The sequence below is a fragment of the Lactuca sativa genome, chromosome 7, assembly GCF_002870075.4.
Source record: "Lactuca sativa cultivar Salinas chromosome 7, Lsat_Salinas_v11, whole genome shotgun sequence".
Taxonomy (NCBI): domain Eukaryota; kingdom Viridiplantae; phylum Streptophyta; class Magnoliopsida; order Asterales; family Asteraceae; genus Lactuca; species Lactuca sativa.
The window spans coordinates 126,828,424-126,900,512 of record NC_056629.2 but is presented as its reverse complement, the minus strand read 5'-3'; the positions used below and the strand labels follow the sequence as shown (position 1 = coordinate 126,900,512).

Sequence of the window (72,089 nt, the reverse complement as noted above, 5' to 3'; positions counted from 1 at the left end):
GAAGTTGAATTTGACTGGACTTGGACTAACCCTGTTTAGGGTTGCACGTGCTGTGTGTTGACTTCAAGGTTGTCGTGTAGGGATCGAGGAGTCGAAGGGAGTCGACTTGTGCGCCGAGGAAAATTCAAACACTGCACGACATTGAGGTAAGTTACCTTCCAGTAGGGGTGGGTCTACGGCCACAATGTCGGCCAACCAAAAAGGGTTATTTAGAAGATGATTGTCTTCCTGATAATTATCTTGGCCTAGTTATGTGCTTTGGTCATGAGATTTATCTATATGATATGTTATGTGTATAGTAGGGATTAGTTCCCCTGACAGTGCTCCTTAGGACCAAAGGGTAAGTCAGTACCCGGATATGTCTGACTGTATGCTTATATCTATTGTTGTATGCTAGTAGTAGGGGTGAAATAGTCCCCAGTTACCGGTTGAAAGATACCGATGACGGTTACCGGTTGAAAGATACCGATGATGATTATCGGTTGAAAGATACCAGTGATGGTTACCGGTTTAAAAATACCAATGAAGGTTACCGATTGAAAGATACCGATGATGGCTACCGGTTGAAAGATACCGATGATATTGTATGGTATGTGGTATGATGAGGGAACTCACTAAGTGTTGTGCTTATAGTTTTGGTTTTGGTTTCAGGTACCTCTTCGTCGAAAAGGAAGGAGCCGGCAGTGTAGCAGCGCATCACACACACAAACATGGTTTTCGCATTAAGTTTCTGGGATTGTACTATGATTTTCATTACTTTTGATGTCATAGTTTGGGACACAACATTATGATTTTGAAACGTGTTGTTTATTTGACCATATTTTGGTACAATGTTTATTAACTTATTAATTCAAAATGAAATTTTTGGGCTAGAATTTTGGGATGTTACAATTGGTGCCTTCGACCCACTTCTTCTGGAAGGTAACTCAACTCGATAACTAGAAAATAGTTGCAAAGGCTCCTACTCTGAAATCAATCCCTCTCAGACTCAAACACATAAGCATTTCCTTTAATTACCCTTTTCGTATTCATAACCCTTCTAAGGGTCAACTTTGGTCAATAGTCAAATTCAAGGTCAACATCCTGGTAAAAGTCAACATCCTAGTCAAAGTCAACATCCTTGTCAAATTCAGCATCCTGGTTGACTCAACTCGTTGAGTTCCATGATCCATAAAACCTTGGAAATCTCGATCCAACTCGTCGAGTTCTTTCATGAACTCATCAAGTTCCTCCTCATAACAGAGTTAGGACATTTCACTCACAACTAGCTGAGTTCCTCCTTGAACTCGTCAAGTTCTTCAATCTTCAAAACCCAAAAACCATGGGCAACTCACTAAGTCATCTCCTAGACTCAATGAGTCTGCTTAGTAACAGAAAAGGTTGGGGGACCACAACCCAACTCGCCGAGTTGGATGAACAACTTGTCAAGACCCCCATACTCTAAATCCATTTAGTCACTTTCAATAGATCTCAATGCTTCCAATCCATAGATCTGGTCCCCTAGGACTAAGTTACCATGTAAAGTTGCTAACTTTACGTTCATGCATGGTGTCATGAAGCTAGAAACACCGAAACTAAGCTATATAAGAGATCTAAGGCATGGGGAAGGGCCAAGTCATGATAAAGCTGACAACTTTAAGCCTCATAATCTCATGAGTGCCTAGATCTGAAGTCACAACTTCATGATACACTGAAATCCCGAAAATGACTTTAATATTGCAAAAAAGTGACAACATACAACCCTAAATGAAGATCTAAGTAATAGAAAGCCAAGGTATCAACTTTATACCACAAATGAGTCTAAAATGCAGCTTAAGCTCCGGATCTACTAGCTTCCTCTTGAATCCCCAAGCTTCTCATTCCTTCTCAAGCTTAAAAATCACAAAGAATGCACAAAAATGGCTCAAAACTCTCCAAAAGTGGATTAGGGTTTCTTTGCTAGGGTTTGGGACTATGGAGGCTACAAATGAGGCCAGCCTTTGGTGGTTAAGGTGTAAAACCTTAAAAATAGGATTTCATTCTGGCAGCCCTACTCGTCGAGTTGAGGCTCTCAACTCGTCGAGTAGGCTTCAAGTCCCGCGTCCAAATTCCATTCCTACTCGACAAGTTTGGGGCCTCCAACTCGTCAAGTCCCTTTGCAAAAATGAAAAATTCTTATTTGAAATACATACCAGGGATCGAGCATTACAACCCGCCTTGGTGCCTTCTACACGTGGATATGTTGACAAGACTCACCTCGCATTGCCGAATCTCACAGAAAGAATCGCTGGTTGCTGGCCTGCAAGAATCCCTACGCTATCAATCCCAAGTTAATTATCCGTCAATAATTGGATCTAACACACACTAAGTGTCCAAACTAAGGTAAAAGACCTTTTTACCCCTCTTAATAACTTGGCCCAAAGCCAAGTCCCAATTCAATAATCCAAAGCCCAAATTCTAATTAAACACCCAACGCTCAAATATGGCCTAATTTTCCAAATTGGGACTAAATCCCATAGTGGGCCTTTCAAAATAAATATCAGACCAAAACCTGATGGCCCAGCAGGGCCCAAAATAACTAAGCCCAAAAGAAGACCCAAACCGAAGCCCAAACACCCAAATCCCATGTTGCTAATTACGTGGGGCGTACTCACCTTGTACGCTAGGCATATTGGCTTAAGGGCTTGTACAGCCAGCATACTCCTCCATTCAATCCAAACTCAATTTGCTTCTTAATCCTCTAAGACATTCATCCCGTAACGTAGATCTTACTTCTTTAAGTTGTGTAATCACGTGAAGTTGCTAACTTTATGCTCATACATGGCTTAATGAATCTCTTAAAGCACAAAAGGACTTAAAAAGTGACTTAATGCATGTGTGTGACCAAAAATCCCATAAATCTTGCATCTTTATGCCATAGGAGTCCATAACAAGCTCATGTCCAAAATAATAGGTCCTTAAAACGATCCAATTCCTCAAACCAACCCAAAGAGGGACCAAAAGCATAAAACAAAGAAATGAAGATATCTAATCATGGAGAAGACCAGGCTTAAATTTGATACCTCAATAAGCTTGCAACAAGGGTGATGATTCTGGATCTATAACCTTCTCAGTAAGCAAAGCACCTTCAGACTTCTATACTTCCTTCACAAGGAACAAAACAACCACTAAAATCTTCTTAAGAACTCAAATGCACAACCATGGAGGCTAAGAAATCATTTGGAATAGGACGTTACAACTCTCCCCAACTTAAATTAGATTTTGTTCTCGAAATCATCCTTTAGCATCCTCGGCACGCCAGATAACCCGAGTGTAGCACCTGGTTCCTGGTACGTAAAATTTATCTTAGTGTTTTTCATTTTTAGCCTTGGACTCGGCGAGTTGTAGATCCGACTCGTCGAGTAGAGACGGGATCCGGAACACGTTTAAGTTGGCAACTCGGCGAGTCCATATTCTGGACTCGGCGAGTCCCCGCTGTCTGATGAAACCCTAAATTTCAAGGGTTTTCACCCTATTTAAACCCTCTTATCCACCCCCAAGCTCGCCCCCTTCACCCTCAGAGCTCTATACTTCGTTCAAGCCTTGTTCCTTGTGAGTTTGAAGCATTTTGGTGTGTTTTCTTGAAGATTTGGAGAGGGAAGGAGAGTAGATCAAGAAGAGAAGAAGGAGGCTTCTTCTGTTATCTCAGTGATTTCCTTGAGGTATAACTCAGTTTCCCTCTGTTTTCATGCTTATTGTCCCTTGTAGCTCCATGAAAGTGCTTCTTGAGCCTTTCCCAAGCTTTTTTGTGTATTAGGGTTGGTAATAAGTTGTTTAGCCTCTAGATCTAGGCATGATTGAGCTCCAGGAGCTTGGATCTACTGCCTTTATGGAGCCATACTGCATGAAAGCCCTAGATTTACTCTTTTGGTGCATTTTGAGCCCTAAAACCCTCATGGGTGTTTATTTACACGTAAAGTTGGAAACTTTACATGTTAATCAGGACCTAGAAACCTAGATCTATGAATGACATGAGCTGGATTCAAGCAGAATTGCGTGTATAGTTTTTGCATGTGGCCGACTCGTTGAGTCGTTCATCTGACTCAACGAGTCGAGTCGTGAGTCCCCCGAGTTTTCCCCCTTTTCGCATTTGCGGGTTGGAGTAGTGAGTCATTAGGTGTGACTCAGTGGGTCGGAAGCCAGACTCACTCATGAAGTAACTCGGTGAGTCAATGCCATGACTCGGCGAGTTCAAGGCAATCTTCTTGCCTCAAGAACAGACTCGGCGAGTTGTTCATACAGCTTGGTGAGTCTCGACATAGAGTGTTCTTCGGATGAAGATGAACTCGGCGAGTTGTTCATACAACTCGGCGAGTAGGATGAAGGACTATTGGCCTTTGGTTTAGAAGGAAAACTCGTTGAGTCAATGCCTAACTCGACGAGTAGAGACGGGTTTATGGTCAGACAAAGGGATAGGGACTCAGCGAGTTGGCAAGCCAACTCGGTGAGTCGGGTCAACTGGCATTGACTTTGACTTTAACTCTTGGTTTGGTTGGGGGTAAATGGTCATTTTACCCCGAGGTCGGTTAGCAGTATTTGACTAAGGGTTTTGAGGGAATTATAGCCGGAGGATTTACGGAGCAGCAGCAGCAGAAGACAGTCAGTTCCACGCAGATTAGCAGCTACTTTGAGGGGAGTTACCTTCCAGTAGTGGTGGGTCTACGGCCACAATGCTGGCCCACCAGTAGGAGTTGTATGATAGATGATTGTCTCTGTGATATTCATCTAAGGTTGCTACTACCTGTGATATGTTTATGTGATAGTATGATATGTTGCTATGTGTTAGTGACAGTAGGGGGAGATAGTCCCCAGATTACCGGTCGATAGGGCCGAAGGGGCGGTCGTGCCCAACCATGCTAGATAGATTATGCGATATGTGTTATGTGGTAGTAGTAGGGGTGAAGTAGTCCCCAGATTCCGGTCGAGAGGACCGAAAGGGAGACCAGCACTTAGATATGCTAGTCTGTATCCGGTCAAGAGGACCGAAAGGGAGGCAAGCTCCCAGATATACTGGTCAGTATCCGGTCAAGAGGACCGAAGGGGAGGACAGCTCCCAGAGGTACTAGACAGTATCCGGTCGAGAGGACCGAATGGGTAGGTCGGGCACCCAAATATGCCTGACAATACATGTACGTATGTGATTGTATGGTATGTGGTATGTTGGGGGAACTCACTAAGCTTCGTGCTTACAGTTTTCAGTTTTGGTTTCAGGTACCTCTTCTTCAAAGGGGAAGGAGTTGGCGCGGTAGCGGTACATCACACACATGCTTGTATTCCGCATCATGAGATCTTCCTGGGGATTTGTACTCTAAAACTTTTATGTTTTATAAAAATGTTTTCCAGACATGCACTATCTTTTGTGAAATGATATGATCGTTGAACGTTTTATTCCTAATGTTTTGCTAAGTACATGTTTTAAAAATGAAATTTTTGGCTCGTATTTTTGGGATGTTACACCAAGCAACACGACGACATCCCTGAGCATACCACAACCTTCCCAAGGAAACTGAAATCATGTAGCAGGGGTCTCCAACTCGAAGATAAACGAACCCTTAATCCCATTCAGAAAACCACCTCTACTTTCCCGAAACCTAAAATCTCGAATTGGTTTGACTCCTCGACAGATCCCTCATACTGAACCACTACCAGGTCAAATCCTTATTGAAGTCCAAACTTAAACAAAACACTTCCAACTCTAGATCGACGTGATGCTTCTATTAAGAAGAAAATCACTGACCATTCATTGTCACAAAACACTTCTACTTGACAGAAGGCTCAGATAATCCTTCAAGTAGAAGACTCATCCCTGCAACGGTTAGACTCAGACGAGAGCTGCACGACAGGGTCAAATCATTTACTTCGAGATTATTTAATCCAAACTGAAAATATCTTAGCATATTTTCCAAATAACAAGCGACTCCACACACGAGTCTCAAATGACTAATACTGCCTTGACATATCTTGATGCCCTTAACAGATAGAACCAATCCAAAACACAATCACAAGGCCTGATGAACCATCAAAACTGAATCCATTCTTTAGCCCTGAACCCTTCAACTGATACCCTTGACATATGAATTCCATAATTCAATTCTTACTAAAAAAGAAATCCTAGAAATAAACACTCAACGATTCCTAATGCGAGTTCTCACGCGAAAACCAACCCGGTACTTAACTCATCATTCGATATCAAAAGATAAATACTTCGTTTCACCCGAAACCTTCTGATTCACAATAATCCCTCGCTAAACATGGATACATAAAGGTTCCTAACCCATCGCAAAGACTACCAATCTCGCATGTAGTCCTGCCACCAGGTTCCCAAGTGTCCAAATAACAAGGCTACCCAGCCTATATACCCCTCTACGTCACACACTGACCTTCACACTTAATCTTGTAACTCAAGATCCAACACCTTGACTCAACAGTCTCTACGTGGACCCACCTGCGTTGCCATACATACACGGGCCTCGCCAACGGGTTCCACCCCCAAATTATACCATGGAACGGGCCTCGCCCACGGGTCCCACCCCTCTAGAGTTACACAGGCTCAATTCTGCCTCAGACCCCAATGGTCCTCAACCTAGACTTAACCACAATCCTGCTATGCATAACAAAGAAAATGCCGACTAGCAGTTGGAAGTTTCCTGAACTCCCACTTACACAACTTCAATCTAGATGGTCACTTGGGTCGTCTCTCATCCTGTCCAGGATATGAAACTTGCCCTAGTTCCACATCTAATCCACCTCCCAAAAATTTCTGATCAATAATCCTCCACTTGGACTTGTCCAAGCTCTCCTATCCCATGAAACTTGATGGATTCCTAACCCATCTTATCTTCGTACCACATAAACCGACTATGATCTAAGCCTACCAATACTAGCGTTCCATTACTTGCCAAACCCAATGATCACCCAACTCCTGAAATTCAAATAGATACTCACAAAGATCCCAACATACCGATTACCCCAAATGATTACCATGATACCACACCAAATCCTTAAGTTCGTATACTGGGGACTCAAACCATAACCCTTGCTCTGAACTGGTGAATCTTCACCCCAACTTCCATCCTCAAAGAATTACTGAATTCTAACTATTTACCATGCCTTCAAAAATCAAAATTCCCTTGGCACTTCCAATGACCAAATAACTCCTACAACTGTCACCACTATCTCCTTACTACCGCTCCTCCCCTAATAACGGTACTGTTTGAACCCAAAAGTTCTTCCATAGACGATTGCCGATCCCGCTAGATAAAAAGATAAAAACAACTAAACCCTGACTTCACTGGAGAACTAAACTGCTAACCTTTACCATAGATCCTCCAAACAATACCCTTGAATTGATCCCATCAAGAACCGGAATAGCAACTGAACACGATGAAACCCTCTCAGCATGATACGGCCCACTACTGATTCATGGCATGCAGAATGGCATATAACAATCCTTGATAATATAATGCAGACAATAGCTGAGAACCAAACCATATATAATGCTTAGCCAAAATGAAAAAAAAATATAAAACAATATAAATTCTGACAATTAACGAGAAGAAATCAAAAGATAACACACCCACAAAAACATCTGTTGGAATCCCGACCTCCTCCTCCTAGGATATCCTGACCATCCTATTAACTGTCTGAACAATCAACGTCCGACCCTCGAACCTGGTTACAAATATATCAATGACGCGCCCAATGATGTCGGGTAACTCCTCGTGTAAGGCTCGCGAAACCTCTGCGGAAATCCAATCATGGAGTCGACCCTCCTGAGGACATGGTGCATAACCCACCTCCGATCCCAAAGGATAAGAGCTAACAATATGATCCTCCTTCCTGAAGGATCCTGGGGATCCATAAGATTTGGGCTCCAGATGAGCCCCTAACTGCCCCGCTACAATCTCAGCTCGAAAGGCCCCAAGACGACCACCCAAGAGCTCCAAAATCCCTTCTTTAACTGAACCAAAGATTATCAGGGTCCATTCCAAAATGCCACGGGTAATCTCCGATGAGATGAAATCCTCCATGTATTGATCGGCTCGGTACCTTCACCTGAGCCGGAACCATAACCTGGACCCCTTTCCTGAGTGCTCATCACCATACCGAAAACAACATGCCAAATATCAAAACATAACCAAGAATCCTCATCTCACAGGCTTCCTAGATTCTCCAAGACTCTCCCCGATTCGAGTATGAATCATGTGCTTTTAGTAGCACTGGCCCAATACTACCTTCCACACCTATCCATACATTCCTCAAGAATCCACCTGAATCCTCTAAGTCACCTTCTCAAATCCATACACCAAACACTCGCTAACCGGCGCAACAAAACCCACTGAAGTAATCCTTAGGCTTTCCTAGGTTCCCGACCTCACCCTATCGTCAGCTACTGAAGAACTCCTCATGATGTCAGTTAGCTACCTCATTAACACAATCACATGATATAAAGCTTAGATAATTCTTTGAGTTATCGAGTCATGCCTACAACAGTTAGACTCAAACGAGAGCTGCGCAATAGGGTCAAATCTGTCACTTTGAGATTATCCAACCTCTGCCACATGTGACTTGACATATTCACTTAATAGCTCACTCACATCACTTATGAGTTCCACAAAGCATAAAGAAAGCATCATTCATGCAGTAACATTCTAATCCATAAACTAATCACGAGCTTCCAAGCCCACCTACTACAACTCATACTAGGAGCTCCCACTTGTCACAACTAGGAATTTTGATGCTTTGTAACAACGATAATGATAACAAATGTGAACCAAAATGTGAAAGCATGTATGATGCTTATTCAATAACAACAAAACTTCCATCAAACACTTTATACAATCACATCAAATAGTCAACAAAAAATTGGAAACCCTAGAAATCCCGGTTTAAGTCCATTTTGGACTAGGACTTCCTTATTGGGTCTAATGGGCCAATAAGCTTCCAATTTGACTATTTTGGGCTTAGAACTCTTAAATGGGCTCTAAATGGACCCACTTCCATTTATTTTAATAATTTGGGCTATATTGGGCCTAGAATGAAATAAAATACCCTAATAGACCTTATTGGGCCACAACTAACCTAATTAGCCCTAATGGGCCATAAAAATCATTCCTTGATTTATTTTGGGCCGTGAACCCTTTCCTAAGACCAATTGGGCAAAAAAATCACCTAATTGGGCCATAAAATGGACTTAAGCACAAAAAGGCCCAATTTATTTTCTTTTCTCCTCTTCTCGGCCCAACTACACAAATGAGGGGCGGGGGGGGGAGTTGACTTTCCACTTGCCACCTCCTTATTATATTTTGGTCTTCCATGCACCATCACATACTTCCATGCACACCATCACTTCACTTATCTCTCTCTTCTTCTCTCTCTTTTTCTTCTTCGGCCGAGAACCACAAGGGGAAAGACACATACACATTTCACTCAAACACTCTCAAAGAAACACTCCTTATTCTTCATCAAATTTTTCGACAATTAGAAGCATTCCGAGGAGGTTATTCCACAAAAATCATCATCTTAGGTAAGTTCATGCTTGGATCCATGGTCTAGATTCTTTGTTTTATCAAAAATCTCTTCTTAACTCATTTAAACTCATGATCACCATCTTAGAAACCTCTAAGTTCGAGATCTTCCAAGAAGGCTTGCTAGGACCAAATTTTCTTCATTTCTTCCTTCTAAATCAAAAACAACAAGCAAAGGTGAGTTCATACCCCTCTTTTTTCGGTTTTTACAAGTTTTAGGGGGGATAATACAAGTAAAATGTGTAGATCTATGTGTATGTGTGTGTTATGCATTATGCATGTATGTGTGATTGTAAGTGTTTATGTGGTAAATATGCAACAAAAAGAGAAGAAATCTCGAGATCAATGACATAAGAAGGAAAAAAAAACATGATCTAAAGTATACCACACTAAATAAGTCAAGAAAAATACCCTCTAAGATTTAAAATAGACATATTGTAACAAAAAACAAATTTTGGGGCTTAAATTGTCAAATAAACAAATGTTGGGTGAAAAGTTGCCATTCACGGCTTTCTTGAGGGTCAAAAGAGTCAAAACAGTTAAAATGAATGTGTTGTGATAATTATGCTATTCAAAGGACTTGAAATGTAAATAATAGCTCAATAGGCCAATTTTTGGGCTTTTCTGCCCATTAAGCCCAAAGTTGCGAAAAATCTGATTTTCAAATGGCTAAAATGAAAAATTTCTCAAAACAGGGGATAAAAAGGTAAACAAAAATTATTTCAATGGTTAAAATGCGTTTCTTTACTAAAAAGGATCAAAAATGTAAAGTTTTTGGATTTTGGGGCAAAATTGTAAAAGTTGCAAAAGTTTGGGCTTTGACCAAAAAATACTTTTCTGGAAGGGCTGAAACTGTCAAAGAATAAATTTTGGACTAAAAATATCAATTGAGTAAGTCTATAGGTCAAATGTGTCAAGAAAATGATTTAAGGACCTAAATGTCTTTTTTTTTATAAAAGGGACTAAAATTGTCATCTTTAATAAAGAAGGGGTGAAATGTGTCAAACCAACATTTTGAATCAATCCTTTTACTATCAAGATGTTTGAGTAAAATAAAATACAAACTACGACTCTTGAAGATGAATATATGTATAATTCCAAGAATCGTTAACAACAACCGAGCGACCTCGTGCCAATCCAAAATAACAATTGTTCAATCAAACCTTCCAACAATTATACAATTCCTAAAAACAAGTAAACAATCCAAACTTTGGGCTTGAAAGTGCAATCATGCTTGTTGGGTTGGGCCTTCGTGACCCATTAACATGATTTTGGGCCCAAGGATTAGTAATAAATGTTATTGGGCCTCCTACGACCGAATTTCATATTTAAGGGACCCTCAACGGGTTTTAAGTGCTATTGGGCCTTAGTGGCCCATTAGTACCGCTAGTAAGGTCCAAGTAAACAAATACCTATCGATAATCAATAGTAATCAAGTCAATTGGGATTTAGTGAGTAATAACGGGTGACAACAACGTGTGTCGGTCGTAGTCTGTAGTTATAATCAAAGTCTCCTGGAGGGAGAGCGAGAGTTTGTGTATAGATCTATACGGGGGTGACTCCCCCACACCTCAGCTGTTCGCTACAGTTAGACTCGGCCAGTCTAGGGTGACAAAATCTTAAGATCAATTCCGACATTCACCAGAGTGCCAAGACAGACGAACTAGTCATTATCATGCATGGTTATAACGACTCACATAAATAAATCCAATATAAATCAAGTAATCAAGTTAATTCAAAATTATTCACGTGATGGATAACCATTCAAACCGTTATATGATATTTTTATTTTGGAAAACATCGGGTTTTCCGGGGAAGTTCAACATTTTCACTTGTACATTTAACACAAAGTTTTTCAATTATACATGTTTTGAAATCATCATGCATATATTTACGGATCTTCACACCTTTTTATAAACAATGGTCTTTTCAGAAAATATCGGATTTTTTGGGTTGTTTTCGTTCAAACTACACAAAACATTTACATATCAAACCCGCTTATGAATTCACCCACATTCCATATGTTGACCATTTTCAAAATAACTTGTATTCTGAGGTAACATGTAAGCTGAGGAATAAGTACCAAGTATGTTAGTGTGTATGTTTTTGAAAACTATCAAACAATTTATATGGATTTGTAATGTTAAAACAATGTACTCGATGTGAACAATGTCATTTGTATTATATTGATGCATGGTGATGTTTATGTTATGATTCATGTATATTCATTGTGATGATATTCAATTTAAGTCACACGAGCGCTCGAACGTTTTCGCCGTCTGCTTCGGGGGTGTGACAGGTTGGTATCAGAGCTCTGTTTATAGTTAACTAGCATATCTAACCACACAGTGATATGCAACTATAAACCAAAGAGGGACAAAACAACTCTGAACAAAACAAAACAAATAAACACAACGATAAAACACCCTTACTCGTAAGACATAGGAAAAATAACATAATACCAAATCAAACCAGATAATGCTAGCATCTCGGTTAAGCCGGTACTATTCATAGTCGTATTAAGGAGTGAATGTAGCCTGATCAACTACATTTCCTCTGAGGTACAACTATCACATACCTGGAGGAAATCGCGATTGTAGGTAAACCTAAAAACATACCCCTTTATCACCAAGAAGAGAACATCAACTCAATTTATACAATAATTAAAACATCTTAGGAATAACATTAGCATATTTATACACTCTCGCAGACAGTATGATTGGTTTTCATCACCCCAGGGATCCTTATTTCCATAATCAGGGGAATAACGGATGGTTGGAAGAATCCGAAGAGGAACCTGAAGAGGACCCCGAGGAGGAGTCTGAAGAGGAACCCGAGGAAGACCCCGAGGGGGAATACGAAGGGGAACCTGAGGCAGAAGTCGAGGGTGAACCTGTTGAGCCAGCTGTGGACCAGGAAGAAGAGGAAGTCGAAGGAGGTCTCAAGGAGGAACCTAGTGATGACGAAGATGGTGATTCGGACGCGGAGTCCGAAGTCATTCACCCCCTTTATCCGATTAGGGTGCCCGCTTATCGGATGGGACCCACTGGTCCTACACCCCCTTGGGGTATTGACCTTTGGAGGTGGAGCAGACAGCAGGGACAGCGACCCCCGTTTGGCATGTCATGCGAGTTCTATGACTTGAGGGAAGGAGGACCGGCCGATCGCGCACTCCCGGTCATGGTGAGACGATTACGGAACACTGGCGACCTAGCTCAGGGCACCGCCGATTAGATGCACCAGATGCGGACTAGGGTCGAGCGTGCAGAGCAGGATACGCGAGAAGTTATCCGAGAGTTCCACATGAGGCAAGCGAGGTGGGAGGCTCGACTCCGAGATGCGGAACAGCAGGTAGCTCGCCTTCAAGGAGCGTCCACTTCATCGGCACCACCCCCTGGCACATCCCACCATGACTAGGACTAGTTGTATCCGTCTTTAGTATTATGTTACTATGATCTATGCTATGTACCATCGACTTTATTTTTAACTGATTACACTACTCATAGAGTCGTTAGGCTGCCGAACTTGCACCACTTATGTATGCTCTTTCGAGCAAATTTTCATGTATCAAAGTGCGGATAATATTAATGGAAAATTTTATGTGTTCTATTGTGATGTTGTAATCTGCTATGTGTTGTATATCCATGATTGTATGTGTAGGGTTTCAAAGCACTCCATGGATGATGGCAATGGGCCCCTTTGATGAATTCTAGGTTAAAAGCCCAAGACTTTTCTTTTCCCTATAAATAGTTATGTATTATTCACAAGTTATTGAAGATTATTGGTGTTTTGGCGTTTTGGAATCAAAAGTTTGTTCAAGTTACTATTCATGGAGATCTATGGTGTTCTTCTACTATTCAACTGGTATTTTTTTTAATCTGATTCATTGTTTGTTCATATTAGATCTGTTCTTTTGCCTAAATCCAAAAATCCCTTTGTTTTGACCCAATTGGATCTATTCAAATATGATTTTGATCTGGCCCCATCTCTTGGTCGTTCACTGTTCATGGTCCATATGTTAATATCGATCCATTTTTCTTTTCTTTGGCCCTAATATTACATTTGAGTCTCCGATTGCGTCTTGTTCTGTGCTCAATTCGATAATTCTTGGTTGTCAATTTCAACATCCGTGGCTATCGACTAAGGATATTGGGTTTTAATCCCAACAAAAAGTTTGGGCGATCATTTCTGTTTCCTGTTCACACCTGTTGCACAATTTTTTTTATAATCGATATCTTGTCTTGTTGGATTCTAATAATCGAAATCCAAGTTGTATGATTTATTTGACATCGATTATGGTCGATAGTTTGTTATGGTTATGATAAATCTTCTTGATCTAGAAATCAATTTTGAAAGTGAGATTTGATGGGTGTTTTACTGATATTTCGAGCACCAGTGCTGAACAGACAAAGATTGGATGAACAAATCTGAGTTTTGATTTTGATGGTCAAAGAAATAAAAATCAAAATTGGAATGAATTATTTCACCTGTGAATTTAATTGATATGAATGACATCTGAATCGTAATCGGCATTCCAATTGGTACCGTTCAGAACTAGAACATGATTGGGTCTTCATAAACGGATTTGTTGTGTAATGGGTCTTGGAATCGGGGCTTAAATCAAAATCGGAAGTGTGGTTCATACTGAATTGGTTTCGCAGTCGATAGAGTGTTGATTGGAATTAATGAAATTGTGACAGGGACTCAATTGGGATGAACGATGGTCAAAACGAAAAGTTAAAATTGTGACTGATTTGGAACGAATTTCCATACCTGCGAACATTATCAGATTCGTTGCTCCCTCAAACATCAGAAAAAGCGAACATCTGCTTGGAATCGCAGTTGACATACATTCGTTTTGGGGTGTGATCGTTCGATTCGGAAGCGAACCTGTGATTGGGTTCGTTTGTCAGCCCTTGGAACGAAAGTATTTGAAACGAAAGAGGGGAGGACCGAAAGCGAACCTGTGCTCGGACCGAACATGGTTTCGGTTCAATGAACCTGGAGCGAACCTAAGTTCGGTTGGTTGTGCTTGAAACGATAGTGACTCAGATTCGCGTCTTCATGATAGGAAGCGATGGAATTAATTGGAATCGGTACTTTGGTTTTCGTCTACAATTTGATTCGTTCCAATTGTTCTTTTAATCACAGATAAATTGGGGAAGAAGATAAGCATATTACACTTATGGTCCCTGAAACTTCAGTGATTTGACTCCTTTGGTCCCTATGCGTTTCATGCCTTGGCAGTTTTGGACCAATTCCAGATTTTGTTACAAATAAAGGGGTTTATTGGTGCATGATTACAATTTCATCCCCTGTGTTTCTGGAAAGTGACAGTTTCGGCCCAATATTCAGAAAAGTTTACTACTTTGAGGGCTGGTGAACAGTTTTGGATTTTTTAATGCACATATTTTTTTCGTGAACCGAAAATAATGATTCCATCAAGTCTTGGCGGTTCGGAAAGTCATTTTTTCGTGATAACGTCAAATTTTTCACGACTTTTTCGGATTTTATACGTCATTGTGTATATCATTTTGTCGCGGGGGAGCTTAGTAAATTTTTATCTATTCAAGATCATTCTCATGACCATTTGAAGGCTTTATAATCATGTTTTTGATTATAAATCGAGGGAGAATTTGGTATGACCATTCGAAATTGGATTTGTGACTTTTTAAAGTTGAAGATTTTTGATAAAGCTTGTAGTAGAATAATGAAGGTAGCTTTTACAGCGGAAGTTCTTCATTGAGCTCTACTAAAGCTTTTACAGAGAAGTATCCTTTACAGCGGAAGTTCTTTATCGAGCTCTGCTAAGGACTTGTTATATCTCCGACTTCTACTATTTTCTCGATCAAGCGGCATTACGAATATTAAAGTTTGGGTTGTTACATGATATTTTTTGACGGCTTATATCATTAGCTTATTTGAAGATCATTGTGACTTGGAGGGGGAGCTCTTCAAAGACAAGAAGTGATTCGGTTTCTTTGTTCTGAAGTGGGTTTTTCTGGTAGGTTTGGTTTTCATGAAGATTTTTTTTGGGATTACATTTGAAAATGAAGTTTAAAGACATTACTTTAGTGCTAGATTTATATATCATAGAGCCCGTGTTTGAAGACTATAGAAGAATCAAGATTCGTGTATTGCTTCATATATTCCTCGTTGCAGATCTTTTTATTTGCTAGATGCTTGTTTTGGAAGATAAAACATTGCCATCCATTCCATACTTTGAGGGGGAGATTGTAGGGTTTCAAAGCACTCCATGGATGATGGCAATGGGCCCCTTTGATGAATTCTAGGTTAAAATCCCAAGACTTGTCTTTTCCTTATAAATAGTTATGTATTATTCACAATTAGGGTTAAGAGTGAGGCAAAATGTAGCTGCCACGTGAGGTTTCTTATGTAGTGTTAGATTCTTTAGTCTATGCTGAAAGTGTAATTTATTCCTCTTGTTATGAATAAATCGAGTGATCATTCGACATAATCCTCATATTTGTGTTTGTTCTTATTTTCCGCATCTTGTTCATCAAATATCAATTAGGGTTTTAATCCCAACAGTATGCTAATTTGTGAAATTACTTACGTTCATGCCACACACCTAGTTTATAGGACCACAATCTCACAAAAACCATAGGCACTCAACATCTTTCCGTTCCATGATAGAAAGATGCCTCAACGACCAACCCGCGGAAACCCTAGGCCAACCCCACCCGAAGTCAACTCAGCTGCACTCCAAGCAGCTGTATATGCTGTGGTCACTGCAACCATGGCGCAAATCCACCAAGGGAACAATGGTGGAGTCAATGGAAAAGGGGATGGAAGTTCAAACAACGGGATGAATCAAGGACCTACCAAGACATGCTCCTACAAAGATTTCACCGATGCCAAGCCACGAACCTTTAATGGCACTGGGGTAATGTTAACTCTGAAAAGATGGATCGAGAAGACGGAATCGGTGTTTGAGATATGTTAATGCCCTGAGGAAATGAAGGTGAAGTTTGTCGCATGCACTTTCGTTGATCAAGCTCTCACTTGGTGGAACGGAAACGTAGAAGCCATGACTCTTCCCGTAGCCAACTTTATGTCGTTGGCGGAGATGAAAGAAATGCTGATGGCCGAGTACTACCCGCGAGGCGAAATTTAGAAGATGGAACAAGAGTTCTAGAATCTCATCGTCCGAAATTCCAACATTGACACGTACATATCAAGGTTTAGTGAGCAGTCTCTATTGTGCCCTGGCATAATTACTTCGGAGGGAAAGAAAATCGAACAATTCATCTGGGGACTAACCTCCCCAATCCAAGGAAATGTTATAGCAGCAAATCCCGAAACTTTCGACAGTTCCAAGAGATTGGCCAAGAAGCTGTACGACCACAACAACAAGAAGGGTGAGAAGCCAGTGGAGGCTGAAGGCAAGAAGGAGAGTGACAACAAGAAAGGAAAGAACAACAAGAGGAAGGGATGTCAAGGCTCGGAATCATCCAAGAAGCAACAAAAAGTGACATTCAACGCTGCAACCACCCAAGTTCCCTCCGCACCACATGCTCCAGTCTCAGCTGCTCCAAGTGCTCCTAGGCAGTATTTTGGAACTCTTCCAAAGTGCAACAAGTGTAGTCTCCATCATAATGGAGAATGTAGAGAGATGCATTGCACCAGCTGCAACCGAAAGGGTCACACGGCAAAATATTGCAGGACCTATCCTCCCCAGAATCAGCAGCAAGGAAACAACAACAGAAACAACTGCAACAACAACAACACCAACAACAGTGGCAACAATGCAGGACCGAGCCACACCTGCTATGGATGTGAAAAAACTGGGCATTTTCGTCGAAACTTCCCCAACAACAACAACCCTGGGAATGGAGGGACATGAAGAGTGCTGACCATGGGTCAGTGAGAAGCGGTTTAGGATCCCGCTGTTGTCACCGGTATGTTCCTCCTAAACCACACTCTACCCTTATGCATGCATCCTATTTGATATCAGAGCAGAACGAAGCTTTGTGAACAATACATTTAAACACTTGTTAAAACAACAACCCCAGAAGCTTAATGAAACCTTTACGGTGGAAATGGCCAACGGGAAAACAGAATCCACTGGGGAAATCTATATCTTATGTACCTTAGCCTTAAATCAACACGTCTTTCGAATAAACTTAATGCCTGTTTCCAATAGGAGTTTTGATGTGATTATTGGCATGGATTGGTTCAGTTCCCACCATGCCGATATTATGTGTCACGAGAAGGCCGTTCGCCTTCACCTTCCGAATCGCGAAACCCTAATTATATACGGAGACAAACCCAGCACAAACCTTCGTCTTATCTCGTGCATTAAGGAACAAAAGTATCTGCAAAAGAACGACTTGACATTTCTGGCTCATATAGTAGGTAAATCCAAGGAAGAGATCAACATTCAATACATTCATGTAGCTTGTGAGTTCCCAGATGTCTTTCCTGAAGATCTTCCGGGGATACCCCCAGAAAGACAAGTCGAGTTTCGAATTGATCTTGTGCCAGGAGCTACTCCCATTGCCAAATCTCCTTATAGATTGGCTCCTGCGGAGATGTAAGAATTGTCCAGCCAACTCAGTGAACTTTTGGACAAGGGATTCATCCGACCCAGTTTCTTACCATGGGGAGCTCCAGTTCTCTTTGTTAAGAATAAATACGGATCTTTTAGGATGTGCATTGACTACAGGGAACTAAATAAGCTCACTGTCAAAAATCGCTATCCACTCCCGCGAATCGACGATCTATTTGACCAACTTCAAGGCACAAGCTATTTCTCTAAGATAGATCTGCGATCTGGGTACCATCAACTCAAACTCCGAGAAGAGGACATCCCCAAAACCGCTTTCCGAACTCGTTATGGACATTATGAATTTGTTGTAATGCCCTTCGGTCTAACGAATTCCCCTGCCGCATTCATGGACCTAATGAATCGAATCTACCGACCATTCCTCGACAACTTTGTCATTGTTTTCATTGACGATATTTTAGTCTATTCTCGAAACGAAGAGGAGCATGGCTAACACCTCCGGCAAATCCTAGAAACTCTGCGAACCAAAAGGTTATACGCAAAACTCTTTAAGTGTGAGTTCTAGCTTCGTAGTGTGAACTTTTTGGGTCATGTTGTTAGTCAAGAAGGGATACACGTGGATCCTTCTAAGGTCAAAGCCATTGAAGGATGGGTAATCCCAACGACACCCACAGAGATTCGCCAATTTTTAGGCCTCGCAGGCTATTACATAAGATTCATCCAGAACTTCTCTAAGACAACCAAGCCACTTACCATGCTTACACAAAAGGGTGTTCCCTTCGAATGGATAGATAAGAAAGAGGTTGCATTTCGAACTCTGAAACAAGCACTTTGCAGTGCACCAATACTATCACTACCAGAAGGAATAGAGGACTTTGTAGTTTACTACGATGCGTCGAATCAGGGTCTAGGTTGCGTACTTATGCAGCGTGGGAAGGTGATAGCTTATGCATCCCGACAACTAAAGACACATGAGGTGAATTATACAACCCACGATCTGGAATTGGGAGCTACGGTCTTCGCTTTGAAAATCTAGAGGCACTACCTTTATGGCACAAAGTGCACCATTTTTACGGACCACAAGAGCCTCCAACACATCTTAAATCAAAAAGAGTTGAACATGAGGCTACGAAGATGGGTTGAGCTACTAAACGATTATGAGTTTGAAATCAAGTACCACTCAGGCAAGGCTAACGTGGTAGCTGATGCCTTGATTAGGAAAGAATACTCAAATCATCATGTGAAAACTCTCTCGATAACCAGTCAATCCCACCTGACCTTGCAAATCAGAAAAGCCCAGTCAGATGCCATGAAGGTAGAAAACAGAACAAGCGAAGCGTTACGTGGAATGGAAAAGAATCTCGAAGTGAAAGAGGACGGAGCATAGTCATGAATGAAGCCCACAAGACACGATACTCCATCCATCCGGGATCAAACCAAATGTACTTGGATATTAAGCAACACTATTGGTGGCCCAACATGAAGGTAGAGATTGCCACCTATGTTAGCAAATGCCTTACTTACGCTAAAGTGAATGTGGAATATCAGAAGCCCTCGGGATTATTACAGCAACTAGTAATTCCCGAGTGGAAATGGGAAAGGATTACTATGGACTTTGTGACCAAATTACCCAAGTCAACAGATGGATTGGACACCCTATGGGTAATAGTCGACAGATTGACGAAATCCGCTCATTTCCTGCCAATAAAAGAATCCTACAAGATGGAGAGGTTGACAAGGATATACATCAATGAAATTATGAGAATTCACGGAGTGCCAGTATCTATCATCTCGGATAGAGATAGTAGATTCACTTCACGCTTTTGGCAATCACTTCAAAAAGCACTGGGAACACATCTCGACATGAGCATTGCTTATCATCTGCAAACGGATGGTCAAAGCGAGCGAACCATTCAAATGCTAGAAGATATGCTTCGTGCATGTGTGATAGACTTTGGAAAGTCGTGGGATACCCACTTACCCTTAATCGAATTCTCGTACAACAACAATTATCACACGAGCATCAAAGTTGCTCTTTTCGAGGCGTTGTATGGACGTAAATGTAGATCACCATTGTGTTGGGCTGAGGTAGGTGACACCCATCTAGTGAGAGGACTGACATCAGACAATGTGTTAAAGGTACCGGAGATCATACGTGAAACAACGGAGAAGATAGTTCAAATCAGAGCTCGACTACAAGCATCACGCGACCAACAGAAGAGCTACGCTGATAAACGGCGAAAGCCCTTGGAGTTTCAAGTCGGGGATCGAGTGTTGTTAAAGGTATCTCCCTGGAAAGGGGTTATTCATTTTGGAAAACGGGGAAAGCTGAATCCATAATACATTGGACCCTTCGAGATTCTTGCCCGAAACGGTCCAGTGGCGTATAGACTGCAGCTGCCCGTTGAGCTAAGCAGTGTACACCCTGTGTTCCATGTTTCCAATTTAAAAAGTGTTTATTCGAAGAAACCCTCATCATTCCCCTTGAAGAAATATAAGTCAACGAGAATCTCCTGTTCATCGAAGAACCAGTCGAAATCATGGACATGGAGGTGAAGCATACTAAGCAAAGTCGCATTTCGATTGTGAAGGTAAGGTGGAACGCGAAGCATGGGCCATAATTCACATGGGAACGCGAAGACCAGATGACGCAGAAGTACCCTCACCTATTCTCGCATTCTCAAATCTAGCTTTCAAAAGAATTTCGGGACGAAATTCCCTCTAACGAGGGGATAATGTCACAACTAGGAATTTTGATGCTTTGTAACAACGACAATGATTACAAATGTGAACCAAAATGTGAAAGCATGTATGATGCTTATTCAATAACAACAAAACTTCCATCAAACACTTTATACAAGCACATCAAATAGCCAACAAAGAATTAGAAACCCTAGAAATCCCGGGTTAAGTCCATTTTGGACTAGGACTTCCTTATTTGGCCTAATGGGCCAATAAGCTTCCAATTTGACTATTTTGGGCTTAGAACTCTTAAATGGGCTCTAATTGGACCCACTTCCATTTATTTTAATAATTTGGGCTATATTAGGCCAAGAATGAAATAAAATACCCTAATGGACCTTATTGGGCCATAACTAACCTAATTAGCCCTAATTAGGCCATAAAATGGACTTAAGCACAAAAGGCCCAATTTCTTTTCTTCTTCTCCTCTTCTCGGCCCAACTACACAAATGAGGGGGGGGGGGGGGAGTTGACTTTCCACTTGCAACCTCCTTATTATATTTTGGTCTTCCATGTACCATCACATACTTCCATGCACACCATCACTTCACTTATCTCTCTCTTCTTCTCTCTCTTTTCCTTCTTCGGCCGAGAACCACAAAGGGAAAGACACACACACACACACATTTCACTCAAACACTCTCAAAGAAACACTCCTTATTCTTCATCAAAATTTTCAAAAATTATAAGCATTCCAAGGAGGTTATTCCACAAAAATCATCATCTTAGGTAATTTCATGCTTGGATCCATGGTCTAGATTCTTTTTTTTTTATCAAAAATCTCTTCTTAACTCATTTAAACTCACGATCACTCATTTAAACTCATGATCACCATGTTCGCTGTGGTAAATATGCAACAAAAAGAGAAGAAATCTCGAGATCTATGACATAAGAAGGAAAACAAACATGATCTAAAGTATACCACACTAAACAAGTCAAGAAAAATACCATCTAAGATTTAAAATAGACATATTGTAACATAAAACAAATTTTAAGGCTTAAATTGTCAAATAAACAAAAGTTGGGTGAAAAGTGACCATTCATGGTTTTCTTGAGGGTCAAAAGAGTCAAAACAGTTAAAATAAATGTTTTGTGAAAATTATGCTCTTCAAAGGACTTGAAATGTAAATAATAGCTCAATGTGCCAATTTTTGGGCTTTTCGGCCCATTAAGCCCAAAGTTGTGAAAAATCTGATTTTCAAAGGGCTAAAATGCAAATTTTCTCAAAACATGGGATAAAAAGGTAAACAAAATTATTTCAAGGGTTAAAATGTGTTTCTTTACTAAAAAGGACCAAAAATGTAAAGTTTTTGGATTTTGGGCCAAAATTGTAAATGTTGCAAAAGTTTGGGCTTTGACCAAACAATACTTTTGTGGAAGGGCTGAAACTGTCAAAGAATAAATTTTGAGCTAAAAATATCAGTTGCGTAAGTCTATAGGTCAAATGTGTCAAGAAAATGATTTAAGGACTTAAAATGTCTTTTTTTTTTATAAAAGGGACTAAAATTGTCATCTTTATTAAAAAAGGGCTGAAATGAGTCAAACCAACATTTTGAATCAATCCTTTTACTATCAAGATGTTTGAGTAAAAAAAAATACAAACTACGACTCTTGAAGATGAATATATATATAATTCCAAGAATCATTAACAACAACTGAGCGGCCTCGTGCCAATCCAAAATAATAATCGTCCAATCAAATCTGCCAACAATTATACAATTCCTAAAAACAGGTAAACAATCCAAACTTTGGGCTTGAAAGTCCAATCATGCTTTTTGGGCCTTTGTGACCCATTAACATGATTTTGGGCCTAAGGAATAGTAATAAATGTTATTGGGCCTCCTACGACCCAATTTCATATTTAAGGGACCCTCAATGGCTTTTAAGTGCTATTGGGCCTTACTGGCCCATTAGTACTACTAGTAAGGTCCAAGTAAACAAATACCCGTCGATAATCAATAGTAATCAAGTCAGTTGGGATTTAGTGAGTAATAACGGGTGACACCAACGTGTGTCGGTCGTAATCTGTAGTTATAATCAAAGTCTCCTGGAGGGAGAGCGAGAGTTTGTGTATAGATCTATACGGGGGTGACTCCCCCCACACCTCAGCTGTTTGCTACAGTTAGACTCGGCCAGTCTAGGGTGACAAAATCTTAAGATCAATTCCGACGTTCACCACAGTGCCAAGACAGACGAACTAGTCATTATCATGCATGGTTATAACGACTCACATAAATAAATCCAATATAAATCAAGTAATCAAGGTAATTCAAAATCATTCACGTGATGAATAACCATTCAAACCGTTATATGATATTTTTATTTTGCAAAACATCGGGTTTTCCGGGGAAGTTCAACATTTTCACTTGTACGTTTAACACAAAGTTTTTCAATTATACATGTTTTGAAATCATCATGCATATATTTACGGATCTTCACACCTTTTTATAAACAATGGTCTTTTCAGAAAATATCGGATTTTTTGGGTTGTTTTCGTTCAAACTACACAAAACATTTACATATCAAACCTGCTTATGAACTCACCCACATTCCATATGTTGACCATTTTCAAAATAACTTGTATTCTCAGGTAACATGTAAGCTGAGGAATAAGTACCAAGTATGTTAGTGTGTTTGTTTTTGAAAACTATCAAACAATTTATGTATGGATTTGTAATATTAAAACAATGTACTCAATGTGAACAATGTCAGTTGTATTATATTGATGCATGGTGATGTTTATGTTATGATTCATGTATATTCATTGTGATGATATTCAATTTAAGTCACACGAGCCCTCGGACGTTTCCGCTGTCTGGTTTGGGGGTGTGAAACCACTCCCGCAATTGATTGTCTTACCCATACAAATTATACCCAATCTAGCATCCCATGCTTCCTAGGCTACAAGGCATCACATATCAAGCCAATCTACCACTGACTAATCAGAACAAGCATGCAAGTCTACAAGATTAGCAACAGGCATACAAAGGCATCTCTCCTAGCATTCTACCATGCAAAAATTGATACGATCCTTAGCCCTAACTAGCATGCAATTCACAGATTCATAAATCAAATCATATCGGATAACATGTGTAACACCCATAAAAATCATGCCAATTTAAAAAAAATTAAATCATTCAAAAACCAATAATTATTACAAATTTGTTTTCAAAATGGTTTCATGTCAGAGTATCCCAGAATCAAATCATAAAAATATAAGGAGGTGCACGATCACGCCTTCGCCTTCCCGCGATCATCAGAAGTACCTAAAACAAAATTAACATCTGTAAGCCCGAAGCTTAGTGAGTCCCCCCCCCCCCCCCCCCCCAAAATGCCAACGCCATACAATAATAATAATATCATATAAACAAACAACATGCATAATGAGCCATCAGCCTGACTGGAGTACCTCGCAGGGCCATCAGTCTATCTGGATCGCTCTCCGAGCCATCAGAATGTATGCACTACCTCTCAGGGCCTTCAGCCTATCAAGACCGCTCGTCGAGCCTTCGGCCTAACTAGTATACCCTCCCGGGCATGCAGTCTATCCGGTCCGCCATAGGTATGTTGGCCTTCAACACAAAGTAGGTTCACCTCAACCCAACCCCCAAATCAAACAATCATATGAATATAAATATCATACGCTAACATATATAACAGTTAAACTGATCTAACAGATCACTAATCATAGCAACATTCTATAACCAGGATATCGACCTAATCGGTCACTAACATAACATTATCCTATATATCAGGATACCGACCTACCAGGTCACTAAGCATATCACCATCCTAACTACCAGGATGCAAATCAATAAGCATATCATGAATAAACCTAGATACAAATCTGAAAAAGGCCGACATTAGTGCCTTCGACACCGTTAGTATAGTGAGGACAACTAACCTCACAAGTAGCACGAGATGATAATGTCAAACTCCCCAAATACAACTCCAAACTCAATCACCGACATCCACCAATGATCTAATTGCATAAATTCCTAAATTACTAAAATACCCCCAGAAGTCAAACTGGCCAACCCTTGCTCAAAGTCAAAGTCAACGGTCAAGATCAACAGTCAATGTTGACCCAACTCGTCGATTTCTTCCAGAACTCGAGAAATCCTGAAAACCCTAGTTGACTTGCCGAGTTTCCAGACAACTCATTGAGTCCATGCGTTGTCCAAATGTCGGGAAAACCCTAACTAACTCGTCGATTCATCTGACTGACTCGCCGAGTCCATGTAGAAACCAAAAACGACCAATCTTCATCTGACTCGTCGAGTTGACCATGAAACTCATCGAGTCCCTTCAGTCCATTTCTCATTCAGAAGTTTTTAAGCTACCCCAAAGCTCCAAATTGTAGAACTAGCTTCCTAAGGCATAGTTACCATGTAAAGATGCAAACTTTACGTGCATGCAAGGTCTTAAAGGCCAAAACCAAGCCAAAGAAGAAGTTCTAGGTAAGGAGAAGGCCATAACTTGCTAAAGACTAGAACTTCATGACTATAAGGGGCTAGAAGAGTCCAGATCTTAAGTTACAACTTCAGATCATGCCCAAATCAAGAAATAACTCAACAACAAACTAGAAATAACCCTAAACCTTTGCATGAAGAGATCTAACTAGAGAGAATCCAAGTAGAAATCAGATCCACATGCTTCTCGTTGCTCCAAGCTCCTTTGACTTCAAGCTCTTTTCACAAAATCCACCTTCCAAGCTTCTTAACACAAAAAAATGGAGAGTATGCGCGATTAGGGTTTTCTGAGCTCAATGGGATGGTAAGGGAGGTAGAGGGAGGCTAACGACTTTTTAAATAGGATGTAGAACCCTGGAAAATAGGGTTTCATTTTTTAGCTCCTACTCGTCGAGTTGGGGTCCTTCAACTCGTCAAGTAGACCTCCTAAATCACGCAACCTGAACCATTTCTACACAACGAGTTGGGGCATCCAACTCGTCGAGTTGGTCTAAGAATGTGACTATAAACTTTAATTTTTATACCTGGGAGTCGGGGTGTTACAATTCTCCCCCACTTGAGCTAGACTTCGTCCTTGTAGTCTTCTGCGGTAAATAACTCAGGGTAATGCTCCTGCATCTCTGCCTCCGGCTCCCAGGTCCACTCGGATCCCCTCCGATGCTGCCACTGTACCTTTACCAAAGGTACTTCCTTGTTTCATAGAACCTTCAGTTTCCTCTCAAGAACAACTACTGTCCTCTCCACATAGTACAGAAGCTCGTCGACCTGTATATCGTCCAATGATACCACTGCCTCCTCATCTAATATGCACTTTTGCAACTGTGACACATAGAAAGTGTTGTGGATTTGACTAAGCTCCTCTGGGAGACCCAGTCTGTACACTACCTTGCCAACCATGGCAATGGTCCTGAATGCTCTAGTATATTGGGGACCTAATTCCCCCCTTTTCCTGAAGTGAATCACACCTTTCCAGGGTGAGACCTTCAGTAATACCATGTCTCCCACATGGAACTCCAGATCAGATACGTGCCTGTCGGCGTAACTCTTATGCCGACTCTGAGCGGTATGTAGCCGTTTTCTGATCTGCTGAATCCTCTCGGTAGTCTACATAACTACCTCTATCCATTTCATCACCCTATGACCGATCTCACCCTAACAGAATGGGGTGCGAAATCTCCATCCATACAAAATCTCATATGGTGGAGCACCAAAACTGGAATGAAATTTGTTGTTGTAGGAGAACTCTACAAGGGGTAAGTAGGAGTCCCAGCTCCCACTGAAGTCAATAACGCAAGCTCTCAGCATATCCTCAAGATTATGTATGGTCCACTCACTCTGGCCATCTGTCTGTGGATGATAAGCCATACTGAAGTGTATCCGCGTGCCCAGTTCCTCGTGGAACTTCTGCCATAAACGGGAGGTGAACCGAACATCATGGTCTGAGACAATAGAGACCGACACCCCATGGCAAGTAACGATCTTGCAGATATACAAGTCGGACAACTTCTCGGCCAATGAACTCTCCCATATCACGAAGAAGTCGGCGCTCTTAGTCAATTGATCCACGATGACCCAAATAGTGTCGAAGCCCCTAGCGGTCCTCGGTAGCTTGGTGATGAAGTCCATTGTGATATGCTCCCATTTCCACATGGGGATCTCCAGAGGCTGCAGCTGACCATGCGACCTCTTATGCTCGACCTTGACCATCCAGCAGGTCAAGCACCTCTCAACATACCATGCAATCTCCCTCTTCATGCATGGCCACCAACAACTCAATTGCAAGTCCCGGTACATCTTGGTGGCCCCGGGTGAATAAAGAAGCGAGATTTATGAGCCTCCTCCAGAACAATCTGTCTGACCCCACCAGACATCAGAACCCAGACCCGACCGTAACGGGTCAATAAGCCCCGACTATCCTGCACAAACCGAGTGTTCTCAACCCTAATCCTCTCAAGCTTCCAATTCTTCTTTCGCATACCCTCAGCATGTGCTTCCATGATCATACTCACCAGTAGAGAATCTACTGATATCCTTATACATGTAAATGGAGTAGAAGATCCAATTGACTTATGGCTCAGAGTGTTGGCAACCACGTTCGCTTTACCAGGATGGTAAAGGAACTCGTAGTCATAATCCTTGACTATGTCAAGCCACCTGCACTGTCTCATGTTCAGGTTCGGCTGATCCATGATGTGCCTCAGACACTTGTGGTCTGTGTATATGGTACAATGGACCCCATAGAGATAACGTCTCCAAATCTTGAGAGAGAATACCACCGCTCCCAAGTCCAGATCATGAGTAGAGTATCTCGTCTCGTGCGGCTTCAACTGTCGCGAAGCATAGGCTATCACTCATCCTCTATGCATGAGGACCGCTCCCAGCCCCATGATGGATGCACCACAGAACACTACAAAATCCTCAACTCCCTCCGGGAGAGTCAAGGCTGTAGCCTTGCAAATTCGCTGTTTGAGGGTCTTAAACGCCCTCTGTTGCTTAGGGCCCCACCGGAAATCCACCCCCTTCCTCGTTAGACGAGTGAGGAGTACTGTAATCTTGGAGAAATCTTGTATGAATCTCCAGTAGTACCCTGCCAATCCCAAGAAGCTCCTGATATCCGAGGGAGATTTCAGAACCTCCCACTGCATAACCGCCTCGATTTTGGCCGGATCGACCAAAATCCCTTCCTGGTTAACGAGATGTCCAAGGAACTGAACCTCTCGTAACTAAAACTGGCACATCGAGAACTTGGCATAAAGTCGTTTTCGCCTCAAAACTCCCAATAGCTCCCGAACATGCTCCTCATGCTGCTCTCGGATCTTAGAGTACACCAAGATATTGTCTATAAACATGATGACCAAGCAATCGAGCATCGGTCTGCAGACCCGATTCATCAGTTCCATGAACACCGTCGTGCGCGTTGGTGAGCCCAAACGGCATCACCATGAACTCATAATGTCCATAATGAGTCCGAAACGCGGTCTTCTCCACATCCTCCTCCTTAACCCTGACCTGATGGTACCTAGACCTCATGTCTATCTTGGAGAATCAATATACCCCTGCAACTGATCGAAAAGATCATCAATCCTTGGGAGTGGATAATAGTTCATCACCGTCAACTTGGTCAACTCTCACATAGTTGATGCACATCCGGTGTGAACCATCTTTCTTCCTGACAAAGAGAATCGGCGCTCCCCACGGGGAACTGCTCGGACAAATGAACTGCTTGCCCAGTAGTTCATGCAGCTGTGATGACAGCTCCTGCATCTCTGGTGGTGCCAACCGGTATGGAGCCTTGGCGATAAGAGCCGCACCTGACACTAGGTCGATCCGAAACTTGACATGCCTCTCTGGAGGCACTCCGGGTAACTCCTCTAAGAACACGTCAGCAAACTCCCTGACCATTGGAACCTCTAACACTGAAGTCTGATTCCTGACCTATGTATCCACCACATACGCAAGATAACCTGCACATCCATGTTGAATATAATGTCGAGCCTTGGCGGCTGAGCAGAACCCTGAACCCAACTTAGTGCCCTCGCCGAAGATAACTAGTTTTCCCCCACTTGGGGTTCGAGCTACCACCCACTGACCGTCGCAGTCAATCATAGCACCGAAGCGAGTAAGCCAGTCCATACCGATGATAACGCACACATCCCTCATGGGAATTGAATCAAGTCTATTAGGAAAGATACCCCAAAGATCTCCAACACGCAACCCCGATAGACTGAAGAAGCGGAAGTATCTTGTTCGTTGGTGGTAGAGAGTCACAACGGACACTCTAGCTGTCCTACTGGAAAACCGAAATCCATACTAAATGTCGGAAAGACAAAGGACCGACTCGCCCCCGAGTCGAATAATACCAAAGCAGGTAAGGATTTCACTAAGAATATACCTAACATGTTCATTAGCAGTAGAGACTCGGAAAGTCAATAGTCCATGTTGACCTAACTCGTTGAGTGTAGTCCACTGACTCGTCGAGTTCTTCCAGAACTCGAGAAATCCTGAAAACCCTAGTTGACTCGCCAAGTTTCTAGACAATTGGTCGAGTCCATGCGGTGTCCAAATGTCGGGAAAACCCTAACTAGCCCGTTGAGTTATCTCACTGACTCGTCGAGTCCATGTAGAAACCAAAAATGACCAATCTTCATCTGACTCGCCGAGTTAACCATGTAACTCGTCGAGTTTCTTCAGGCCATTTCTCATTTAGACGTTTTTAAGCTACTCCAAAGCTCCAAATTGTAGAACTAGCTTCCTAAGGCATAGTTACCATGTAAAGTTGCAAACTTTACGTGCATGCAAGGTCTTAAAGGCCAAAACCAAGCCAAATAAGAAGTTCTAGGTAAGGAGAAGGCCATAACTTGCTAAAGACTAGAACTTTATGACTATATGGGGCTAGAGGATTCCAGATCTGAAGTTACAACTTCAGATCATGCCTAAATCAAGAAATAACTCCACAACAAACTAGAAATAACCCTAAACCTTTGCATGAAGAGATCTAACTAGAGAGAAGACAAGGTAACGACTTTTTACCTTCAAGGTGATGCTAAGATGAAGTGGAAATCTGATCCACAAGCATCTCCTTGCTCCAAGATCCTTAGACTTCAAGCTCTCTTCACAAAATCCACCTTCTAAGCTTCTTAACACACAAAAATGGAGAGTAGGAACGATTAGGGTTTTCTGAGCTCAAGGGGGACGGTAAGGGAGGTAGAGGGAGGCTAATAACCCTTATTATAGGATGTAGAACCCTGGAAATTAGGGTTTCATTTTCTAGCTCCTACTCGTCGAGTTGTGGTCCTCCAACTCGTCAAGTAGACCTCCTAAATCACACGGCTTGAACCGTTTCTACACAATGAGTTAAGGCATCCAACTTGTCGATTAGGTCTAAGAATGTGACTATAAACTTTAAATTTTATACCTGGGAGTCGGGTTATTACATGTATGGGTATTTTGGGATAAACTTACTTGAGCTCAGTCGATTGCATGCACCACACCCTTTCTTGTATTAGAAAACTTGTTTTTCCCTTTTTATATCACATTTCTATCATTTTTGAAAACCTTTACCAAATCCACAATTTGAGTTCAAACATACCTGACACTGTGTTCGAATCCCTCAAACCAAGGCTCTGATAGCAACTTGTAATGTGCCGAAATAAGACCCAAAAAATTCATTTTTGAATTAAGAAAACTAGTATTCCCAAAATATCATCATATAAATCCAAATGAAATAAATGTATTAGTTATCATTTCACGTCAGAGTAAATAAAGAAAATGCGAAACGAGGTGGTGTGTGCTTCATAATCAATCCAAGCTCTTCCATTTGAAAACCAAAGTACCTAAACCATAAACTGAAAACCATAAGCACAAAGCATAGTGAGTTCCCCAAAATACCACATACCAGTCATACAAATGGGCCCAAGCTTGGGTTCATTCCAACCCAAAAAGCAAGTATGGTCCCTGCCCTGGGGTATATTTCAACCTGAACATATCACAGTGGGCCCCACCTTGGGGTACATTTCAACCTGAACATATCACAGCAGGCCCTGCCCTGGGGTATATTTCAACTCGATCACAACATGTATCACACAACAAGTAGAACACTATATAACCAGATAATGGGTCGGCCTTGGTGCCTTCGACCCATGGATATTGGGAAGAAGACTCACCTCACATTGCCGAATCTCACAGAAAGAATCTCTAGTTGCTGGCTCACAAGCATCCCCGCGCTATCAATCCCAAGTTAATTATCCATCAATAATCGGATCCAACCCACACTAAGTGTCCAAACTATGGTAAAGGACCTTTTTACCCTCTTCATAACTTGGGCCAAACCCAAGGCCTAGTTCAACAATCCAAAGCCTAAATTCCAATTAAACACCCAAGGCCCAAATATGACCTAATTTTCCAAATTGGGCCAAAATCCCATAGTGGGCCTTTCAAAATAAATATCAGACCAAAACCTAATGCCCCATAGGGCCCAAAACAACTAAGCCCAAAAGATGGACCAAACTGAAGCACAAACACCGAAATCCCATCCTGCTAAGTATGCGAGGTGTACTCAGCTTGTACGCTAAGCGTACTGGCTTAAGGGCTTGTACGCCCAGCATACTCCTCCATTCAGCCCAAACTTAATTTGCTTATTAATCCTCTAAGACATTGATCCCAAAATGTAGACCTGACTTCTTTGAGATTGGTAATCATGTAAAGTTGGTAACTTTATGCTCATACATGGCTTAATGAAGCTCTTAAACCTCATGAGGACTTAACATGTGACTTATTGCATGCATGTGACCAAAATACCCATAAAGCTTGCACCTTTATGCCCTAGGAGTCCATAGCAAGCTCAGATCTAAAACAATAGGTCCTTAAAACGATCCAAATCCTCAAGCCAATCCAAAAACGGATCAAAAGCATAAAACAAAGAAACGAATAGATGCTTATATAGGGTACAACACCCTAGATTAAGGTTTCCACGGCGTAGTCCTCGTATGCCCAGCATACGAGGCCTTGCACTCCCGATCCACCCTTTGCAGTACGCTAAGCATACACCACATTACGCCTCGCGTAATCCCTATGTACTCCCCGCATACTAGGGTTTCCTCTTAAACCCTAAAACACTCAGAAGGCCATAACTTCTTCGTTATAAATCTGATTTTGACGATCCTTATATCCATGAAAAGGTAACGAGAAGCTCTGTGCTTTCGTCTACTCATACCTGCCATAAAATTTCCTGAACAAGAATCTAATTTCGATAAAACCTGACTAACACTTTACCAAAAAAAAAAACGATTCAGAACAGGGCGTTACATGGTGGTTCTTATTCCTTAAAATTTAAAGAAAAGCTTAAACAATCTAAAGGTGGTCTTGAAAGGGTGGAACAAAGGCATGAAAGAAAATGATAACAACTCTAAACAAGTTTTGGTCAAAGCTATTGATGACATTGATGAGAAAATTGATGGTGGGGTGACATCAAGTGATTAACTACATGAGCGACCACAGTTACTAAAAAATCTTGATGAGATTGAACATCGTCAAGCTCTAGATATTGCACAAAAAACAAAATTAAAGAGTTATATGGATTGGGATGAAACTCAAAGTTTTTTAATGGGATACTTAAACAAACTCGGAAGAAACAAAATATTCAAGGTGTTATGGTATATGACGTTTGGCTTACGGATCCTACCGAAGTCAAAGAGGCATTTTTTTAACTATTATAAAGAAATGTTTGAGCCAATATCCGTGTCTTTACCAACAAAAACCAATTCCCGGTTTGCTACATTATCTCAGGAGGATCAAGAAATGCTTCAATCTATGGTTTCTCATGAGGAGATAAAAATGTAGTGTGGCCGTGTTATGGAGATAATGCTCTGGGCCCCGATGGATTCATGTTATACTTTCTAAGAAATATTGGTCAAGTTTCGGACGATATATAGTTGCTTATACATAAGAATTCTTTCAGATGAGGATTATTCCAAAGGGATGTACTGTTGGAATAGTGTCTAATCCCGTAACTATATTTGGTATGTACTTGACCCGGTTGTGCATGGTCCTTTTGGGTTGCCTTCTCCAAAGCAACTTGACAAGGTAATTTAAGGAGAAAGAGAGAGTATTACGATTTATTAATATATTATAAGAATAATATATTAAAGGAGAAATCATATTTATTTAATTAGTATTGGTCATAAATTAATTAGGAATTAATTTGGTAACCAAAAGAGATTAATTGAATAAAGGGGTATAAACTGTCAAATGTATGATAGTTGAGTTTTGGGTTAAGGAAACCTAATGGACTTAAGGGTGAACGAAATTATGATGGGTATCCATCATATTTTCGTCCAAGGCCTTATTCCAGAAGGTTCCTTGGGCTGCTTGGTGGCTAAGCTGTCCATTAGGGTTTAGACTGAAACCCTGGTAGCTTGTAACTATAAATAAGACACCTAGGGCATTGAAATCGGATACCACTTGATTCTAAGAGAACCCTAGGCCGATTTCTAGCCTCTCTCTCCCTCTCTCATATTTCCTTCTTGCTTGTGGGGTTTGTGAACCATTAGAGGAGTTGCATTTGTGACTCTAAGCTCAAGAGAAGAAGAAAAGAAGATCTAAGCCAACATTTGAAGAGGTAAACATCTACATCTGATTCTACATGTTGTTTTTGTTACTTGTATGCTAGATTAGTGTTTGTAAGTCTTGGAATCAAAGCATGTTCAATAGAGAAACCTAGATCCAAGAATTAGGGTTTGTATGAGCACATAGGAATGTTTCTTATGCATAAAAACCATCAGTGGTATCAGAGATTTTATTGGTTTCAGTTGTATATGATGGTTAACTGTTTTGTTTGCTAAAAATCGAGTTTTTGGCCTCTGCACGACTCAACTCGGCGAGTCAGTATCTGGACTCGGCGAGTTGGCCCCTACTCGGCGAGTCCAGATCTTGACTCGGCGAGTTCGAGCGTCAGACAGAGGGTATTTCGGGATTTAGCTGCTGTTTTGACTTGGATTTGATGCTTAAATTGTTTTATGAAGTTAAAATCTGAATTTTATCTTAATTAAGTGATTATCCTTGCCAAAACCTAAATTGCTTTTTCGTTTTTCATGGTGAGAATTAGTGAATCGTCATTCACTTACCTTCAAATTATTTACTTTTAGAGTACGACATCCCTTTCTAAGTTGTAAATAGTGTTGTTGGATCCTAGCCCTAATTTCTCATTTAGGTGTTTAATTAGGGATTCATTTCTAATCAAACTTTGTTCCTTTCCTTTTTCAGATGTCTGCAAACAACAACAACAACAACAACAACGCTTCTGGGTCATTCTCGTTGATGAACTTGTGTCAGAAAGTGACATTTGATGGTTCAAACATCAATGAGTGGATGAGGTATATTCGCATGAACACACGCTACGAGGACAAAGAATATGTCCTCGATGAAAAGCTTGAGAAGATCATCCCAGATGTTGCTACTCCTGAAGAATTGGCCGGCTTTAAGGCCCATGAGCATGATGCCACGAAAGTTCACTGCATCATGCTAGCCACCATGAACCTCGAACTCCAAAAGTCCTATGAGGACATGTATCCGTATGAAATGCATCAGGATTTGATGGATAGGTATCACCAAAGCGCGAGGCAAGAGCGCTATGAGATCATTACTAACATGATCACCGCTAAGATGGGGAGTGGAGAATCCCTAACCTCTCATTTGCAGAAAATGCAGAGGTATGTTGATCGTCTTCTCAAACTTAATGTTAAGTTTGATGAGGATTTGGCTATCGATATAATCCTCCACTCCTTGCCCTCCTGCTACAATCAGTTTAGGATGACCTACCACATGAACAAAGAGGAGGTCTCCTTGAGCAAGCTCCAAGGACTCTTGAGGAATGCTGAGAGCAACCTCAAAGACAAATCTGTTGCACCGTCCCCTGCTGTGGCTGCTCCTATGATGGCAATAGGTCAAGGAAAGGGTAAAAAAAGAGGAAGGCTCCATGTAAGAGCCACCATAAGGGAAAGCCCCGAGATGGTTCGTCCTCAAGTGGGACCAAAGTTGGCCCTGCTAAGCCCTCTTCCGATCCCAAAGAAGCAGAGTGCTTCTATTGCCACCAAAAGGGCCACTGGAAGCGAAGCTGCCCACAATATCTGCAGGACATAAGAGATGGGAAGATTAAGCCCACCTTTGTAGGTATGTATTCTATTAAATCTAATAACTCATCATTTTCTACTTCATGGGTTCTTGATACAGGGTGTGGTTACCACATTTGTTCTGATATGCAGGGACTAAAAAGAAGTAGGGAGATGGAACATGGGAAGATGAACCTGATTATGGGAAACAGAAGATCGTCGCCTGTGACCAAAGTCGGTGTTTATTCTTTAGTGTTAACTAATGGGTTAGGGATAGATTTAGACAATTGCTGTTATTCGCCAGATATGGCAAGAAACATTATTTCATTTCACGAGTTGTTTAGACAAGGTTTCAGATATTCTTTTGATAATAGTAATGGTTCTATTAACGTTTATTTGAATGGTGTCTTTTATTTCAATGCATTACCTTGTAATGGGATTTATGAATCTGTGATGATTGTTGATAATTTAGGAAATAATGTTTTGAATATTGATTCGTCTACTAGTCTAGACAAAGCATGCTTGTGGCATTGTCGCCTTGGCCATGTGAACAAGAAACGCATAGCCCAACTCCAAAAGGATGGAGTGTTGGAGTCATTCGACCTTAGGGAAGATGACACATGTGAATCTTGTTTACTTAGGAAGATAACCAAGTCACCCTTTACTGGCACTTGTGAAATGGGTGAGGGTTTATTGGATCTCATACACACCGATGTATGTGGGCCCTTTAGATCCACCACAAGGGATGCTTGCCGCTTCTACATGACTTTTACAGATGATTATAGCAGATATGGATATATATACTTAATCAAGCAAAATTCGGAAACCTTTGAAAAGTTCAAAGAGTTTAAAAATGAAGTGGAGAATCAGATGGGCAGGAAAATCAAGATGCTTCGGTCAGACCGAGGAGGAGAGTACCTAAGTCTTGAGTTTCACGACTATCCAAAAGAATGCGGAATCGTTTCGCAATTGACGCCTCCGAGGACGCCACAATTGAATGGTGTGGCTGAGAGACGTAATCAGACCTTGTTGGACATGGTTCGTTCTATGATGAGTCGGACTTCGTTACCAATAGATTTCTGGGGGTATGCCTTAGAGACTGTCGCCCATATACTTAACTTAGTTCCCACCAAGAAGGTTTCCAAGACTCCTCACGAGATGTGGACAGGGAAGGCTCCCTCGTTGGCACATATCAAGGTTTGGGGTTGCGAGGCTTTCGTAAGACGAGAGACTCACGACAAGCTAGAACCTCGTAGTGAGAAGTGTTATTTCATCGGCTATCCGCAGAAGTCTTTTGGCTACCTTTTCTATAGACCAAGTGACAATGTTGTTTTCGTTGCTAGAAGAGGAGTTTTCTGAGAACGGGAATTGATAAGCCAAGAAGACAGTGGGAGGCAAATTGAACTTGAAGAGATTCAAGATCAAAACGATGAAGTAACCTCTGACATTGGCACTCAACTTGAGGAGGAAACTCCTGTTGAACCTGTTGACGAGTCCTTACCTCTTCGATGTTCCACTAGGGCTAGTGTTCCACCCCAGTTTTATGGTTTTCATATTACTACTGAAGGGGATACATTTATTAGTGATAGTACACTAGTAAATTTGGATGAACCTAGCAACTATAAGGAAGCCATGGCAGGCCCATAGTCTGCGAAATGGAAAGAGGCGATGGACAGCGAGATTCAGTCCATGTACGACAACCAAGTTTGGAATTTGGTTGATAATGTACCGGGTCGTAAGACAGTCGGGTGCAAGTGGATCTTCAAGAAGAAGATGGACATGGATGGGAAAGTGCATACTTATAAAGCGTGATTGGTTGCGAAGGGCTTTACTCAAACTCCCGGAGTAGACTATGATGAGACCTTCTCACCAGTTGCGAAGATAAAGTCTATTAGGGTGATGCTTGCAATAGCTGCATTTCATGATTATGAAATATGGCAGATGGACGTGAAAACCGCTTTTCTTAATGGAATGTTGGCTGAGGATGTCTACATGAATCAGCCAGAGGGTTTTGTCGATGCGAAGCATCCAAATAGAGTATGCAAGCTTGAGAAATCCATTTATGGATTGAAACAAGCGTCTCGCAGATGGAATCTTTGTTTTTACGAGAAGGTTAAAGAGTTTGGCTTTCTGCGAAGCGAAGATGAATCTTATGTGTATGTCAAAGCCAGTGGGAGTATAGTGAGCTTCCTCGTATTGTATGTCAATGACATACTGCTCATAGGAAACGATGTCCCAACCTTGCAGGAGGTCAAGTCCTGGCTTGGGAAATGTTTCGCTATGAAGGACCTCGGAGAAGCTGCTTATATTCTGGGGATAAGAATAGTTAGAAACGGGGAAAAGAGACTGATAGGACTCAGTCATGATACATACTTGGAAAAGGTACTAAAGCATTTTAGTATGGAAAATTCCAAGAAAGGGGAGTTGCCAATCCAAAGCAACACCAAGCTGAGTAAGACTCAGAGGCCGAATACAGAGGCAGAGATACCTGATATGAGATGAGTACCTTACGCTTCCGTAGTAGGCTCTATCATGTACGCTATGACTTGTACTCGCCCTGATGTGGCCTTCGCTTTGAGCATGGTCAGCAGATATCAAGGGAAACCTGGTAGAGCTCATTGGATTGCAGAGTTCGAATATTCTTAAGTACCTTCGGAGGACCAAGGAATGGTTTCTAGTCCTCGGTGGGAGTGATGACTTAAGGGTACAAGGGTACAGTGACGCTATTTTTCAGACGGATCGGGATAACTTCCGATCGCAGTCAGGCTGGGTCTTTACCCTAAATGGAGGAGCAGTGACTTGGAGAAGTTCCAAGCAAGAGACCGTAGCTGATTCAACGTGCGAATCAGAATATATTGCGGCGAGCGAAGCGTCGAAGGAGGCTATATGGTTGAAGAACTTCATTGGACACCTTGGAGTTGTGCCATCCATAAAGGAGCCGATGGAAATTTTCTGTGATAATGAAGGAGCGGTTGCCTTGACCAAGGAAACAAGAGATCATGGTAGATCTCGACATATTGACAGAAAATACCATTTTATCAGACATCGGGTAGAAGAGGGACTCCTCGTTGTGAAGAGGGTATCATCAGAAGAGAATCCAGCAGATCCCCTTACGAAGGGACTGAGTAGGTTCAAACACTTGCATGTAACACTGAAAATTTTAAAATTTATTTTTCACAATTTATAAAAGCATTTCTCTCTTAATTTCATAATACATCAAATTTCAAATTCCAATATGTATCATACAAATCCCAAGATCACATAATTATATCGAATTCCTCTATGTGTGTACAGATCAAGCCGGCGCCTTCCCACGGTCATCGCTAGTACCTGAAACAACAACACTAACACTGTAAGCACAAAGCTTAGTGAGTTCCCCAAAATACCACACATAAAACACATATTAGCCACTCAAGGCCATAACTCTATGGGTCCGTGCACCCAACTCTGTGAACCCTCAGGTTCTAACTCTAGGAACCTTCCGGTTCCAACTCTATAAGCATGCACAACATAAATCACATAGACATCATGTAGTACAACACATAGCATACACATAACATACACATACTCTATCACATGACTCTGGTTACCTACTCAAGGTAAAGTATAGTGAGAAGACTCACCTCGCGTGTCTCAGTATCTCACGATCTCTGGAAATCCCTCGTACTCGATCCTCCGAGCTCTACTCCTCCTATAACATCACAAGACTCTAATTAACACTTTTATCTCTAAGGTTGACTATCCCTAAGAAGTCAACACAGGTCAACGGTCAACGGTCAACGGTCAACTTTGACCGGACTCGGCGAGTGCCCGCGGCAACTCGGCGAGTCTAGACGTTCTCACCAACTCTCTAGGATTCCCTTTCTACACGTCGAGTACTTCCCCTGACTCGACGAGTTCCACCTGGAAGAATCGCGGGACCACCCCGACTCAACTCGCCGAGTCTCAAGAACGACTCGGCGAGTCCCAGCTCGACTCAGATCACATGACAATCCTCTCTAACTCGCCCTGACTCACTGGGTCAACTCCTGACTCGTCTGGACCACCCTCTGGCCGGTCCAAGGCAATCTTCAAGCTACTCGCCGAGTCTGCTCATCGGACTCGGCGAGTCCAATCCATGCAATCACTCAAACTTGCTTCTAAGGTCAGATCTACTCCAACAATTCATAGATCTGGCCCTCCTAGACTGATTCATCACGTAAAGTCCTAGCCTTGATGCATTAACAACCTCTATATGCCTAATTATGAAGAATCTTCAACAAATCTCACTACACAAGGTCATGACCTCCATTGTTCTCTACAAAGCTTGAAGAATGAGACTCTCTGGACCTCTATGGATCCAGATCCGAAGTCTCATCACTAGCATGGGACTATTTGGCCATCGAATCAACTCAACAAGGCCACAAGAAACCCTAAAATCGGTTATACTTCACAAAACAGGAGATGAGTCGAAATTATACCTTTAGATTGAAGGGTCAAGCTTCCAATCCACCAAATAGCAGCCCCCTTTGCCTCCTCTTGGCTAGAGCCTCCTTCTTCTTTGCTAAACAACACACAAATGTCAAGAAATGCCTCCTTTCACTCTCAAATCGCTAAAGCACTTTTAGGGTTTCTCTCTATGGACTGATGGATGCAAATGACGGCCATAAGGCCATTTAAATAGGTCCCAAACCCGAGAAATTAGGGTTTCATTAAACAGCGTGGACTCGCCGAGTCCATATCCTGGACTCGCCGAGTCCGAACGAATCCCGCGTCCAGAATCGCGACCCTACTCGGCGAGTCTGAGCTCCAACTCGCCGAGTCCCTTCTCAAAACTCAAAATATTAAAACAATAAAATACCTGGAGATCCGGGCTGTTACAATTCTCCCCCACTAGGATTAGACTTCGCCCTCGAAGTCTCGCTCTAAAATAGCTCCGGATGCTGAGCCCGCATCTCGCGCTCCGGCTCCCAGGTCATCTCTGATCCCTTCCGGTGTTGCCACTGAACCAACACCAAAGGTATCTCCTTGTTCCTCAGAACCTTGATCTTCCGGTCTCTGATGGCTACTGGTCTCTCGGCGTAATTCAGGCTCGCATCTACCTGAATATCCTCTAATGGAACTACTGCCGACTCATCGGCAATACATTTCCTCAATTGCGACACATGGAAAGTGTCGTGGATTTGCCCCAACTCTGCTGGCAATTCCAAACGATAGGCTACCCGGCCTACCCTCGCAATCACGCGAAATGGCCCAATATACCGGGGCCCCAACTTGCCCCTCTTCCTGAATCGAATCACCCCTTTCCAAGGAGAGACCTTCAGGAGAACGAAGTCACCGACCTGAAACTCAAGCTCGGACCGGCGTCTGTCTGCATAACTCTTCTGTCGACTCTGGGCGGTCAACAACCTTTGTCTGACCTGCTGAATCTGCTATGTCGTCTGAAGCACGATCTCGGTACTGCCCATCACTCTCTGCCCGACCTCTCCCCAGCAAATGGGGGTCCGACACCTCCTACCATACAACAGCTCAAAGGGTGGCATACCAATGCTCGAATGATGGCTGTTGTTGTAGGAAAACTCTGCCAAGGGTAGATACGCATCCCAGCTACCCCCAAAATCCAACACACATGCTCGAAGCATGTCCTCAAGCGTCTGAATCGTCCGCTCACTCTGACCGTCTGTCTGGGGATGATATGCGGTACTAAAATGCAATCTAGTACCCAACTCCTCATGAAATTTCTTCCAGAATCTGGAAGTAAAGCGCACATCACGGTCTGAAACAATCGAGATCGGCACTCCATGCCGAGATACCACTTCTCTCACATATAACTCTGCCAACTTCTCTGCTGAAGAACTCTCACTGATGGCAAGGAAGTGAGCGCTCTTCGTCAACCTATCCACAATCACCCAAATTGCATCAACTCCCCTGGCAGTTCTCGGCAATTTGGTGATGAAATCCATAGTGATCTGTTCCCATTTCCATTCGGGAACCTCCAATGGCTGCAACTTGCCATGCGGTCTCTGGTGCTCGGCCTTAACTCTACGGCAGGTCAAGCACCTCTCAACGAACCACGCGACGTCCCTCTTCATACAGGGCCACCAATACTCTTTCCTCAAATCCAAATACATCTTCGTAGCCCCCGGATGGATCGAAAATTTCGACCGATGAGCCTCCTCCATCAAGGAAGTGCGCGTACCACCCACGAACGGTACCCAAATCCGACCCTGAAAAGTCATAAGCCCTCGCCCATCCGTAACGAATTCTGAAACCAAACCAACGACCCGCTCCCTCTTCTGCATCTCCGGCTGCACAGCCTCGGCCTGTGCCCCACGAATGGCATCCAATACCGGAGCTATCATGGTCAATCTCAAACATACATCTCGCAATGGAGTGCTCTCCGCCCTGCGGCTCAACGCATCGGCCACCACGTTGGCCTTGCCCGGGTGGTACAGGATCTCACAATCATAATCCTTGACCACATCTAACCACCTCCTCTGACACATGTTTAGATTGGGCTGATCCATCAAGTACTTCAAGCTCTTATGGTCCGTGTATATCGTACATCGAACCCCATATAAGTAGTGGCGCCAAATCTTGAGGGCGAACACTACTGCCCCCAACTCTAGATCATGCGTGGGATATCTTGTCTCATGAGGCTTCAGCTGCCTCGATGCATATGCTATCACATGACCCCTCTGCATCAACACCGCACCCAACCCCAAAATCGATGCATCACAATATACTACAAAATCCTCCATCCCTTCCGGGAGAGCTAATACCGGGGCTTCGCACAACCTCTGGCGAAGTGTCTCAAAGGAGGTCTGCTGCTCGGGACCCCATGAGAATGCAACACCCTTCCGGGTCAACCTGGTGAGCGGCACTGCGATCTTGGAGAAATCCTTGATAAATCTCCGATAATACCCTGCTAATCCAAGGAAGCTCCTGATCTCAGAGGGTGACTTTGGCACCTCCCAACCCATCACCGCCTCAACCTTGGCCGGATCGACCAGAATCCCTTCCTGGTTAACGAGATGTCCTAGGAACTGGACCTCCCGTAACCAGAAATCACACTTGGAGAACTTTGCATAAAGCTTCTCCGATCTCAGTACCCCAAGGACCTCCCTCAAATGTTCCTCATGCTGCTCCCTAGATCTCGAATACACCAGAATATCATCGATAAATACAATCACCGACCGATCCAACATCGGCCTACATACCCTGTTCATGAGATCCATGAACACCGCCGGGGCATTGGTGAGCCCAAAAGGCATCACCACAAACTCATAATGCCCATAACGCGTCCTGAAAGCTGTCTTCTGGACGTCCCCGTCTCGCACCCTCACCTGATGATATCCCGACCTCAAATCGATCTTGGAAAACCAAGATGCTCCCTGCAACTGATCAAATAAATCGTCGATCCTCAGCAACGGGTAACGGTTCTTGACCGTCAGCTTGTTCAACTCCCGGTAATCAATACACATCCAGTGTGAACCATCCTTCTTCTTGACAAACAGAATAGGTGCTCCCCACGGCGAGCTGCTCGGCCGAATAAATCCCTTCCCCAGCAACTCCTGAAGCTGCGAGGATAACTCTTGCATCTCTGGAGGTGCAAGACGATAAGGCACCTTAGCTATAGGCGCAGCTCCCGGAACCAAATCAATACCAAACTCTACTTGCCTCACAGGAGGTACTCCCGGCAGCTCCTCGGGAAAGACATCTGGAAACTCACATACCACCTGTACCTCCCCAACTGAACTCGGTCTCTCGGAAGTCGCTCGCGTATCCATCACATACGCCACAAAACCCTTACAGCCCTGCTGTAGACACTGCCTCGCCCTGGCGGCCGAACAAAAGGCTGATCCCGAACGTGTACCCTCACCGTACACCGAAAGAACTCCCCCACTAGGGTCTCGTATAGTCACCAGCTGACGCTCACAGTCGATAATCGCGCCGAATCGGCTCAACCAGTCCATGCCCACAATGACACAAACATCGCCCATCGCAATAGGAATCAGTTCAATCGGAAACTCAATCCCGAAGATCTCTAACACACATCCCCGGAAAACCTCTGTGGCACAAATCACTCTATCATCAGCTATGGAGACTCTCAGAGGCCGACTCAGTGCCTCATGACTAGCACTGATATGCTGGCTAAAGGCCAAAGATACAAAAGACCGACTCGCACCCGAGTCAAATAACACTAAAGCAGGTACGGAATTCACAAGAAAAGTACCTACACATAACATAATATAAGCATAACATCATATGTCAAAATAAATACATGAAAGGAAACATACCAGCCACAACATCGGGCGCAGCGCGGACCTCCTCCGCAGTCAGCTGGAAGGCTCTCCCTCGAGCTCTCGGCGCCTCGGCCTTCACAGGCCGACTCTCTGTAACTCTGGTGGCGGCAGGAGCAGACCCCTGAGATGCTCCGTGCAACTGCGGACACTCGGCCTTCCGGTGTCCGGTCTGGTTGCAATGAAAGCACACTGCAAACCCCTTGGGGCAGTCCTTGGCCATGTGCCCCTCCTTACCACATTTGTAGCAAGACCCTGCTCGGCAGACTCCGTCATGACCCTTGCCGCACTTTCCGCAAGTGCGGCCCTTCTGGCTCCCTGGTCTGGGATCAGCAGGCTTGGCCCGCTTGGCGGCCGGCTGCGACAACGCCGGTCGCCGATCCCTCCCCTGAGACTCTGCCTCCTCCCTGGCCTGGGTCTCAAGCTCAATCTCCCTCTTCCGGGCATTTGCCTGAAGCTCGGCAAATGTCCGGTACGAGGAGTTCGCAGCGAACTCCCGAATATCCCTCCTCAAGATGCTCAAGTAGCGGCTCATACGTGCCTGCTCAGTGGACACGTGCTCAGGGCAGAACATCGCCCTCTCGTGGAACATCCTCGTGATCGCTGTAACAGACTCAGTACCCTGCTTGAGGGTCAGAAACTCCTGTGCTAAACGCTCCCTCTCCACCTGGGGAACGTACTCATCCCGAAACATAGTGGTGAACCTCTCCCAGGTCACCGCAGAAAGCTCAGCAGGCGAATAATGCGCTGTCACAAACTTCCACCAGTCCTTCGCTCCCAAGCGAAGCTGGTTCAGCGCGAACCGAACCTTCAAATGCTCAGGAGACGAGCAAGTGAAGAAACACCCCTCAATATCAGATATCCACCTCATAGCTGCCACCGGATCCTGAGTACCATCAAACTCTGGTGGTTTTGTGTTGCTGAACTCACGGAACAGCAACGCATCCCCACCCTGCGGCCTCGCAGCAGCAATCGCTGCGGTAGCCGCTGCAGCAGCAGCCTCAGAAAGAGCGGCATAACGCTCATCAAACGTCTCAATCAAGGTGGTCTTTATAGACCCAAACATCTCCGGTATCTCTGCCCTGATGGCCGCAGCCACCTCCTCCTGAATGATCCGGCGGATCTCCTCCTCACTGGTACCACTGCTCTCGGGCATCAAACGTGTCCTCACCATGATCTACCTCTGAAATACAACATACGATAAATTAGAATCCACACGAGTATGCTCACACTCGACAACTCTTTTCTCCTTGATTCTTGGCATTCCAAAGATTCTGACTTAGGCTGCACACTGCTCCGGTGCTTCCAGTAGTACGGGCCCAATACTACTGTCCGCACCGCACCAGAATACACTCCAAGTCCTTCTCTTTGGATCCCAGGTCTCAAGTACTTTATCATGCATAGACTACTCTCTAATAGATTTCTCATAAGTCCCTTGCTGCTACCTACTCACTCTCAAGCATCTCATAGCAGCTCACCCCTCTCTAGGCTAAGGCATCACACATCAGGCCACTCTAGTCCTAATAGCAATACCTAGCCTACTCTAGCATGCAGATACATCATATCAATATCAATATCACATAATATATAAAGGTATTTTTCGGAAATCACCGTTCGGGCGCTGACTGATTGTACACACATCTCTTGCTCTGCGTTTTTCGAAAATCTTTTACTCTTTTTGAAAATACATCTCAAATCCTCAGTTTAAGTTCAAATACGCCCGAAGGCGTACTCGAATCCCTCAAACCAAGGCTCTGATACCAACTTGTAACACTGAAAATTTTAAAATTTATTTTTCACAATTTATAAAAGCATTTCTCTCTTAATTTCATAATACATCAAATTTCAAATTCCAATATGTATCATACAAATCCCAAGATCACATAATTATATCGAATTCCTCTATGTGTGTACAGATCAAGCCGGCGCCTTCCCACGGTCATCGCTAGTACCTGAAACAACAACACTAACACTGTAAGCACAAAGCTTAGTGAGTTCCCCAAAATACCACACATAAAACACATATTAGCCACTCAAGGCCATAACTCTATGGGTCCGTGCACCCAACTCTGTGAACCCTCAGGTTCTAACTCTAGGAACCTTCCGGTTCCAACTCTATAAGCATGCACAACATAAATCACATAGACATCATGTAGTACAACACATAGCATACACATAACATACACATACTCTATCACATGACTCTGGTTACCTACTCAAGGTAAAGTATAGTGAGAAGACTCACCTCGCGTGTCTCAGTATCTCACGATCTCTGGAAATCCCTCGTACTCGATCCTCCGAGCTCTACTCCTCCTATAACATCACAAGACTCTAATTAACACTTTTATCTCTAAGGTTGACTATCCCTAAGAAGTCAACACAGGTCAACAGTCAACGGTCAACGGTCAACTTTGACCGGACTCGGCGAGTGCCCGCGGCAACTCGGCGAGTCTAGACGTTCTCACCAACTCTCTAGGATTCCCTTTCTACACGTCGAGTACTTCCCCTGACTCGACGAGTTCCACCTGGAAGAATCGCGGGACCACCCCGACTCAACTCGCCGAGTCTCAAGAACGACTCGGCGAGTCCCAGCTCGACTCAGATCACATGACAATCCTCTCTAACTCGCCCTGACTCACTGGGTCAACTCCTGACTCGTCTGGACCACCCTCTGGCCGGTCCAAGGCAATCTTCAAGCTACTCGCCGAGTCTGCTCATCGGACTCGGCGAGTCCAATCCATGCAATCACTCAAACTTGCTTCTAAGGTCAGATCTACTCCAACAATTCATAGATCTGGCCCTCCTAGACTGATTCATCACGTAAAGTCCTAGCCTTGATGCATTAACAACCTCTATATGCCTAATTATGAAGAATCTTCAACAAATCTCACTACACAAGGTCATGACCTCCATTGTTCTCTATAAAGCTTGAAGAATGAGACTCTCTGGACCTCTATGGATCCAGATCCGAAGTCTCATCACTAGCATGGGACTATTTGGCCATCGAATCAACTCAACAAGGCCACAAGAAACCCTAAAATCGGTTATACTTCACAAAACAGGAGATGAGTCGAAATTATACCTTTAGATTGAAGGGTCAAGCTTCCAATCCACCAAATAGCAGCCCCCTTTGCCTCCTCTTGGCTAGAGCCTCCTTCTTCTTTGCTAAACAACACAAAAATGTCAAGAAATGCCTCCTTTCACTCTCAAATCGCTAAAGCACTTTTAGGGTTTCTCTCTATTGACTGATGGATGCAAATGACGGCCATAAGGCCATTTAAATAGGTCCCAAACCCGAGAAATTAGGGTTTCATTAAACAGCGTGGACTCGCCGAGTCCATATCCTGGACTCGCCGAGTCCGAACGAATCCCGCATCCAGAATCGCGACCCTACTCGGCGAGTCTGAGCTCCAACTCGCCGAGTCCCTTCTCAAAACTCAAAATATTAAAACAATAAAATACCTGGAGATCCGGGCTGTTACATTGCAGCACGCTAGGAGCATTGGGCTGAAGGATGATATAAGTTTGGGTTAGATAGGAAACGTGTAATAGATAGTTTGTACTTGACATTCGATGAATAAATAAAATTGTGTTATTTATGAGTAAAGTTACTATCTTATGTTGGTTGTTTATCTATTGTTTCAATTTTGCATGTTTTGACTTCCTGAATGATAGGATTGTTCAAATAGTCCACAGTCAGTCATATTTTGGAAGTAGATATGAATGAAGACTGTCATGAATTGCTTGTAGATTATCTAAAAGGTTTTGGGCATAGCAAAGGTTTGCTGCGAAATTCATGAGTGCTTATGAATATGATTTGAGCATTGGAATAAACCCGAGTTTGTTGTATCACTTCGTGGTGTTTTTACCTTAAGTGATCGCAAAGCGATAACATCATATAGTCTTAAAACATAGAGATGTGATTGTTGTTTGCTGGTTGGTTATGCATTGATAATGTGTAAACACATCAGTAACTTGATGTTATAAAATGCATATAATGGATGCATATGAGTCGAAGTTGATCTGTTCCTTTTATTCTATGAGAATAAAAGTGATATATTGGCCACTTGATGATTTGGTTTGACTTATGTGTCGGGCCTGGTCAGAATGAAGTTGATGTGTTCAACTAAATTCTATGTCAAACAAATCGAAAATCAAGGAACTCCTGCTGGACAATAAGCATTGTCAGCATGATATCCAGAACAGAGGATTATACGATCCCTTATCTAGAAGACAAGTTGATCAGAGTTGACAGCGAAGTATAAGAGCTACGATTGCTAATCGGATTCTAAAGTCGTATGTGAGATATATTTACTAGACTTATCCAAGTGGGAGACTGTTGGAATAGTGTCTAAGCCCGTAACTATATTTGGTATGTACTTGACCCGGTTGTGCATGGTCCTTTTGGGTTGCCTTCTCCAAAGCAACTTGACAAGGTAATTTAAGGAGAAAGAGAGAGTATTATGATTTATTAATATATTATAAGAATAATATATTAAAGGAGAAATCATATTTATTTAATTAGTATTGGTCATAAATTAATTAGGAATTAATTTGGTAACCAAAAGAGATTAATTGAATAAAGGGGTATAAACTGTCAAATGTATGATAGTTGAGTTTTGGGTTAAGGGAACCTAATGGACTTAAGGGGGAACGAAATTATGATGGGTATCCATCATATTTTCGTCCAAGGCCTTATTCCAGAAGGTTCCTTGGGCTGCTTGGTGGCTAAGCTGTCCATTAGGGTTTAGACTGAAACCCTGGTAGCTTGTAACTATAAATAAGACACCTAGGGCATTGAAATCGGATACCACTTGATTCTAAGAGAACCCTAGGCCGATTTCTAGCCTCTCTCTCCCTCTCTCATATTGCCTTCTTGCTTGTGGGGTTTGTGAACCATTAGAGGAGTTGTATTTGTGACTCTAAGCTCAAGAGAAGAAGAAAAGAAGATCTAAGCCAACATTTGAAGAGGTAAACATCTAGATCTGATTCTACATGTTGTTTTTGTTACTTGTATGCTAGATTAGTGTTTGTAAGTCTTGGAATCAAAGCATGTTCAATAGAGAAACCTAGATCCAAGAATTAGGGTTTGTATGAGCACATAGGAATGTTTCTTATGCATAAATGTAATATCCCAAAATTCAAGACCAGAAATTTTTTTTTTTTTTTAATAAAACATTACTTTAAACAAAGACATCATTCCAAAACATCATCTGAGTATAAGTTTTCAAAACACTTGTTTATTATCAGAGTAAACATTCCCAGGCTGACTAATCTATGGTGTGTGTCATGCGATCACTCCGAGCTCCTCCCTCCGCTACCGGAAGTTCCTGAAAACAAAACTGAAAACCGTAAGCACGAAGCTTAGTGAGTTCCCCACCTTACCACATACCATGCATAACCACATACTGCACATACTGGGCCACGCCCGCTATCCGGGGCCTCGCCCCCTACTTCGGGCCTCGCCCGCTACAACGGCCCCGCCGCTCCAGGCCCCGCCTGGCTTCGAGCCTCGCTCGGATACAGATCTGTTTCACTTAGGCCTCGCCTGTCACAGGGCCTCGCCCACTGACATATAATAGCACATAAACGTATCACGTAACATTACATAAGCTAAACATATACTAACAACCCTTGCTCTAAGGCCTCGCCTATCTCTGGGCCCCGCCCGAGTTCTGCTACTGATGAGTCATGGAACCTCGTCCATACTCCTGCTGATAGTGAGGTTCGAGCCCAGCCCACCCTCACTCCTTTCCTAACTTGGGCCTCGCCCCTGCTCTGCTGCTACTGAGATATGGAACACCATCCACACTCTGCTATTGGTGAGATACGGGACCTCGCCCTCTCTCACCTCCCTACCAGGCACATACAAGTATCACACAGACAACAAGTATAAACTATTACATAAACCGCTCCTTGGGCACCCGCCCTCTGTCATTGGACCTCGTCCAAATATCATACTAGCATACTGTGCCTAGGGCTAACCCCCGGGTCTTCTACTCATAACTACATGGGCCGGCATTGTGGCCGTAGACCCATTCATACAAAGGGAGACTCACCTGATACTGCTGAACTGCTGCTGCTAACCCCTTTGACCGCTACCTGACCGCTAACTCTGAACTGCTGCTCTGCTAGCTCCCCGAGCTACCAATAACAACCCAACACTTAGTCTAACTGACCTCCAAAGGTTAACCAAGTCAACTCTGGTCAAAGTCGATGTCCTGGTCAAAGTCAACCCTCCAGGTCAACCCTACTCGCCGAGTCACCCTACTGACTCGCCGAGTGCATAAATCCAGAGTCCTTCCACTCGCGGCTCTACTCGCCGAGTCAGCCCCTGACTCGCCGAGTTTATTGATTCTCGATTCCTGTCCTGTCCAACTCACTGAGTCCCGGCTCGACTTGCTGACTCGAGTCTTAACTCGAAGGGTTTGGGACCACTCGACCTGACTCGCCGAGTCTAAGAACAGACTCGCCGAGCACACGACAAACTTCATCCAACTCGACGAGTTGTTCATCCAACTCGCCGAGTTCATGCCCATCTTCATCCGACTCGACGAGCTGTTCATCCCACTCGTCGAGTTCCTCCTCATCTTCAAGCTACTCGCCGAGTCTACTCGAAGGACTCGTCGAGTCCACTAAGATCCACTTACATGCAGAGGACTTCCGAGTCATGCATGAGCTCCAAACTATAGATCTACCCTCCCCAAGCCTATTTCCCACGTAAAGTTGCAACCTTTACGTGTAGAGAGTGAGATCTAGGCAAAATACACCCATAGCTAGGGTTTAGGACCAAGAGACTCCAATTTCCACCCAATGGCTGATACTTTATGGGATTACATACCAAAATAAACATGGATCTGAGGTAGCAACCTCAGATCTGGACCTCAAGCTCAAGATTGGTCTTAAACATGGCTTAAAAGCCCCAAAACTCATAACCAAGGAAAAATATGGAGGAGAGAAACGAATTGATACCTTCCAATGCTCTGAAATGCTTCCCAAACTTCAGATCCAAAGCCACTCCCTGATGCTTCAAGGATTCCCACTCCTTCTTCTTCCTTAAACCCACTCAAAAATGGCTAGAAGCTTGAATGAACACAATGGGGGCTTAAGGTGCGGCGTTCTGGGTGCAAGAGGCTGTAAAGGAGCCCTAGGAAGAAGATTAAGATGCTTAAATAGGCTCCAAGCCCCGGATTTAGGGTTTTCCTCGCACAGACCAGACTCGCCGAGTCCACTTGGCCGACTCGTCGAGTTGGTCACTTTCTTATCGACCCGGATCCCGCTCCGACTCGCCGAGTCCTTCCTTTGACTCGTCGAGTCCCTCTTAAATTTAGGGTTTCCTTTACTTTCTTGGCTTTCAAAATCCTGGGTGTTACAACTCTCCCCCACTTAAACTGAACTTCGTCCTCGAAGTTTACCATGGCCCACCGCCTGCGATCTGCCTCCAATACCCAACACCAGCCGCCTACGTGCGCTGGCCTTCCACCGAATACTGCACTGAACCCACAGGGGTTCTCCACTTCTTTCCTTGCGCAAATCCCTTGCCTTCCCAAGGCAAAGTCTCATTTCCGACTTTTCCTTTGACACTGTGAAGGTCCTATCCTTCACTAACTCCATCATCTCCCTGCTATTTCCAGGACGGGTCATCGCCGTCAGCACTCACTGACACTCCTTCCTGCCAACACTTGGTGTCGAGCACCCCTCGACTCAACTAACTGAAGTCCACCATACGCTGCATACTCGCACTGCCACCGACTGGCAATTCAATTATTCCCCGACTGACTTCCTGATAAACCGGGACCGCCCTGGTCCCTACCAACCTATCAATGACTGGATTACCGGTTCCCACCGGTAGCTAGTCCCAACACCATCACTGGTCGCTCTCAGCGACTTCCAAGGATACCTCGACCATCTATAACTGCTCAATCAGTCCTGCCATCCAGGCACTACAAACCTGGGATCCCCGATCCCTTAACCTGACACTAAGATCCCGACCAGGTCCCACCTGCGCTGCTAAAAACTCACGGGCCTTGCCCACAGGTCTCACCCAACCATACTACTGAGCAACCCTGCTCCCAGGTCTCACCTGCACCGCTAATCTCATACGGGCCTCGCCCACGGGTCTCACCCAATTATATACTGGAGCGGCCTCTCCCAAGGTCTCACCTCCCTAGAGCTATACAGGCAACTCCCTACTACTCTCATCCACTACCCATTCCTGATCCCTACCTGATCACTAGGAGATAAGGGCCTCGCCCCGACTCCGCTAACGAAACTACTAAGGAATGCTACGGCTTACCCGTAGTCTTACATCACCAACCATTGTCGACTGCTAGAGAATGCTACGGCTGCCCCGTAGTCTTACAACACTCCCTACCACTGACTGCTAATACGAAGGCACCCACGTGCCATCGACTTCTCAAGATCCTTATTCCGACTCCCGCGAGTCCTTCAGGCGATCCACAATCTGAATTCTCAATCATAACCAACCATACCATCCCACGCGCTAGCTGATATGGAGTTTCTCAAACTCCCAACCCTGGAATCCTCAATCCATCAAACGTTGAACTACTTCTCTTCCCTCTCGGAGGTCACGTACTCGTTCTGGGTCTGCGTGCTCCCCTCTGGGCACATCTGGAGGATTCTCCTCCACTTCGATCTTGCTTACCCCTTGCTGCTCAATATTTAAAGAAATCCCGATCCTTGCTACCATTCCATAACCCATCCACTGAGGAACCCAAGCCCGCCATAGCTAGGGCTTTAGCCAATCCATCACAATCACTACACCACTCTGAACTGACGAAACGAACCAAATCCCTCCCAAGCATGCTACAGATACTGCATCCTTCGAAACCTTCTTCAATAGAGCACATCCCCCTAACTACCATACAAATATCCAAGGTATGCAGATGGCATATAACTCGATCACCATCAACCAATCAAAATAAAATACTCATACCGATAATGATGCAGAACCATAACAATGAAATCATGCACAAAATAAAAGAACTGAGAATGGAAATTGCATACCTGCAACATCCGGCGATGCTCGCGTCTCCAAAGTCGTCATCTGGAAAGCCCTGCTCCCTGCTGCAGGTGCCTCTACCCGGCCCTGACGGCCATCTGCGATCCTCAAGGTTGCAGGGGCGGGTGCCATCACCCGTCCTGCTGAAGACAAACTGGGGCACTGGGCCTTCTTGTGGCCCCGCTGGTTGCAATGAAAACATATCATGTCTGATCCCTGCGCGGCGGTAGCAGTACAATCCCTGCTAAAATGACCAGTCCGACCGCACTTGAAGCAGCCAGACTCACCACCGCTACCACTCCTGCACGCGCCCCCGTGCGCCCTGCCACACTTTCCGCATCGACTGCGGTCCTGACGATCCCTCGATCTCGAATCCGATCCCTTGGGCCTTTTGCCCGAACCCGCTGATACCTGAACCTCATCCGGCTTCCTCTTCCGGATCTGCTCCAAATCAATTTCCCTTTCCCTAGCCCGAGAAATCATATCTTCCAGCGTCTTACAGCTGGACCTGCTCACGAACTCCCTGATGTCGTCCCTCAACATCTCATGGTACCGAGCCTTCTTCATCTCCTCATCCGCTACATACTGCGGTACAAGAAGAGCCCTTTCCCTGAACTTGGCGGTGATCTCCGCCACAGTCTCAGTAGTCTGCGTCAAATCCTGAAACTCTCGTGCCAGCTGCTGCACCTCAATAATCGGCGAAAACTCCGCCCTGAACCTGGCCGAGAAATCGCTCCAAGTCATCGCGTCCAACGCGCATCATCCCCCAAAGCATGACCAATCTCCTCCCACCAATCCCTCGCTCTGTCCTTCAGAAGACAGGAGGCGAGTCTAACCTTGTCCCCCTCGGGACACTTGCTCGTACGAAAAGCGTTGGCAACATCAGCCAACCATCTGCTGCTAGCAATGGGGTCCCTAGCCCCATGATAGTCTGGTGCCCCGCAGGCTCTGAACTCTCGAAATGTCAAGGTACGCGCTCCCATCAATGCCATCATCTCAGTACGGAAGGCTCCCAGCCTCTCCTCCAAGATCTCCAGTATGCCCTCCTTGACTGAGCCAAAGATCACAGGAGTCTGAGCTAGAATACTGCGCGTAACCTCAGCTGATATCAACTCTCTCATCCGCTCCTCGAGCTGCTCGGTCCCTGAACCCGAGCCTGATCCCTCTCCGGCGCCTGATCCGCCCGCTGGTCTCTCTCGCAATGTCACCATGCTGAAAAAAAAATATACCACAACCACTATCAGAATACTCATCACTGATACAAGACCAACCATACCCTACCAGGTTCCCAGTCTAGCCTCTGCCCTTCCTGAATCGAGTACGGATCCTCTGCTTTCAGTAGTACGGGCCCATACTACCTTCCACATCTATCCGTACTTTCCTCAGGAATTGCTTTGACTCCACCAGGTCCCTTATCCGCTAATACTGCTCCCAACTCTATCTCATCCTAGGCTTACCCTAGGGAAACCTCTAACTCAACTCAAACCAGTCCTCAGCTGCTGAAGGTCTCCTTGTGATGCCAATTAGACGTCACCTGGATACCATCACATGCGACGAGGCTCGGATAATCCTTCAAGTAAAGGACTCGTCCCTACAACGGTTAGACTCAAACGAGAGCTGCGCAATAGGGTCAATTCCAGTACTCTGAGATTATTCAACCCTGATCACATGTGACGTAACGTATCCACCTAATGGCTAACTCCCATCACTCAGAATCCCACAATGCACAAAGCAAGCAACATTCGGCCAAGGGAAAATCTAACCACCACATACTCAAGCAATCATATCCACATAGCAAGAATCTGAACTAGCATGCAACACAAACTCATAAACTCAGGCATAACCTAAACAGGCTATCCTACTACTGTCTAATCAGCACTATCATGCAACTCAAAAGCACAAATAACAGGCACATAGGCATCATCCCTAGATCCTTAGTCCTATTCTAGCATGCTGTTCTATCAACTGATAATCATAACATAAACTTGTATGGGTATTTTGGGGTACTTACTCGAGCTCGGTTGATTGCATGCACCACACCTCTTTTCTCTTTTCAAATTTCTTTTCTTTTGAATTCTTTTTGTTTTTCTAAAACTGTTTTTCGTTCTCAAAATTCTTTTTACAAAACTGTCTTTTCACTTTTGAAAACTTTTTATCCGACCCCTCAGTTTGAGTTCAGGCACCCCCGGGAGAATGCCCGAATCCCTCAAACCAAGGCTCTGATACCAACTTGTAACATCCCAAAATTCAAGACCAGAAATTTTTTTTTTTTTTAATAAAACATTACTTTAAACAAAGACATCATTCCAAAACATCATCTGAGTATAAGTTTTCAAAACACTTGTTTATTATCAGAGTAAACATTCCCAGGCTGACTAATCTATGGTGTGTGTCATGCGATCACTCCGAGCTCCTCCCTCCGCTACCGAAAGTTCCTGAAAACAAAACTGAAAACCGTAAGCACGAAGCTTAGTGAGTTCCCCACCTTACCACATACCATGCATAACCACATACTGCACATACTGGGCCACGCCCGCTATCCGGGGCCTCGCCCCCTACTTCGGGCCTCGCCCGCTACAACGGCCCCGCCGCTCTAGGCCCCGCCTGGCTTCGAGCCTCGCTCGGATACAGATCTGTTTCACTTAGGCCTCGCCTGTCACAGGGCCTCGCCCACTGACATATAATAGCACATAAACGTATCACGTAACATTACATAAGCTAAACATATACTAACAACCCTTGCTCTAAGGCCTCGCCTATCTCTGGGCCCCGCCCGAGTTCTGCTACTGATGAGTCATGGAACCTCGTCCATACTCCTGCTGATAGTGAGGTTCGAGCCCAGCCCACCCTCACTCCTTTCCTAACTTGGGCCTCGCCCCTGCTCTGCTGCTACTGAGATATGGAACACCATCCACACTCTGCTATTGGTGAGATACGGGACCTCGCCCTCTCTCACCTCCCTACCAGGCACATACAAGTATCACACAGACAACAAGTATAAACTATTACATAAACCGCTCCTTGGGCACCCGCCCTCTGTCATTGGACCTCGTCCAAATATCATACTAGCATACTGTGCCTAGGGCTAACCCCCGGGTCTTCTACTCATAACTACATGGGCCGGCATTGTGGCCGTAGACCCATTCATACAAAGGGAGACTCACCTGATACTGCTGAACTGCTGCTGCTAACCCCTTTGACCGCTACCTGACCGCTAACTCTGAACTGCTGCTCTGCTAGCTCCCCGAGCTACCAATAACAACCCAACACTTAGTCTAACTGACCTCCAAAGGTTAACCAAGTCAACTCTGGTCAAAGTCGATGTCCTGGTCAAAGTCAACCCTCCAGGTCAACCCTACTCGCCGAGTCACCCTACTGACTCGCCGAGTGCATAAATCCAGAGTCCTTCCACTCGCGGCTCTACTCGCCGAGTCAGCCCCTGACTCGCCGAGCTTATTGATTCTCGATTCCTGTCCTGTCCAACTCACTGAGTCCCGGCTCGACTTGCTGACTCGAGTCTTAACTCGAAGGGTTTGGGACCACTCGACCTGACTCGCCGAGTCTAAGAACAGACTCGCCGAGCACACGACAAACTTCATCCAACTCGACGAGTTGTTCATCTAACTCGTCGAGTTCATGCCCATCTTCATCCGACTCGACGAGCTGTTCATCCCACTCGTCGAGTTCCTCCTCATCTTCAAGCTACTCGCCGAGTCTACTCGAAGGACTCGTCGAGTCCACTAAGATCCACTTACATGCAGAGGACTTCCGAGTCATGCATGAGCTCCAAACTATAGATCTACCCTCCCCAAGCCTATTTCCCACGTAAAGTTGCAACCTTTACGTGTAGAGAGTGAGATCTAGGCAAAATACACCCATAGCTAGGGTTTAGGACCAAGAGACTCCAATTTCCACCCAATGGCTGATACTTTATGGGATTACATACCAAAATAAACATGGATCTGAGGTAGCAACCTCAGATCTGGACCTCAAGCTCAAGATTGGTCTTAAACATGGCTTAAAAGCCCCAAAACTCATAACCAAGGAAAAATATGGAGGAGAGAAACGAATTGATACCTTCTAATGCTCTGAAATGCTTCCCAAACTTCAGATCCAAAGCCACTCCCTGATGCTTCAAGGATTCCCACTCCTTCTTCTTCCTTAAACCCACTCAAAAATGGCTAGAAGCTTGAATGAACACAATGGGGGCTTAAGGTGCGGCGTTCTGGGTGCAAGAGGCTGTAAAGGAGCCCTAGGAAGAAGATTAAGATGCTTAAATAGGCTCCAAGCCCCGGATTTAGGGTTTTCCTCGCACAGACCAGACTCGCCGAGTCCACTTGGCCGACTCGTCGAGTTGGTCACTTTCTTATCGACCCGGATCCCGCTCCGACTCGCCGAGTCCTTCCTTTGACTCGTCGAGTCCCTCTTAAATTTAGGGTTTCCTTTACTTTCTTGGCTTTCAAAATCCTGGGTGTTACAATAAAACCCATCATGTAATGCATCGTTTATCGCACTAATTCCTAAAGTCCAAAATCCGACTATGGTTAAATATTTTAGGCCTATATCTCTAATAGGGATACAATACAAGGTTATTGCGACGATTTTCGCATTGCATCTTGAAAAAAATGTGGGAAAGTTAGTGTCAGAAGAGCAGACTGCATTTATTAAAGGTTGCCAAATACTTGACGGCCCTCTAATGTTGAGTGAGATTGTTGATCGGTATAAGAAGAAGAGAAAAAAGTTAATGATTTTTAAAATCAACTTTGAAAAGGCATATGACTCATTAAGCTGGGAATATCTTGATTTTGTAATGCAAAGGTTCGGTTTTGGTGTTAATTGGAGAAGTTGGATTCATGCATGTTTATCTGTAGCTAGAGCTTCAGGTTGGTAAATGGAAGTCCAACAACTGAATTTTCTTTTTTAAGAGGGCTACGCCAAGGAGACCTACTGTCTCCTTTTCTATTTATCCTCACGATGGAAGGACTTCATGGAATGGTACAAGAGGCGGTGGAAAACAGCTTAATATGTGGAGTGACTGTGGATTCTTAAGGAATTCAGCTTTCTCATCTACTCTATGTAGATGACATGGTGTTTATATTAAAGTGGAATCCAATGGAGATACAAAATATATCCTAATTGCTGCATGATGTTTATATTGCTTCAGGTCTGAAGTTAAATATGCAAAAATCTACTATTTATGGTGTAGGTGTCGATGGGGATGAAATCAATCGGATTGTCGCTCAATCTGATTGTAATATTGGATCTTTTCCCTTTATGTATTTAGGCTTACCTATTGCAGCGAACATGATTAAAAAAAGAAATTGGTAGGTTGTGGTAAATAAATTCAAAACAAGGCTTTCTAAGTGGAAAGCCAATTGATTATCAGTGATTGGTCGCCTAAACCTTATCAAAACAGTTCTTGGCAGTATCTCTATATATTACATGTCAATCTTCAAAGTTCCAGAAGAGATCCTTAAAACCTTGGAATCACTTGGAAGTAATATTTTTGGGGAGGTAAAAGTGGAGAATGAAAAATCTTGAAAAGGGTGGACTTGTTGTTGGTAGCTTGTCTGCTTTTAACAAGGCTCTACTGCAAAAATGGCATTGGAGATTTATGGCTAATGAAAATTGTGTTTGGGTTCGTCTTATTAAATCCACACATGGAATTGCAAGTGGTTTTAACAAAGATGAAAATAAGAGTGGTTATGTGGGTGTATGGTCGAAGATTGTTGATGCGATTATAAAAATGGATGTTGATAATCTTGTACCGTTGCACACACTTAAACAAAGATTGGGAAGCGGAAATTCTATTGGATTTTGGAATGCAATGTGGGTGGGTCTACAACCATTTAAAAATATTTTTAATAGATTGTATCGTCTTGATGGTAATCCAGATACATGGTGGCTGTGAGGAAGAACAACTTCAACCGCTGATGTCTTCGTTACATGGTGTGGGTGTTAACGACTCCCCTGATCGGTTATGGTGGGGGCTGGATGCTTTCGGTGAGTTCACAATAAATCAAATTGGGAGACACATAGATGATGTTTTAGTTCTGGGTCATTCTCAAGCTACTAGGTGGTGTAAAGTAGTACCTAAAAAAGTAAGGATTTGTGGTTGGCATCGTGCTCTTGATTGGCTGCCTACTCGGTTCAATTTATCAAAAAAAAAAGGGTTGGAATTGAGTAGTATATTGTGTGTGTTGTGTCGGGTTGGGGTGAAATTGACAGAACATCTATTTTTTCTCTGTGAAGTAGCTGTGACGGATTGGTCATTGGTTGCAAGATGGTGTGATATAATCTTCCCTATGTATACGTCGATCACTGAGTGGATGTTGTGGGTGGCTGATAAAAGGTTGGTGATATCAAAACGTCTATGATTGGAAGTGGTTGTACTAGCTACTTGTTGGATGCTATGGAGTTATAGGAATTCAGTGGTGTTTGATGGCAGTAAAATTAAGAAAAATTCGTTATTTGATAGTATTGTGTTAATTTCGTTTTCTTGGCTTAAAAACCGAGCTTCCAATTCCGATGTAATGTGGAATGCTTGGCTTAATTCCCCTTTGTAACTTTCGGAACATTTTTTTATATTCTAGCAATTCGCTAGAATATGTGAATATATAAAAAATGCAGCCTTTCAAAAAAAAAAAACTTAAATGCAAAACTAAGTTTTAATTGTTGCGTTCTGTTGAACAAAAACTAGCACAAAATTAGATAACAAACAATGAACAAACACCAAAACACAAATCAATTACAAATTTTATGGTTGAAAACTTACACACAAATGGATTTCAGATTCTAACGACTGAAAACAAACACACACATACTACCAGTTTTAGGCATAAAACAAAGCCTTCGTCTCAGATTCTAAAACCTACATTTCCATATCTGATGACAAAAAAGAATGTGGTTCTGATGGAAGGGATGGTTTCAATGCTCAGATTAAGAAAAAGGGGGGAGGGCGAGTTGGGTTTATTTATCTATTTTTTTCTTTTCAATTAAAACCAATTAAAAAAGGTAAATTAAATTAAAAGGACACGAAAATCATTTTATATGAGAAAATGATCAAATACACAAAAATTGAAACCACATATACCGAACACACAAGAGCTTCAATAGTTGTACCGAACTAGTCTGTTCCCGACACACCACACAAACCAACCGCATAAGTTTGCAATAACAATATATCAAATTTAAGACATAATAGTCATTTTTACAAAGTTAAAAGTTTGCGTCGTTAATTTACCCAAGAATCAAACCATAATCAAACGTTCTACAAGCACAAACCAAACGTTTTTTATTCTTTACCAAGTTTGTCTCAGGTCACCATGCATGTAATTTATTTACATGTTACAACAACCCACATGAAGGATTACGATTCATTCGGTTCCAATTCCAATTCCAATTCCTCCGACTGATTCCATCCATTAAAAAAACACTCCACCAACAAACCAACCCTTAATTCTCTAATTTTTTTTAAAAAAACAAACAAACAAAAATCATTATACACGATTAAAAAATCGTTCTTTTTCCCCATTTTATTACAAAAAAAAAACAAAAATTTATAGCAATTTGACACCTGCTTCCCTTAAAGAATCAATGACAGCTCTAACCTTCCCATGATACCTTTGCTCCTTTTTGTACACCACTGAAACCGCCGGAATATCATTAAGCAGCAACCTCTCACCTAAAAGCTTCCCTATCTTGGCGGCAGCCGCCACGTCTCTGGTGCTTTGCTGGCATTTGTTCCAAGCTTCCCGGAGCGCCTTCTCCTGTGAGCTGGCAGCTGATGCCACAGTGGCAGTTGGTGTATGAATCACCTGTGCACTTACATACTTGTTTGAAAAGTGCATCTTTAATAGATACGGTTTTAGATAATTTGTGATTCTTTGAGCCTTCACTGGTGGAGGAATCACCATATCTCTTTATCATACAACCAATAACCAATATTAATACAGTTCATAGGCTGTAAAATAATTGGAAACAGTAAGTTACAAATTTGGTCCCTGTACTTTACTCAAAATTGCAAGTTTAGTCCAACTTTTGAAATCTTCCGAAAGTCATCAAGCTATGAAATGCAAGTCTTAATAGGGACCAAACATGGACCAAAAAACAACCTGAATAAGTATATTAAAATGAATCCAAAATGTAGAAAACCATCTTGACAGTGTTAATATTATTTTACTGTTGAGAAGATTCATCTGTTTGTGGGAAGTGTTGTTTTATTAACTTGCCACTAGCATGTAATAAGAGGCTTTGTTGTTGCAACTAGTTTATACAAGCTACACCATCTTTTAGGAGACTGATATGTTTAAAACACGTAAAAGAAACCAATTTTAGATGTAATTCTTCTCTTCGGCATTTCATCAAACAGTTGGTGAAATAGCCAACTTGTTTCGCCAGTACAAAAATAAAAGTAGATCATGGCTTTCACCGTATTAAGACTCTTACATTGTGGCTCACAATCCAGATTCTAATGGCATTCAATAAGAACAAGGCAGCTCTAAACAAATCTAGATCGATTTTTTTCAACAAACGCTATGATATTCATCAGTCACTTTCTTATAAAACTGGAAACGAGAAACAGAAACCCTATACGAATTGATCTCATAAAAATTTCATAATCTAAATTATTCGAAGGGATAAAGGAATCAATGTTTAGGCAAAATGAGTCATGAAGTGAATTTAATCAGAAAACAGATACAAATGTTGGAAGCGTTAATCTTACTTTGTGGTTTCGAGGAGAGTTATTCAAGACGACGTAGCTCAGAGGTGAGGAAACGGCTGTTGTAGTCGGAGGTGAGGAGCGTGAGAGAAGACAAAATAGTGGCCTTTGTGATTTGTTTGTGAGTAATCCGTAAAAACGAAGTAGCCCAATACAATCGCTAAAGTAATTTACTGGACCAGCAAAACCCAAATGTTAAATTAAAAATATAGAGAATGTTATATTAAAATATGACCTGTTTAAATAATAATGATTAGTTAAGAGCCGAGTGTCATTAAATTTAGATGGTGACAAGTGTAATTAAATTTAATTTAAATTTAATTGTGATATTAAATTTGTATATTTGTCATCATCTTAAATAGACAGAAAGAAAAATATGAATAAAAGGTAGGGGGATATTTAATTTGTGGCTAGTTTTATATAAGATTTTCGATAGATAAGCATATAGTAGCTAAATTAGTGAAAAAATCATAAAAAAATTTAACCGTTGAAAAAACAATTTAACTAGAAGTCGATATAATTAAATAGTGAGATGATAATTTTTTTGACCTATCATATAGGTTTACTGTTGGAGATGTTTTTAGTTCGAGAATTATTATACTTTGTTTAAGTTATCATGAGTCAATAAATTTTTTATTTTTATTTATTTTAGTCATTCTAACTAGTGATAGCCGTTGTTTAACATTGAACGATTTGTCAAGGTTACACTCTAATCATTGAACTTTTTTAAGTGTTCTATTTTAATGATTATACTTTGGTCGCATGTTTTTGTTTCAGGCTTCCGTATCCACAAAAAAATTGGACTGAAGCGCTTGTTATCGCCGTTCACTAGGGGTGACAAATCGGGTCATTGTGTCGTGTTTTTGTCAAACACGGCACAACACGACAATGTTTTATGTAACACGAATACGAAATGACACAATGTCATGTTTTTATAATTAACACAAAATCGAACAATTTTAAAAAGAGCAAACACGACACGACACAACAAAGATAACATAAAATAACAATTTATTTAATTAATATTTAATCATAACACGACAAACACGAAAACACGACAAATAAATGTTAAATTGTGTCAATTTTGTGTCTAATTTTGAACATGAACACCACACGACACAACATCGTGTTTTTTACACTTGACATGAACAAGACACGAACATGAAATTGAATTTCAGTTACGTCTCAATTTTCGTTTCGTGTCGTGTATATTATTATGTGGTTTTTTTTCCTACTTATGATCATCTTCATGTGTTTGGTTGTATCTGCTAGGCAAACACGACTTCCACCGCTCCTCACAAACTTTCCCCTTAATCAACTGCTTGTGTGTATCTTGGTCCATCTCTAGATCACAAAGGACATAAGTGTCTTCATCTCGTCACTCAACGCGTTATTATTTCACGACATGTCATTTTCGAAGAATAACACATTTAAAGGAATGGAATAGATACAAACTCTAATGGGTATTTTTCAGTAACGTACAATTTGTTTTCTCAATTCTGGCAACACGTGTACAGCTGTTGAAAAAGATATAGTAAATTTGCTTTTTGGCATACTTTTGAAACTGAAGATTGGTTATGATTTCTCAATTTAATTTTCCATAAAGAGGTAATTCTTATCTTTTCTCCGTGGTTTGTTTTGATTAGGGTTCTTAGTCTTATTTTCATCAAGTAATAAGTATGATGGGAACAATAGTCATGATGCAAATAAGCTAGCCCTTTTGCAACTCAGTTCAATAAATTTAGTAGGTTTCTTTCTTAGAAGATAATTTTGAGTTAGAACCTTGTGAAGCTCTCTGATTTCAATTAGCATATGATTGTTGTTAAACTATTTCGTTAAGATGTATTGTATGCCTATTATATCAGTATCTCTATAATGCCTTTATTATACATTATAATTTTCATTTTTTTCATCTAATAGCAACCTACTTTTCATTAATTAATAACACCTTACTTTTCATTTATCTTAAAATTTCTATAGCACAATGCCTTATTTAGCAATTGTATTAAATTTATATGTATAATGTAGCATCCTACTTCCTATTGTTATATGATATGTATGTTTATGGTAAATCGAAAGTAGGTTGGTATAAATTAACTAATTTTGGAAGTCAAGGTGATATTATCTAATTTTATATATTTGGAACATGTAATTTCAAAATTAATATGATCGATCTCTATTTTTATAATAAGACATAAATGACAGTCTATTTTTCATTTATATCGACTTACTTTTAGCTCATAGTAATTATATGTTGTATAGATTAGTAAAAAGTACAAAGTTATTATAATAAATTGGAAAATACATAACTTTACCCATATATAAGATATTTAATATCTTATTGCAGATCTTTGATTGAAATGAAGATGATATTCCCAAACATGTTTTGGTGGGGTCACTATCGGACAAATATTAAAATGTCTAGTTAATTATATTACAAAATAGAAAATGTAATTGTTACCAAACACACAAGATAAATAAAAATTAAGAATAAAATGTTTATTATTTCTTACTTAGTTAGCAACCTTTGTTTATTGTTGTTGCTAATTTAATATATTCTTTTTGTTAAATGGGGAATTAAAGTTAGATATGCATATAGTAATTTTAGCATTACCTATGTAACATCCTAGAAACGATGACAAATTTTTTTATTTTTAAAACCATATCAATTCAATAAATTATTCAAAACATAGTTTCCAAAAGTCATAATCATAACCAAAGTATCCCAAAATCATAGATCAAGTAAAAATCGAGAAGGATGTGCATAATCACCCTTATCCTCAGATGTAACTGAAACCATAAAATCAATCTGTAAGCCAAAGTTTAATGAGTCCCCCCCAAAATACCCCACACAATACTAACAAGAAAAGTATATGTAATATGGTTTGTTGGCCGATGGCCTCAACCCAACCATCCAGAGTTTGTTGGCTTATAGCCTTAACTCAACCATCCTAGGTTTGTTGGTCTACCACACAAAGCAGTACCCCTCAACCTACGTATCAAGGGTTTGTTGGTCTCTCACCTCAACCCGAGCACCAATATGTTGACATATGCAACGGATATACCATAATCAACAAATACAGGTAATCATACAATTCTACTAATCTAACATGTTACTATAGCATAGCATATCCTATATAACATGATACATAAAACAATCTAGTGGGCCGACATTGGTGCCTTCAACCCACAAGTACAATGAGGAACACTCGCCTCACAAACTGGAATATAGCTAGATTGATCACTGCTCTGAACATTGTCCCTACAGATCATATATGCAATAAACAGGGATCCAGTCTCAATCTACAATTCAAATTACCCCAAATGACCTAAAGTCAAACTTGGTTAAAGTTAATGGTCAACGGTCAAAAGTCAAAGGTCAACATCAGACCGAGTACGCCTTGCGTATTCCATCTCTATGAATGACGTAGAGTCTCATCCCAGAATATAGGATCCAACCAGGTTACATGTCTTGTGTGACATCTTGTTTCGAGAAGTTTCTTATTTCGGGATTGTGGACAATAAATGGATCACGTAAAGGCTTTGGGCTTCAAAGGAATAGGGTTTAGACCCTGTTTGACGTTGATAATATTGGTTATGAGATCCAAGCCCTCGATTTGTGTTTTGGAGTCAAAGGGTAAAATAGGAAAAGCGATGTTTTGGACATCTTTCATGAAATCGGGATTTTAGTTAGGTGTGTTTTAAGTAAAAAGTAATTAGATAGGATTATAGAGATCTTCAATACCTTTATGTGAATATAAAGAACATCGAAAATGGGGTTGAAACGAAGAAGTTGTGGTTATTTGAAGTTGAAGGGGAAATAAGAGACTTTTGATTACGCAGGGCGTAATAAGGGTTTAATGAATTACGCAGGGCGTAATTTATTGTATGTAGAGCGTAATCTAGGCATATCAAAACCCTAAATCTTCTGTTTTGACCCCTATTTAAGGTCTCTAACTTTTAGGAAATCCTCTCATTACCAACCTCCATCACCTAAGATCAGTCATTAATGAACCCTCGCCTCCTCTCACTTGTTTTTGAGCCTAGGCATCATTTATGAGCTTATTTTTCCAATATAAGGTTGAATCTTGGAGAGTAAGGTGGTAACAAAGAGTATAGAAGAAGAATTCAAGTATATTTCTAGAAATATTACATCATTCCTAGACCCTTGTGAATAGAAAGCATCTAACTTGCTCATTAGTTTAATAGATCTAGTCATTTGTCATGTTTGCCACATTTTGGTCATTTTAGTTCATAAACTTTAGATCTTGAAAGTGTAAGTCCCTAATTTTCCTGTGTATCAATCAGATCCGTTTGATGGTGCAGAATCCCAATCAAACGGATGATGTCAGATAAAATAGAAGAGAAGGAGAAGAAGAATAATATGAATCTTGTATGTATTGATATGAATTATAGTTCCAGATACAAAAGATTTACACAAAATGCTCTCTGACCGTAAACTCTCTTCTCTCTGGCCGTAAACTCTTTAGGGTTCATCAATCTCTACTCCTCACCCTAACACCTCTATTTATACATGTTGGATATGGGCCGGAAACAAATGGGCCGTAAATGAGTTTACGGCCGTAAGGTGTTTACGACCGTAAACTCAGCCGTAAACTAGGCCATAAATTCATAAACTATTACACAAAAATATAATTGCCCAGAAAAGTAAAGTATAAACCATAGTTTGACCCAACAGAAAGTTTTTTGACCTTGTTATGGATAAAGTTGAAAATTTTATCCATCTAAACATTATATTGATTCTGATATGAATGTTGGAGACTTGGACTTAATGGATTAAGTTAAGAAAGATGCATTTTTGTGTCCCTTTGAGACTTAATGTAACATCCCCCTCTGGAACATATCACAATATTGTCCGGTTTGGGCACCCGGCATGAAAACTTCCCAGGAGGTCACCCATCCCTGAATTGCTCTTGCACGGGTACACTTAACTACAAAGTTCTTATGGGATTTGCTGCCCGCACGGTTTTGAACACGTTATGACAAGGAAGGTATCCACTAGGGATGAAAGTGGGTCCAAACCTGGACCGGATGGACCCGAAACCGGTTAATGGGATTTTGTAGAACCGGACACCGAACCGGTGTATAGGAACCGGTTCTGGGTATGACACCGGGTAAAGTGGGTCTAGAACCAGAAAACCCGAAAACATCAAAGTGGATAGGTTGGAATCGGATAAAGTGGGTTTAGAACCGGAAAACCCCGAAAAACCGGAATTTTTTGGTAATTAATTACTACTTAGTGGGTTGAACTTTGAAAATTTTCATATTGATATCCCGACTTTGGGGGACTATAACTCATTGAATATGAAACCAAAATTGACAAAATTATAGTCTAAAATCATGTACTAACTCTAAACCACACTTTGGAAAAAATCACATGTCAATCCGACTTTAAATGCATGAGGTATGCATGTGTTAACATTTTCACAGAATAAAAAGTACAAAAACAAATAGCTGAAAAGTTGAAAATTTTCAGTTTTGATATCCCGACTTCAGGGGACCATAAATCATTTAATATTAAACCAAAATTGACAAAATTATAGTATAAAATAATGTACAAACTCTAAACTACAACTTGGAAGAAACCACATGTCAATCCGACTTCAAACGAATTAGATATGCATGTTTTAATACTTTCACAGAATACAAAAAAAAAATGAAAAACTAAAGACTTTCAGCTTTGATATCTAGACTTTAGGGTATTGTATGTCAATGAATATAAAACTAAATTATGAGAATAAATCTCAGATCGTTTAGATCTTTCATAGGTAAATTGATGAAGAACAAACAATTCAAACAGAATAAGATTATGAACACAGTATGGAATCAATGCAAAGCTTATGATTCAAATATAGTCACGCCTCAGCAGAGCTCGATGAAGAACTTCCACTGCAGAGGAAAGCTAGGGTTTACAATACTAATGAGAAAAATAATTAAAAGGATTTTTAACAAAGGATGCATGCATGCACCTTAAATACTAAAACCCTAGAGTAAAATAATCATGGTTGGACAGGCCCAAACCGGATACCAAAACTAGGCTAAGGACCGAGCCCATGACGCAACACTAAAAGCCCAACAATCTCCCCCTTTGCGTCAAATAAGGCGAGAGATTATTTCTGTTGGGTAGGCTTCATTGTCTTCACAAATTTGAATAGCCGAGGAATGATAGCAAGAAGACTCTACTGAAATTGAATGTACCATCTCAGCATGTCAGTAAACAACTTCTTGTCGGCTGTTGAATTCTGATTACACCTCTGAATGATCTCTAAAATATGCTCCAGGCAAGCAGTTGAGAACAGGTGCTTGTCAACTAGAGCGAACATGCATTTTTGACCTTCGACCCTGATAAACATCACAGTGTGATATTTTGTGTCAATTTTGCCCTTGATCATTGTATTTACATCGCCTGCTCTAACCATCGGTTTGATCGTGGGTCGCTTGTGAATAGCAGAGGCGATTTCTTGATCTGTTTTTTCTACTTCATGAATGTAGCAAACAATCATTCGCTTGATGTGATCTATAATCGGTTGATACTCCTGAGGATTCGACAGCAAAATGCTGTTGAGGAGTATCCAGTCGTGAGGATTGAGATTCGGTAGATCAGCCAGAGAGAAGTTATGAACCGAGCCTTCAAAGCCTCGAGTCACTTTGAATTTGACGTTGACGAACTTCCCGGCTGAATAAGGCTTCAGTACCTTGACAGTAGTAATCTTCTGTAAGCACCAGATCAAGTACTGTGGCTGGGCGAACTCCAGATAAAACTCTAACAGATCCCGATCCACCTTCGGGTCCGGAGAGGGGATAGCAGCAGTTGAGTTGAAGCAATGAAAGATAAATGCCTTTCGAGTGATTGGCATGTCAAACTGCATATCCTTCGAGTTTTCAAGGCCGAACGACATGACAGGTTCGAGCCAATGAGTACTCGGTTCATTTATAGCACTTCTTTGAAGCGAATCAATGGTCCACTCTGGAAAAATAGACTTCTTTTTCTCCAAGAGCTCCTTTTCTTTTTGCTTCTTCTCCAGATTAGCCATTTGTTTCTTGATCTCTTCTGCAAACTCTTTCTCAGAAAGTTTTGTTTTTTGAAAAGGCTTAGAGGGAATTTCACCCAAAGTATCTTCATAATCATCATCATCATCATTATCTGTATCATCTTCACAAATTTTCTTTTTCCTTTTATCCCTTTTACTAACCGAAGCTTCATTATCCTTCGGTTCAGCTGTTGACTTAGGTTCGGGAGGAGGTTGAGTTTTCGCCTTTTCTCCCCTTGTTTCGGCTGGACACTAGTTACCGAATCACCCTCAATTCGACCAAGGATATCCAATGCAGGTTTGAGTTTTTCAGTTAAATGTCGTCTGATGGTGATAGTCATAATGGGATCATGGGCATCAAGAAGATGATGTAGAATGGAATGAACGTCACCGAAAGAGCTTCGAATTATCTCCCTTTCAGACTTTAAATCATTAAGCTCGTTTGTTGCAGTGCGAAGCTTGAGGTTTTTCATTTTCAGCTGAGATGTACGTTTGTCCAACTCATCCATTATGCGATTTTCGATAGCCAACTCTGCTTCCAGTTGAGTCAGACGATCATTGACATTATCGTGAATGGTGGCATTGGCAGCTTCATTGGTCTGACGAGCGGCTTCAAGATTAGACCTTTCAGCTTGAAGAGAACGCTGAAGATTATCAACCGAAGCATTCACTGTTTGAGAGTTCTTTTGAGCAGCCGCCTGCAAAGAATCTAAAAATAGATGAGCCTCAGAAATTAGTTTATCGACTTTTGCGATCGCTTCTTTGCATTCCTTCATTGAGGCCTCTACAGAAAGAGAGGCCTTCTAGCACTGAGAGGTAGAGGCATCAATGGCCTTTGCTGCAGCAGAGAGAGAAGCATCATGTTCTTTTACAACCGAAGAGAACAAGGCTTTGAGAGCAGCGTCAAAATAAGCACTAGTGGAGGAGGAGGAAAGCAACCGATCATGCTTTTCAGTAACAACCTTGAGATGGTTCTTGGTTACAGGAGCATCTTCATTGTCATCACTTTGGACACGGTAGGGGCTGAAGTAAGTGGAATCAAACTCCAAGTCCTCACCGCCAAGAACTGTGTTGGTTTCAGTGGATTTGTAGGAGATAGTGGTTTGGCAGTGACAGGAGGTTCGGTAGTAACTGGAGGTTCGGTTGTAACTAGAGGTGTGGGTGCTGAAGAATGAGCCCCCGTATTAGATACGTGGGTTCAAACTCCAGTAGTGGTGGTTGTTGTTGATGGGTTTTAGCCATAAGAACATCCTATATGCTCATGCAAACCCTAATGCTTGGATCTAGGTTTCTCTATTGTACATGCATTCATCCAAGACATTTAAACCCTATATCTAGCATGTGATAATCAATATTAAAACAAGAATGGGGTTTAGATCTTACCTTGATTGTTATGTAGCAATAACAATCTCAAATGCTGCTTGTAATGGCTTTAGAAAGCTTAGAGTCACAAGTGTCACTCCTCTAATGGCTCACAAACACCAAGAGCAAGAGGATGAAGAATGAGAAGAGAGGAGGCACCCAAAAACGTGTAGAAAACCTAAGGAATTACTTCCCCACGTTTTTGAGTCTCAAGGGTTCTTTAAATAGTGAGGCTATTAGGGTTATCTAACAAGGAAACCCTAATTTGACTGCTTAGGCCCTAAGCACCCCATGGGCTCCCTCCTTAGAGGCCTTGGACGATTTCTAATGGGTTTCCCCATATAATTCGTCCACTCCATCCCCTATGGAGTCCATTAGCCCAATATTCAACTATCACACAATTGACAGTTCTAGTCCCTTAAGTTTAATTAATATCTTTTAGCCACAAAATTAATTCTTATTAATTATTGACTAATATTAATTAAACAATATGATTTCTCCTTTAATATATTATTCTCATAATATATTAATAAATCATAATTACTCCTCTCTCTCCATAATTCATCCTATCAAGTTGCTTTGGTGAAGGCACCTAAAATGACCATGTACCATCGGGTCAAGTACATACCAAAATAGTTATGGACTTAGATACTAATCCAACAGTCTCCCACTTGGATAAGTCTAATAAATATTCTGCATATGACTTCAGATCCTGATCCGCAATCGTAGCTTTCAAAAGCCGTTGTCAACTCTGATCTTATATGATACGCGTCCTTTAGATAAGGGATCATATATTCTTCCATTCTAGATATCATATAGACGTGAGACATGGATTGAAATCATTCTCTCAGTCTATGTGTTGTTTCCCGATTTCCGATTTATGACGACTGACAACAGACTACAGTTGAACACATCAACTTATTCCCGGCTTGGCCAAGCGCTTAGGTGTCATCACTAAATCATCGAGGGGCCCACATATATCACTTTTATCCCACTTTGGATAAAAGGAACGGATAAACTTCGAATCAATGCTTGCTTGTATTCACTTATCGAATCACACACTACAATAAGTTTTATAACACCAAGTTACTGGTGCGCTTACTTATCATCAATGTGTAACCGACCAGAAAATAACAACTCACACGTCTCGATTTCAAGAATATACAATATTATCGACTCACAATCACTCGTGATAAAATCCATGAAGTGATTCTTGTGAGCGTGGGTTTAATCCAATGCTCAAAATCATATTCATAAGCACTCACGAACGTTGTAGCAAACCTTTGCTATGTCTAATACACTTTAGACAATCTACAAACCAATTCATGACAGTCTTCATTCATACCTACTTCCAACATATGAACGACTATGGACCGTTCGAGTAATTTGATTGTTCTGAAATAATTTAATTATTCAGGAAGTCAAAACATGCAAAGTGAAACACAAGAATAATACTAATCCCATATGGCCCCAAACTTTGGGTATAAATAAAACATTTTATTTAAACACCATATTGATTACTCATTATTTGTTGTTTCGGGTAATCAACTTCTTACTTGAATTATAACAACAATCGTCCTATGCTCTTAGCATGCACATAATGTTTACTTATGGTCCTTACTTTGTGAAATAGATCAAATGAACACATTTCCAATCATACTCATTTCACAACTCCCATTCCTTATCATAAGTATAAGAATATCAAATTCTTGCTACTTATAGAATATGCTAGATTCTAACATTTTTTGCAATGATCCTTTCGTAAAGTCATGGCTCAAAATCATCAAGACTTGGCTAATCTCTATGATGTCTCTCACTCAAAGTACATTCCTTTGAACATCCTTCTTGCATAAAAAGTTCTAATCTAGACATAGATTCTCAATATCCAACTCCCAATATGGAAACATTTCCATATTTTCCATATGACAACTCATTCTTAATAGAATCTTATCTATTCATAATAACTTCGATATGGTCCATCCAATACCATACTTCCAACTACTCACAAGCAACCAATCTTCAGCGAACTTTGGATCGTCCTTTGATAGTTGTTTAATTATTTTAGTCAAAACCGATTCTAGTCCTTTTTCCCTCTTAATGCGCTAGACATTTGGAAAATTTTAGAATGGTCAAATATTATAGCATTTGCAATTGATCCTATACTCGAAGCGTATGGGACACGATGCATAATGTCTTACATAAAGATATGATACTTTATCAATCTTCTGCCATAATATTTTATGTGTCACGTTCTCATAATTCGAACTATGAAGAGGGATGCCATAATCATAATCGAAATTAGAGAACACACTATGTATCCTTGACTAAATTTATTAAAATTCCACAATCTAAGCCTTTAGATTTGAAATGAAGCATAATATTCTCTCCCTTAATTATAGCAAAACAACTTTTCAACCCTTACGACTTTACAAAGTATAACTCTTGTTTTCTATAATTAATATTGCTAACTTGCAATACTTGCCATAATAATCATACAAGCATAACACTTATGCTCCCACTATCATGATGATTATTCTCATACAAGCATAACACTTATGCTCCCACTAGCTTTGACATGTATCCAGAAAACAATTGAACTTCCAGAAAACAATACCTATTGAATTTCTTAAGTTCATATTTCTAATATCTAATGTTTTGATAAGCCTTTATCTAAGCTTCTCAAAATCATACACCTTTCCTTAGATAGCTTATATGTGTGTCTAAACTAATTCAGAACTTATCTTACTAAGTCCTA

General features: G+C 42.0%; 2 protein-coding genes across 3 annotated transcripts; one reads left to right on the top strand and one right to left on the bottom strand.

Moving 5' to 3' along the window:
• Window positions 1-12,260: 12,260 nt before the first annotated feature.
• Window positions 12,261-32,267, top strand: LOC111894949 (uncharacterized). Its single transcript, XM_023891036.1, has 2 exons — window positions 12,261-12,539; window positions 32,145-32,267. The coding sequence occupies exons 1-2, from the start codon at window positions 12,261-12,263 to the stop codon at window positions 32,265-32,267; spliced, it is 402 nt and encodes a 133-aa protein (XP_023746804.1).
• Window positions 32,268-59,588: 27,321 nt separating this feature from the next.
• Window positions 59,589-61,079, bottom strand: LOC111894955 (uncharacterized). 2 transcript variants are annotated; one of them, XM_023891040.2, is made up of 2 exons: window positions 60,924-61,079; window positions 59,589-60,118 (listed from the first exon to the last, which is right to left on the bottom strand). In XM_023891040.2, exon 2 carries the CDS (start codon window positions 60,112-60,114, stop codon window positions 59,758-59,760), a length of 357 nt encoding a protein of 118 aa, XP_023746808.1. In that variant the 5' UTR covers window positions 60,115-60,118; window positions 60,924-61,079; the 3' UTR covers window positions 59,589-59,757. The 2 variants fall into 2 exon arrangements, with proteins under 2 accessions (XP_023746808.1, XP_023746809.1); XM_023891041.2 differs by having other exon boundaries at window positions 59,589-60,161; window positions 60,924-61,074.
• Window positions 61,080-72,089: the final 11,010 nt, after the last annotated feature.

Bases quoted from the DNA above. Each gene is read 5' to 3' on its own strand.
- LOC111894949 (XM_023891036.1), top strand. From the start codon at position 12,261: ATGATTGGTTTTCATCACCCCAGGGATCCTTATTTCCATAATCAGGGG. The intron at 12,540-32,144 runs GTCATTCACCCC...AACAATCTAAAG, and splicing joins ATTCGGACGCGGAGTCCGAA to GTGGTCTTGAAAGGGTGGAA.
- LOC111894955 (XM_023891040.2), bottom strand. From the start codon at position 60,114: ATGGTGATTCCTCCACCAGTGAAGGCTCAAAGAATCACAAATTATCTA.